This window comes from Ambystoma mexicanum, chromosome 4p (genome assembly GCF_040938575.1).
Source record: "Ambystoma mexicanum isolate Mex_15411 chromosome 4p, UKY_AmexF1_1, whole genome shotgun sequence".
NCBI lineage: Eukaryota > Metazoa > Chordata > Amphibia > Caudata > Ambystomatidae > Ambystoma > Ambystoma mexicanum.
The window spans coordinates 733,923,564-733,995,652 of record NC_090927.1 but is presented as its reverse complement, the minus strand read 5'-3'; positions in this window follow the sequence as shown (position 1 = coordinate 733,995,652).

Sequence of the window (72,089 nt, the reverse complement as noted above, 5' to 3'; positions counted from 1 at the left end):
CCACAAGGCCATCTCTCCCTTCCCCTGCAGAGCCGCATACTCAGCCCCCACCTTCCTCCCGCCAAGGCTGGGCTAGTGATTGAAGGCCCTTGATTTATTGATGTTAGAATAACACAGATTCACCTCCTCGCCCCCCACTCATGCCCCCTGACACACAACACCACCATAAAACCACTCTGTACCTCCATTCTCTGATTAAAAGAATTATGGGCAGCAAGGCCCCACATCCCGCCACCTTTTGATGTACCAGCTATGTGCCCCCCTGACCCAATGGTATTCTAGTTCACCCCAACCTTAACTGGCCATGGTGGCAGTTTATTCACCCTTGTACTTACATACTATAATGAAGTCTCCTACTAAATCTAACACAGCAGAAGGATACATTTATCCTGACACATGCCCCCTGATAAGGCACCTGGACTCATTAAGCTGCCCTTTTAGAATAACGTCTTTATGATGGTGACTTCAGTGCACTTAGAGTTATGTGCTATTTCTTGTGTGATGTTAGATTAACAACTATTTACAATTTTACAGGGCAGCATAAACTATAATGTCTACTGAATGGGTGTGTGTGGCCATAAGGGCAAATGTTATTGCAGCCAAGATGTATCAAATCAGACAGCTCCTGACCTGGTACTCCACCCCGATGAGCCCAGCTGACCCACAAGCGTCATCACGACACCATGCGGAGTCTCATCAATCAAGAGCGCCGACCCTACAGATTCCATAATGGTCATTCTGCTTTGCCCAATCTCATTGATTCATGTAATCCATATTTCCCACGTTATAGATGATGTGGATGTGTAACAAAATGTAGATATTTTCTGATGTTTGGCAGAGCGTTCTCGGAGTTTGCAGAGTTCTCTGCTTGCCCTATATGGGTTTGGATAAAACTTTTAACTTCACCCGCACTTGGTCCTGGTCTCATTCCCTGCTGGGGTGTGTCCATTATTGACTCTCATTGTGGAGTTTTAAATGCCTTTTTGGGGATACTCACTTTCTAGTGGTGTCCCCGACGCAATTGCGTTCTTTTTGTTCCTTTTGTCACTAGACGTCCCCGGCCACAGCAGAGACGCACAGCGCGCCCCCTCAAGAGAGCTGCTGCCTACGGCAACCGGTGCGCTTAGATGTGCGCACGCAGTAGGACTTCACAAAACCCATAGTACCGCTCGCCGGAGCCGGGGGTAGCCATTGAGCTTGGGGCAGCGCTGCCTGGACAGACAGAGTCCGGAGGGTCTCAAATCAAGACGGACACGTGAGTATCAAGTGCGAGCGATATTAAAAGGAGTCGGATATAGATGATAGTATATGAGGTTGAGTTAAGTTAAAGGGGTTCTTCAGGATAAAAGTGGTTGTACTTTTATTCATTCTTTCCTTTTCTTTCTTTTGCATATGGCCATTAGGATGAGTTAAGGAGATTACAAGGTGAAAAGGGAATACGGGAACCTAGCTCCGAAAGGGGGTGGAAGGCGGCGATGCATAGTGCTATCTTGACTAGTACTGGTAATAACTGAAAAAGAGAAGATATTGGTAGGAGTCTCATATGATGAGAAGACTAAGAATACAATTTAGAAACGCTTTCATTATTTTTCATCTTTTCTAAAACTCTATGGGAAGATATTCCAACAATTTAAGTGTTAAAGGGTGCAACGGGTTGAAGTAAACGGGATTCATTGGATGAAGAATAGCGTAGAAGAGAAAGGGAGGTATATGTTACATGTTGTATGCAAAGCGTTCATCAAATCAATGTCATGTATTGAACATGTTATGTTTATTTTGTGATCACAATGTTTTGGTGAATTGATAAAATGACTGCGTAATGTTTCAAAGAAAATTGATAATTGTAAGTGTGAACCTTTAAGATTTGGTACGCAAGGTATACAAAAGTGATATATTAGTAGTAGAATATCGCCATTGCCAGCAGTGTGTACATAACGCCCACCCATTAAAGCAGGGTATCAAAAGGGGGGTTAGGGACGGAAGAGTAACATGGGGGCGGAAACACCTTTGGCCCATATTTGCCAAAATTTGCCATGTTATGCCGAACGTATAACCAAGTACCATGACCAATGGACCAAGGAACTAAAAGGGGAAGGGCTACCCCAGGTATGGCCCAAGGAGGATCTTTTGATAAAAGCGTGTTAGACATGGTGGCCACATGCTTATTTGTGAAATACATAGGAAAACAATTGCAGAATAGAAGAGAGATATTAGACTTATGGAGGTTGTTCGAAGAAGTGCCTCCAATAAAAGAAAGGAACAAACAATGGAACAGATTGCATCTCCCCTTGCAACAGAAGATAGTAAAAAAAAAGGGCGAAGGGAAGGAAGGGCCAATAGAAGTAACACAACTATATCCCCTTTTGAATAAACCAGTGCCTGCTGAAGGATACAGTGACACAGTGTATGTGTCAAAACCCACCCCCCAATTGCACCACGACCCACTGCACCCCCACCATATGAATGCCCAAGAACAAGTGAACAAGTGGACAGGTGAGTACCCCGGCAATAGATATTGAAAAATTCACAGACGATTTAGATTCCAGGCTATTAATGACCTGAAACTAACTGTCTAGGTTAAGAGATATTTGTGAACAAAGTGGATCGAGTACTCCTAGGATCGAGCAAACACAGAGGGCATAGACACCCGACAGGTCCATAGAAGAAGGGTGGAAAAAGGGTGAAATACTATTCTGAATCCAGGATGAGCCAACCAGAATAATAGAGCTAGAACAACAACACCTGGCAGAAACACAGTGGAGGAAGGACTGACCTCAGGTGGGGCAGAGGAGTTATGGTGTGATATAGAGGAAGATGAGCAGGTAGGAAGAATAATAGGGTTCGCAGCAGGAGGGGCGGCAGTGAGGTTAGATGAAACACCTCTGGGAAGGGAAATGGAGGAAGAATGGAATGGAGGACTAAGAAGCAGAGTGGGGAGATTGGCAGTACTGGGAAAGAAAGGGTCAAAGGTAAGTACTGTAAAGAGAGGAAAAGGGAGGTTACAGCGGCCCTTGATACACCGAGGAGGAGGGAAGCCAAATTATATACCTTGGGCACAGATGGACTAGGCCAGCTTGTTGAAATGATTGCCCCCTCTGTCAGGAGGGGCAAGTAAATGGATATACGCATTTGAGAAGAACACTGCAGGGGTTCCCTTGGTGGTAGGCGATGTTAAAAGTTTGCTAGTATCTGCAGTGGGTGATCAAGCTGATCGAGTTTGGGCGAAAGCCGGCTTCCCAGGAATAACATTAGATTGTGACAGACATGACGGTGCTTCTTTCAACACAGTAAGAGCAAGAATTTGGGATGCATTAAGAGACACCTTTCCAGAGACCCCTGATTTATAGTCAGTGATGCAGTGTACGATGAATGATGGGGAGCATGCGATGACTTTCATTTTACGGGTGCAGGAGATGTGGAGAGCGGAAACGGACACGGCCTGGGATCAGTCAACCTCCTTGTTTTACTTTATAATAAAGAGAGGGCTCCCAAAAGAAGTTCAGAAAGCGCTCGATGAAATAGCTGGGATTGAAGCGAAAGGCTGGCCCGAGATACAAAGCATTATAGTACACCACTGCAAAAGGATCAAAGAAAGAGAGAAGGAGATAGCACAGAGACGGTTGGCAGATGAGGCAAAATTAATACAGATGAAACTGGTGAAGGTCACAGCAGCTGTAGCTGCACTCCCAAAGATAGAGAAGGAGAGGAGGAGGAGGGGTCAGTTGCAATACAAGCTACAATGACAGCTAATTGGGTGGCAAACGGACAGGAGCAGTGGAATGGTGAGGAGCAGTACAGAGGGCCAAAGTGGCAAGCGCGGAGCGCCCGTGAAGGAAGAGGTGGGTATAGAGGGCAAAAAGGGGGTGGTCCAGGGTATGAAGGGTATGGCGGGTACGGAGGTCCAGGTCCACGGGGAGGACAAGGGAATTGTTGGAATTGCGGGAGGTGGGGACATTTCTCAAGAGAATGTAGAAGTAGCCCATGAATACTTATCAAAATGGACAGCAGTATGGCCACCCCCACCCAGGAAGCCCGTATGGGCTGCCAATGGGCGGTGGAGGGGGAGGAGGACAGCAAGATCAGAGATGCACAGACGAACGCAGGATACAGCTGCGAAATGTTCAACAGCAACCGCAATGCCGTGAGCACATGGCACATGTACAGGGCAACTCATTTGTCACGACGGCAAATGGTGCACCTGCACCCTTTGGTGGAGTGGCAGTGGTATCAGGAAATGCTTTTGACAATGGGGGAACAACAAGGCATTCAGAATAGGACAGCCCACAGAGAGCGCTTGCGTGTCCAGTACTATTAACGGCCCTCGATGCAGCAGAGGAACCATTGGTGGGGACGGAGATAGGGAACAAACAATTCATTTTTATGGTAGATTCGGGAGCTGATAAATCATGCCTACGAGAAGGCAGGTTTCCGCTATCTAATTGTAAATTGGAAACGCAGGGGTGCAGGACGGATTCTATTACACTTTTGACATTGTTGGCCTACAAAATGTACAAAGTAGACAAGGAGAAGTTACAATATTGTCAAAATGAAGTATTGTATTTGGGACAATTGATAGCAAAAGATGGTAAAAGAATCATACCAGACAGGGCGGCTGCAATCAAGGCACTAAATGAACCAAAAATAGTGAAAGAAATACAGACATTTCTCGGCATCTGCAACTACTGCCGTGACTGGATATCAGGATATGCAAGGTATACAAAGCCATTACTGCAGGGACTCAAAGAAGCACAAAGAGAAAGCACAGAAATACAATAGACAGCAGAAATGCATGACGCCTTTAGGACACTTAAAGGGTTGATTTCAACGGTACCAGTACTCGCAAACCCAGATTACGAACGTGAGTTTTACTTATTTTCACATTGCAATGGGACGCTCATGACAGCAGTATTAACACAAAAAACATCACTAGGACACAAGCCCCTGGCCTACTATAGTGGCACACTAGATGCAGTGATGCAAGGGCACTTCGCTTGCGAGCAGTCTCTCGCAGCCGCAGCGTTCGCGATATAGAAGAGTGCAACAATTGTGATGGGGTGTTCTGTGTCACTGTTTGTGGAACATTCACTTTACGCAATATTAGAAAGATCAAAGAGCACATTGACAACGCAAAGAGCCACAGTTTATGAAGTTATTTTATCCAGCGCTAACATACAAATAGTGAGGTGTAAAAAAATGAACCCTGCAACATTCATCACAGAAGCATGCACAGTGGAGGACATGCAAACACATGATTGTGCCACATACAGAGGAGAAGATGGAGACACACCCACAGTGAGTGAAAATGTCTTGTCGGAAGGAGAAATTTATTTTATAGACGGGTCAGCATCAATAAATTCAGAAACAGGAGAAAAACACATGGGGGTGGCAGCTGTGAGACCGGAGGAAGGTGAATATGAATTACTCATCCAACAGAGACTACCAGCCCATTACTCAGCACAAGTAGCAGAGTTAGTAGCACTCATTGAAGCATTACATGCATCTAAGGGTTGCAAAGTAACAATCTATATAGACTCAGCATACATGACCACAACAATACATGGGGGATTGGCAAGGTGGGGGAGAAGAGGATTCCATAGAGCAGATGGATCCCCAGTGCAGCACGCTGAGCTACTGAAAGAGTTGATAGAGGCACTAAAAGAACCTACAGTTGTGGCCATAGTGAAATGCCAGGCCCACACAAACAACAATGACGTCATCTCTTTAGGAAATGCGGCAGCGGACGCTACCGCGAAAGAAGCATTGTATCTAACAAAAGGGAAAACAGGTGAGTACTTAGGGCAGAAACATGTGGAAGAGGATCGCCCTGATGGGTATAATTCAATGCCCACATCCCAAATATTAGAGTTGCAAGATGGGGTGTCAGGTGAGGAAAAGGAGTTATGGGAAAAAAGAAGGTGCAGCTAGTCATCCGCTGATCTCCTTTGGCGCCAGAACAACACAGGTAAAGCAGTCATGCCCCGCAAATTACTGGATATAGAGTTCCAACAACTTCACTTCCCAGCTCACAATGTCAAATAACACATTGCCGGAGAGATACAAGAAAATTGGTTCATACCAGGGCTGCAGGAACAACTTTCAAAATTAACAATGGAGTGTACAACATGTCAGATATATAATTCAGGAATGACATTAAGAAAATTGCGGGGGACACTGCCCAAACCAACAGGCCCCTTCAGAGAGCTGCATATTGATTATGCCGATATGGGAGAAAGATGCAATGGGTCATGCTACATGATAGTGGTGGTCTGTCCCTTTTCAAGATGGGTGGAGGGAGGACCGTGCGCCCACCCGGATGCGAAGTGCGCTGCAAAGTTCTTAGTGCGGGAAGTGTTTCCGCGCTGGGGTATTTGCGATGTAATTCACTCCGAGAACGGCACACATTTTGTTAATGATCTATTTAAAGAATTAACAGCACTGCTAGGGATAACACATAAACTGTGCACTATTTACCACCCACAATCAAACGGCATGGTTGAGAAGATAAACGGCCTCCTGAACGGAAGGTTGTCAAAATGATGCTTTACACTATAGAAGAACTGGGTGTACTGTTTACCCCTGGCCTTGTTTGAACTGAGAAATCAACCCAGCAAGGACCACCATTTGTCCCCATATGAAATTGTAACAGGGAGGCGCAGGCATACTGCACATTCTCCACTCAACAGACATACAGATGCTCACAGAAGCGCTACAGTACTATGGGAAGAATTCAATGAATACTTGACCAAGCTCACAAGAGAGGCTCGTATGATAGCAAGGCAGCTAGCACCCCCATTTACACGTGAAGAATCAAGTGACACTATAACACCGGCAGCAGATAGTCCAACAGGTCAGCTAATGCCAGGGGAGATGGTGTACGTGAGGAGTTTCGATCATCAATGGAACTCTCCAAGATTTCATGGCCAGTACAAAGTAGTGTATTGCACACCTACTGTTGTTAAAGTGAAGGGCCTGAGATATTGGATACATTTGACAGACGTACGAAAATCTTATGAAAGCGTAACACAGGAAACAGGGGAGAGAATGAATGAAGAAGAAACACATACTTGATAAGGAAAAGGCGTACATTAAATGGTACCTATGTGACAACTGAAAGGAAAGTTAATAAATAAATACTCCAACGAGCCTGTGGAACTGGTTCAAATCATTCCTCTCCACCAAAGGGGACAAATAGCAACGACCAGTGTCCCCAGCACCTGCACCTTTAAGGTAGCAAAAAACTGCAGATGTGAACTCCAGAGAAGTATTTACCTTGGCCTCATGGAACACGCGAGGTCACTCACACTTAACAAAGACCGGCGATGGCGACTTGGGTGCATATGACATACTATGCCTACAAGAAACATGGCTGAGCAAAAAACCTTCCCTAGACAGCTACACAATCGAAATATCCCCGGCCGTGAAAGGATTAATGGGGCGCCCATCATCGGGTCTGTTGACAGCCATCCGTATAGGATCAGGAATAACCCCAATTGGAAAACTAGAAGAATCCTATGGAATGCTGGCAATTATAACAACATGGACCCACAAATCACCAGAACCCTCTTCAAGGTTAGTGATTATCAACACCTACTGGAACCCCCAATGGACAACAAACAAAGCCTTCTGCACAAAGGCAGCGAACCTGATCAACAAAATATACGCCGACTATGAAAATACCAACATCATTATTTGTGGTGACTTGAACGCAAAATGCGATGAACAAGGGAATAGCAGTGGGAATCAAAACCTCCAGACAGCAATAAAAGAACGAGGCAAGGCATGGCTGTCTCTAATTGCCCCCATAAATCTCCACAACGTAGCAAAACTCTTCCCACACCAAAAAATGGAACCTACATAGGGACGAGAAAGTGCAAAGGCAACACTGGACTATATTTTCGTAAGCAATTGACTTGTGCCTAACATCCAAACCTTTCAGGTTCAAAGAACCATCCACAGTGATCACAATCTCTTACACTTCTCATGGCTGGGAAATCGACCTGCAAAACATCTCTATTGCCATAATGTTGCGGTAAATAAACAGCAAACTCGACTGCGTCTGTCTGCTACAGACGTAATGGAGATTAACGCTAAGTACAATCCTCTAACAGCGACGAACTCGACACTGTCAAAAGAATCGAGACCAAACTATCTACCACTGCTACTAGCGTACAAAACTAAGCCGAGTGGATTGAAAAATCATAGCAAACAGTTTAATCATACGTACGACAAGGCAACGGTGGAAAAAAAAAGATGGATTAGGAAACTGAAAAGAAAAGCAAAAAAGGAAATTACAGCCGAATCATGGGCATTATTTGAAACAGAATCAAAGGCCTACACCAGATGGACTAAACATCATAAACTCGCATTATATCAACAAGACTCGGAGGAAATGCTGCGAACTCTTAGCACAAAAAAATCTCGAGATTTCTGGGCTCTAATTAAGAATAGCCAGACTGCCGAAGACATCTCAAACTCAGTTTCCGAGGAGAAATGGATGACACACTTTGCAGCTCTCTTTGATCTTCCCCCATCTTGCAATCAAACACCCCAACGAGCCTCAGTTTCACCGTGGGCCGATCTGACAGATCTGGAAGACATCGAAAGCGTGATTGTCAAACTCAAAAACTCAAGAGCTCCAGGCCCGGATGGAACATTGACCTGAAGCAATCACCTGGTGAATGGGTAAATGTTATAAGTAAAATCTTTGGTCACTGTGGAAGAATGAAAATGATCCCGGAGTCCTGGCAGCATGTGACGGTCGTCCCGATATTCAAAAAAGGATCCCGATAAAACCCAGAGAGCTTTAGGCCTATAGCGCTCCTCAACATTATCGGGAAGATTTACGCATCCCTTCTGCTGACCAGGCTACGGACATGGGAAAAAAACGCTCCCTGCTCAGACATATTCCAAATGGGTTTTAAGAAAAACGGAGGAACATCCGTGAACATCTTCCTGTTGAGTATCTTAAAATCAAAAGTAAAGGCAGGGTCGCCTAAAATCTACCTGGCGTTCGTCGATTTATCTAAGGCCTTTGACAAAGTCGACAGACAAAAACTGTGGTACAAACTGGCAGCCTGGGATTGTCCGAAGTCAATTCTGGGCCCAGTGATTGTCCTACACTCAAACACAAAGATCTGTGTATGACTGAATCGCCACAGGACCCTATCTGAGGAAATCCCTACACATAGAGGAGTGAAACAAGGCTGCCCTTTAGCCCTGGCTCTTTTCACTGCTTTCTTGGCGGACTATCAATATTCCGAAGCCAAAATCAGAGCATTTCCTCCAAAAATTGGAAAAACAGACATTTCGAGAATATTATACGCTGATGATCTGATCCTCATAGACCACACCAAAATCGGCCTGCAACGCAAATTGACCAACCTGGCACGCTATATTGACGACAACAACCTGGAAATTAACAAAAACAAAACAAAAATCTTGATTCTGGACAAAAAAAAGACTAACAGTGCAAATTCCAAGAAAAAGAATTGGTTCTTGGACGAAGCGAAACTTGAAATATTCTCCCACTACAACTATCTGGGAGTAACCATTGATGGTTTGGGTCAAGAGTCAACGATGCAGGAAACGCTATGGATGAAAGCAAAGCAGCTAGCTGCCCAAATAAGATCTATTGATACCAAATTCGGAAGATTTTCATTGCTACCGGCAATCCAATTCTATAAAGCAAAAGCAGACCCCACACTCATTTATGGAATGGATGCAACCCTTACGATGCCCACTTCTATTTGGTCTAAGCTAGAAGGAATAATCTGGAAATCAGTGTTGGGTCTGCCCAAATCGACATCTATAACTGCTATTAGGCACGAATAGGGCCTCATATCACTAGAGGGGTCCGTAGCCCAGAGTGCAATGCAACTCTACAGGAAAATACTGCTACTAGACACATTAACGATCTACAAACTGATAGCCGACGAAATTAAGGGCGAGAAATCTAAAACGCTCAATAAATGGGTAGAACATCAAAAAACAAAATTGAATGACGTTGACTGTTCTGAAGATGACCTGAAGTCCAACCCGCAAAGGGTTAAAACAAAAATGTACTGTAAAGATTGGATTGACACCATCGACAAAACAATGGAGAACAAACTCCTAAAACATCTTCCTTCTAAATTCAACAAAGTTAACACCCCTTTAAACTGTTGCATTAAATTCCCGTGCAAGCAGCTACGAAAAACATTCATGAAAGCAAAACTCAATCTGCTAATGACCCACGAAATCTTAACCATAAAATCAACGACAGCCTCAAATGAATGCCGCCTCTGCAATAATCTGGAGCAGCCGGAAACACTAAGACATTTGGTAATTCATGCCCAAAAGTGAGCCAATACAGAGCAGTCTACCTCGGGCCACTACTCACAGGAGCGGTAATCACTGATGAAGACTTGATCTGGAACCCATTAATCTCAGGAGAATCCACCAGATGGGCTCTGGCAATTGTAAAAATGGTGGATTTAGCATTGAAAAACATCAATACACAAAAGACCGCCCAGGTCAAAAACGAACCCTGAGCTGGCTATTCTTCGTGGACAGGACTTATCATACGCTGCGAGGCCCCAATAGGGCCATTGGGGTTTTAACTTAACTTGTTTAAAACTTGTTTACAAACTTGAATTTCTACAAAAGCAAACTTGTAAAAATCATTTGATTAAACACAAGTAATAAAAAATAAATAAATAAATATCCTGATGTACATAATAATGGTAATGAAATGAAGAGATGTTATTTCTTTTTTATCTCTCTCTCTCTCTTGCTAACAATGAAATAATTATGAATAGTATAACAGAAGGAAAGAAGTATATAAAAATGAATGTTATGGGTTGCTTAATACACTTTTATGTCTCATTATGTAGGAGAAACCATGGCAACTGAGGAGGCCCCCACGGCGAACAACGTTGGAATAGATAGAAATGGAAACACAAATTTTGACTTGCGTACATATTCTTATGAGTGTGGTTTGTTTGTGTGTGCTGTGATATTTTTTACAATGATGTTTGGCCTAGTGATATACCGGGCGGTAGCATTTATATCTATTGATATAAATGAGGGGGGAGGAAATGGAACGAGTATGATAAAACAAGGGACCCACCTCATATGGGATGGCTTTAAGCTCATATGGGGACATGGTTCCCATCATGATGGCACACGGCACCCAAATGACACAAACGATGAACAGGTCCTATTGCCACATACAATGCCTCTGAATATTATGTTTATGAACTTAACGATCCGAATCCTTCTGCGTTACCTTGGTTATATGATGACACCACCACCGCTGTAACACCAACATTTGAAACATCCAAAGGTTATGAACTACCCACAAGTGTAAAGGGAGAAAATGCGAACAAGCTGAGAGGTTTATTGCCTTGTATAACGAATGGGAAAAGGGGGGAGCAGGGGGAATACCTTTAATGCAGCATGATGTAGAAAAAGGGAAAGTTAACCGCAGAAGCAATAGGAGAAGAAGGGAAGTTGGGAGGAGGAAGTACGATGAATACTCTGGGTTAGAGTTAGACACAATAGAAGATCCCAGGCACCCGCACCAGTCCAACAAGTGGTATGCAGACATGAGTTCCACTGCCAAATAAACCACCAACGAGAGCTGTTACATATGCTCTCTAATACCCCACGCCTCTGGTACGACCAAGGTGCTCCTGCCACAAGAACTACCTCTTACAGATGCCCAGTGTCTCCTTCATCTCACCTTATGTAGAATAAAGAACACCTTCCAGGTACACACTGTTTCCTTTGAAATGCTGCAGAATTAAAAAACTTGCTACTCGAGTCTTAAAGAAATGGTATGCCTGAAGGAACCGTTTCTAGTGATTAAAGGGACATTGTACTCGGATAACAAATGGAAAGAGGAACAAGTTACATGCAAAGCAGAAGCACTACGAGGGTTGGCAGCAGAGAAATTGCAATGGGCAGAGAAAGCGTGCGCTCCAGCATGGGCTGGACACATCACAAAGCTTACTTGAGTCGTAGCCCTGGAAAAACCCTTCAAACTGCAAAAAGAAATTACATATGAACTGTGCTTCCTCAGTGAAGGGAAAACTAACATGGGTGCAAATAAGAACTGTAACAAGACGCTCATCATCCCAGATATGAAGAAAAGGACAGCTGCCCTTATGGACACTTACTGGGCTTGCGGTAAACAGGCATACTTGCACCTCCCACAGTCCTGGAGGGGCACGTGTTCTCTGGCAACGCTGCACTCTGCCCTGATGGTGGTTCCGGAGAGTCATATCGAAGGAGGCAAGGGGCTGCAAGCCATCCGAGGTCCAGAGGACACACAACCAACGGATGAGACGCCAGTGTTTACCCTATCCGCGGACAACATGCAAAGCCCGGTATCCAAAAAAAGGAAGTCGTCCAATTACATATCCAAAGCATCCACAGAACTTTTGGCGCAAATTCCAGATAGGTTCCGGCTGTATAATTCTGCTGAAACATTCTTCGCCTCCCTTATTCCAAGTATCGAAGCATGAGCCAACGCAAAATGGCTTCAAATCATACGCTGGGAGCTGATCCATCTGGCCAACGACACAGAAGAGGGATTCAATGTGATCAAGGTGGAGCTGAGGCCCCTGCAGCTAATGACAAGACAATGCAGAAGAGGTATGTCCTAGACCTGTTGACGGCCATGGATGGAGATGTTTGCCGAAAAATCCGGGAGCACATGCTGCACTTTCGTACCTTCTGCAGACGCGGACAATGGAACACTGTCCCAAGTTATCACAGCGGTACACAACCTGGGCGAGCAGATGAAGAAAGAAGGAGGAGTGGAACCGAGCTCATGGTTCGACAACATTTTTTCATGTGTACCTTCCTGGCTCAGAATGACTGTTAAATTATTGGTACCCGTCATCATCTGTTTACCCCTGATTTTTTGTGTGTGCCAGCTGGGTTTTCGGTACTGCGCAAACGCAGTTCCTAATGGTGCAATGATGATGGTGACAATGGGCAATGCTAGAGGAGTGGCACAGATGACACACAAAGCACAAGTACAAACAGGTGAGGACCCTGGACCCAAATATAGAATGGTAGCATTATACTATGATGGAGACATAGTGGACAGATTATACCACACCACGATAAAAGAGCCCCGTACACTAGAATGGTAGAAGGAGGTATGGGTGGACCTGGAAGGAGATGGGGGAGATGGGGGTGTATATGACCTGCACCCCTCACGAATATGCTGGGGCAGGACAGAGTCTCCGGGGAGTATGCAGGGCCTGGATGCCAATAAAGGGAACGCCGGCCTTGGATGAAGCAGTAGCTGATGAAAAGGAATGAAGGAGGTTGGGTGAGTTACAATATTCGTTACCTAAGTAATGAAAGGGGGAATGTATGGGAGGAAAGGTCTATAGGACCCCCTACCCCTACATTTCTCACCTACGTGGGGCTTATGACTCGCCGGCAGCCATCTATGCACCTGAGCCCGGGATGTGGGATGGCTGCGGGCCAACTCATGGGACTGCACGGCTCACCCTGCAGCGTGATCCGGACTCCATTTTATGATACACCTAGACTCCATTTTGAACATAACAATTTAGGCCTCAGTAGCACAAGCGGCCTGCAGGACTGCAGCTCTCCCCACCCTACCGCGCACAGCAGGCCAGAACTTCCCCCACCCTGCTCCACATGGCGGATCAGCTGAAGGCCTGTTCTCACGGGAGACTAGGTGCAACAAGCTACATTACAAACACTGTATCTTTCACATTCCGCAGTACATCATTGACCTGATGTTGACCGGACCAAAAGCTGGGGTCTGAGAGAAACGGAACTGCCTCTATAAAACATGTCCTGTCTTCTCGCAGACCCCTGCATCTATAATATATGTTGTGAATAACCCCCAACCCTGTTCCCAGTTCGAAGTTGCAGACATGTATGTTAAGCCTGTGTGCCACCCAGTCTTACCCATGCTGCTAAGCCATCTGTAAGAGCGATGAAATAGCCACAAGTCCAAAAGGTTGATTGTTCATATTAAAATGGGATGACCCTCGCCCACCTCAGAACACCCACATGTGAAGTTATCAAATATATGTATATTCGAACTTGCCATTCCTACTCAAGGGTTATTTTTGCTGCACAATATTTAAAGGCAATGTGTGATATCCCTATGTACAATATGACTTCCCATAAATACATAAGTCCATAAGTAGACAATTAAGTGTTTCAATATGTACGGGTCTTTTAAGGTAATCAGTACCGCCCTTATCAATGAAATCTTGTTTGAAGTAATTGTTTAACCTTTAAGCATGTACACAAGTCTGATTATAAGTAGAATGTTGCATACTCTTGCCCATGCTAATGTATACGCCAACCTGGTTCTACCTCATGTTTTAATGCTAGCCTTTTCCCATGTGTCCCCGCACCCAGATGTAAAACCTTAGCCCAGTGAATGATGTGATGCTAACAAAACCTTTGTTGATTCTGTAAATATGGTACCAATGAAATACGAAAAGGTGTAATACACATAGTGTTCATAAACTCGCATGATAATCAATATATATATATATATATATACACATGCAATTATACTGGCATAATTCCGTTTTTTCATTCATGGTGATGTGCATGCAACCCTGTAATGCAAACGCGCGAGAAGCCACAAGGCCATCTCTCCCTTCCCCTTCAGAGCCGCGTACTCAGCCCCCACCTTCCTCCCTCCAAGGCTGGGCTAGTGATTGAAGGCCCTTGGTTTATTGATGTTAGAATAACACAGATACACCTCCTCGTCTCCCTGCTGAACCTGCACAAGGTATTTGCCCCCCACTCATGCCCCCTGAGACACGATGCCACCATAAAACCACTGTGTACCTCCATGCTCTGGTTAAAAGAATTATGGGCAGCAAGGCCCCACATCCTGCCGCCTTTTGATGTACCAGCTATGTGCCCCCCTGACCCAATGGTATTCTAGTTCACCCCAACCTTAACTGGCCATGGTGGCAGTTTATTCACCATTGTACTAACATACTATAATGAAGTCTCCTACTAAATCTAACACAGCAGAAGGATAAACGTACGCATCCTGACACATGCCCCCTGATAAGGCACCTGGACTCATAAAGCTGCCCTTTTAGAATAACGTCTTTATAATGGTGGCTTGAGTGCACTTAGAGTTATGTGCTAATTCTTGTGTGATGTTAGATTAACAACCCATATTTTTTACAGGGCAGCATAAACTATAATGTCTACTGAATGGGTGTGTGTGGCCACAAGAGCAAATGTTAGTGCAGCCAAGATGTATCAAATCAGGCAGCTCCTGACCTGGTACTTCACCCCGATGAGCCCAGCTGACCCACAAGCGTCATCACAACACCATGCAGAGTCTCACCAATCAGGAGCGCCGACCCTACAGATTCCATAATGGTCATTCTCCTTTGCCCAATCTCATTGATTTCCCATGTTATAGATGACGTGGATTTGTAACAAAATGTAGATGTTTTCTGATGTTTGGCAGAGCACTCTCAGAGTTTGCAGAGTTCTCTGCTTGCCCTATATTGGTTTGGATAAAACTTTTAACTTCACCCGCACTTGGTGCTGGTCTCATTCCCTGCTGGGGTGTGTCCATTATTGACTATCATTGTGGAGTTTTGAGTGCCTTTTTGGGGGACGCTCACTTTCAGCGTGAAGGCAGGAGATGGAAAGGCTGCCAAGGAGTTGTGGGCTATGTCCTCCAGTTTATCTGCTGCAATAGGCACATGGTGGCTGCTGTAGTGAAGTGCTCTATTACATTAGGCTGGAAAGCATAATCCTTGGCGTGCGAGGTGAGCCTGGTAGCCCATATCAGCAGGATTAAATAAAAGTGCCTTACAGGAGATTGCTATATCCGGCTTGGTTGCTGATTACCATTATTGGTTCACCATGGGCAAACATGAGAAAAGCAGTGGAAGATCCCATACGGTACACCTATACAGTCACGTGATACAGCAGGAGGCCCAACCTGATACCCTTAAGGATATAAAATGTATCCTGGCTCAATTACAGTATGGCATCAGCTCATTAGACATACAATGGGCACGCTAACGTGCAAAGAAGACCAGATGCACGCTAGCCTGAACATTGACGGGGATCAGCTAAGCGAAGTGGAATAGCGCCTCTCTACAATGGAGGATGAGTCTTTGCAACTATGAAAGAAGTGGCCCAGCTCCGGAAAGCGGTCAAAGAACTATAAGTCAAGCAGGACGATTTGGAATCCAGGTCTCGTTGGAATAATATTAGAATGCTTGGAGGCAGCAGACAAGAGGCCAATGGAGCAGATGGTGGATGCATTGTTGCGGGAGTAAATTGGCAATCAGGGTTTCTCCACTGCTTTTTTGATAGAAAGGGCACATCGAATGCCGGGAGGGTGCCTGCCAGTGCTGGGTGCCCCTCCCAGACCCATCATCGCAAAGCTCCTCAATTACAGAGACAGGGACCATGTTCTGCGCAAATCTAGGGAACTGGGCTCCCTCAACTTTCAAGGTGCTCAGATCCTGGTCTTCCCAGATATTTCAAACAAAGTCCAGGCGTCAAGAAAAACCTTTATTGAAGTGAAGAAACGGCTCAAAGGGGGAAGTTTTAAATATGCAATGCTGTTCCTGGGTCATCTTTGCATAGAACACAGTTGCAAGACCCATTTCTTTCAATCCCCCAGAGGAGGCAACTGACTATCTTGATGCGGTTGACAATGGACCTGGTTCGGCAAGTCAAAGGAATGGTCAGGGGAGGCCCTCGGCGATAGAACCTGTCTCAAGTGCTGGAAGTGAAAGGACAATCCAGTGCTGGTGCATTTCTCTTTCTTCTAAAGAGATGGCACAATTGGTGGGGCCCTATATTGGGCCAATGGCAAGTGGGGGTGGCTGAGCCTTGAGTAGTCCTAATGCGATAGCCCTTGACTGTTTTTTGGGGGTGGTGTAAAGACTGGAGGGGGAGATCTGCACTCCTGCCCTCTAGATGGCAGAGTAGAAGCACAGAGCACCCCAGCCAAGATTATCTATATGATAGTATGGACGAGTAATCAAGGCTTAAGCTCTCAGGAGGTGATGCAGGCTGGTTCTTAAGTACAGTGTAGTCCCCATGCCCCCGACAAAGGAATGATCATAGGAAGAAAGACAACTATGGCATAATACTGACCTCTTCTACCTAGATGCTGTTGTGTTTGAGGATCCCCTCCACCTGGGCATGGGGATCTCCTAGCAGGGTCCTCTCTCGGATGACTAACTGCAGAGGAATGTGTATGACATAGAATGTGAGAGGCCTAAATTGCCACTCCAAAGCGCGTAAAGTCCTGTTGAATATTATGTGATGCTGGAAATGCGTTGGAGCGACAGGGCCTCCATGTCCTTGTCCTGTACTCTCTTATCATGTGTGTTCTGTGATGTATTCTGCCCAGGAGTCCACTTGGGACTCCTGGCAGTGCAGCTCTTCCTCTTTTTGGCCATGGTGAACCAAGACCCTTGTGATACGCTTATGGCACCCAGAGTTGGGGGTACAACTCTGTACCCCTAGTGTATGTTTCTGGGCACCTGTGTGTGACCCACAGAGCAGGGTATGCGCTGGTGGCAGCTCTATGCTGAATTTGACAGGTGCTCTGAGTATCCTCCATTTTGGGATACCCAGGCCTTGCCATAGGAATCAATGGATTCCTGATAGAAGGCAGGATGACCCCTGGGGCCTCTTGGTTTCTGTTACATGTTCCCTTGTTTTTCATAAAATCCTGGGAAGCCCTGACTCTGTCCCTTCCCCTGACTCTCTGTTGGGTGGAAGAACCATATATGGTATTGTGGGGAAGACCAGGCCAGACTGGCTGGAGCTTTCCTAGTGACTGCATGTTCTGAGCACACCCTTGGGGTGGGACCTGTCTGAATAGTGTGTGATCAATCTAGGTTATGGGTGTCTGGTTTCTGTGTGGATGACACAATGAATGAGACAGCCCTGCCTGAAACTGACATGAATGCTGTGTGGTGTGCCCCAATACACATTCCTTGTTATGGGTGTCTGGGTGGAAGTGAATAGCCTGAATGCCTGTGAGCCAGATTGGCTGCCTACCTGCATGAATGCCCTTCTGTCTGATTGACTGACTGAGCTTGGTTCAGCAGAGTGAATGAGGGACAGATGTGTATATCTGGAGACCTCTCACTTCCCAATTTGTTCAGAAGCTGAAGTTGAAACTTGAAAACTTGAAGCTGCTTATCCTTGAAGCCCAGCTGCAAGATGAAGAATTGCTGCTGCTTTCCTTCCAAAAATGTACTGTAAAGATTGGATTGACACCATCGACAAAACAATGGAGAACAAACTCCTAAAACATCTTCCTCCTAAATTCAACAAAGTTAACACCCCTTTAAACTGTTGCATTAAATTCCCGTGCAAGCAGCTACGAAAAACATTCATGAAAGCAAAACTCAATCTGCTAATGACCCACGAAATCTTAACCATAAAATCAACGACAGCCTCAAATGAATGCCGCCTCTGCAATAATCTGGAGCAGCCGGAAACACTAAGACATTTGGTAATTCATGCCCAAAAGTGAGCCAATACAGAGCAGTCTACCTCGGGCCGCTACTCACAGGAGCGGTAATCACTGATGAAGGCTCGATCTGGAACCCATTAATCTCAGGAGAATCCACCAGATGGGCTCTGGCAATTGTAAAAATGGTGGATTTAGCATTGAAAAACATCAATACACAAAAGACTGCCCAGGTCAAAAACGAACCCTGAGCTGGCTATTCTTCGTGGACAGGATTTATCATACGCTGCGAGGCCCCAATAGGGCCATTGGGGTTTTAACTTAACTTGTTTAAAACTTGTTTACAAACTTGAATTTCTACAAAAGCAAACTTGTAAAAATCATTTGATTAAACACAAGTAATAAAAAATAAATAAATAAATATCCTGATGTACATAATAATGGTAATGAAATGAAGAGATGTTATTTCTTTTTTATCTCTCTCTCTCTCTCTTGCTAACAATGAAATAATTATGAATAGTATAACAGAAGGAAAGAAGTATATAAAAATGAATGTTATGGGTTGCTTAATGCACTTTTATGTCTCATTATGTAGGAGAAACCATGGCAACTGAGGAGGCCCCCACGGCGAACAACGTTGGAATAGATAGAAATGGAAACACAAATGTTGACTTGCGTACATATTCTTATGAGTGTGGTTTGTTTGTGTGTGCTGTGATATTTTTTACAATGATGTTTGGCCTAGTGATATACTGGGCGGTAGCATTTATATCTATTGATATAAATGAGGGGGGAGGAAATGAAACGAGTATGATAAAACAAGGGATCCACCTCATATGGGATGGCTTTAAGCTCATATGGGGACATGGTTCCCATCATGATGGCACACGGCACCCAAATGACACAAACGATGAACAGGTCCTATTGCCACATACAATGCCTCTGAATATAATGTTTATGAACTTAACGATCCGAATCCTTCTGCGTTACCTTGGTTATATGATGACACCACCACCGCTGTAACACCAACATTTGAAACATCCAAAGGTTATGAACTACCCACAAGTGTAAAGGGAGAAAATGCGAACAAGCTGAGAGGTTTATTGCCTTGTATAACGAATGGGAAAAGGGGGGAGCAGGGGGAATACCTTTAATGCAGCATGATGTAGAAAAAGGGAAAGTTAACCGCAGAAGCAATAGGAGAAGAAGGGAAGTTGGGAGGAGGAAGTACGATGAATACTCTGGGTTAGGGTTAGACACAATCGAAGATCCCAGACACCCGCACCAGTCCAACAAGTGGTATGCAGACATGAGTTCCACTGCCAAATAAACCACCAGCGAGAGCTGTTACATATGCTCTCTAATACCCCACGCCTCTGGTACGACCAAGGTGCTCCTGCCACAAGAACTACCTCTTACAGATGCCCAGTGTCTCCTTCATCTCACCTTATGTAGAATAAAGAACACCTTCCAGGTACACACTGTTTCCTTTGAAATGCTGCAGAATTAAAAAACTTGCTACTCGAGTCCTAAAGAAATGGTATGCTTGAAGGAACCGTTTCTAGTGATTAAAGGGACATTGTACTCGGATAACAAATGGAAAGAGGAACAAGTTACATGCAAAGCAGAAGCACTACGAGGGTTGGCAGCAGAGAAATTGCAATGGGCAGAGAAAGCGTGCGCTCCAGCATGGGCTGAACACATCACAAAGCTTACTTGAGTCGTAGCCCTGGAAAAACTCTTCAAACTGCAAAAAGAAATTACATATGAACTGTGCTTCCTCGGTGAAGGGAAAACTAACATGGGTGCAAATAGGAACTGTAACAAGACGCTCATCATCCCAGATATGAAGAAAAGGACAGCTGCCCTTATGGACACTTACTGGGCTTGCGGTAAACAGGCATACTTGCACCTCCCACAGTCCTGGAGGGGCACGTGTTCTCTGGCAACGCTGCACTCCGCCCTGATGGTGGTTCCGGAGAGTCATATCGAAGGAGGGAAGGGGCTGCAAGCCATCCGAGGTCCAGAGGACACACAACCAACGGATGAGACGTCAGTGTTTACCCTATCCGCGGACAACATGCAAAGCCCTCTATCCAAAAAAAGGAAGTCGTCCAATTACATATCCAAAGCATCCACAAAACTTTTGGCGCAAATTCCAGATAGGTTCCGGCTGTATAATTCTGCTGAAACATTCTTCGCCTCCCTTATTCCAAGTATCCAAGCATGAGCCAACGCAAAATGGCTTCAAATCATACGCTGGGAGCTGATCCATCTGGCCAACGACACAGAAGAGGGATTCAATGTGATCAAGGTGGAGCTGAGGCACCTGCAGCTAATGACAATGCAGAAGAGGTATGTCCTAGACCTGTTGACGGCCATGGATGGAGATGTTTGCCGAAAAATATGGGAGCACATGCACTGTCGTACCTTCTGCAGACGCGGACAATGGAACACTGTCCCAAGTTATCACAGCGGTACACAACCTGGGCGAGCAGATGAAGAAAGAAGGAGGAGTGGAACCAAGCTCATGGTTTGACGACATTTTTTCATGTGTACCTTCCTGGCTCAGAATGACTGTTAAATTATTGGTACCCGTCATCATCTGTTTACCCCTGATTTTTTGTGTGTGCCAGCTGGGTTTTCGGTACTGCGCAAACGCAGTTCCTAATGGTGCAATGATGATGGTGAAATGGGCAATGCTAGAGGAGTGGCACAGATGACACACAAAGCACAAGTACAAACAGGTGAGGACCCTGGACCCAAATATAGAATGGTAGCATTATACTATGATGGAGACATAGTGGACAGATTATACCACACCACGATAAAAGAGCCCCGTACACTAGAATGGTAGAAGGAGGTATGGGTGGACCTGGAAGGAGATGGGGGAGATGGGGGTGTATATGACCTGCACCCCTCATGAATATGCTGGGGCAGGACAGAGTCTCCGGGGAGTATGCAGGGCCTGGATGCCAATAAATGGAACGCCGGCCTGGGATGAAGCAGTAGGTGATGAAAAGGAACGAAGGAGGTTGGGTGAGTTACAATATTCGTTACCTAAGTAATGAAAGGGGGGAATGTATGGTAGGAAAGGTCTATAGGACCCCCTCCCCCTACATTTCTCACCTATGTGGGGCTTATGACTCGCCGTCAGCCATCTATGCACCTGAGCCCGGGATGTGGGATGGCTGCGGTCCGACTCATGGGACTGCACGGCTCACCCTGCAGCGTGATCCGGACTCCATTTTATGATATACCTAGACTCCATTTTGAACATAACAATTTAGGCCTCAGTAGCACAAGCGGCCTGCAGGACTGCAGCTCTCCCCACCCTACCGCGCATAGCAGGCCAGAACTTCCCCCACCCTCCTCCACATGGCGGATCAGCTGAAGGCCTGTTCTCACGGGAGACTAGGCGCAACAAGCTACATTACAAACACTGTATCTTTCACATTTCGCAGTACATCATTGACCTGATGTTGACCGGACTAAAAGCTGGGGTCTGAGAGAAACGGAACTGCCTCTATAAAACATGTCCTGTCTTCTCGCAGACCCCTGCATCTATAATATATGTTGTGAATAACCCCCAACCCTGTTCCCAGTTCGAAGTTCCAGACATGTATGTTAAGCCTGTGTGCCACCCAGTCTTACCCATGCTGCTAAGCCATCTGTAAGAGCGATGAAATAGCCACAAGTCCAAAAGGTTGATTGTTCATATTAAAATGGGATGACCCTCGCCCACCTCAGAACACCCACATGTGAAGTTATCAAATATATGTATATTCGAACTTGCCATTTCTACTCAAGGGTTATTGTTGCTGCACAATATTTAAAAGCAATGTGTGATATCCCTATGTACAATATGACTTCCCATAAATACATAAGTCCATAAGTAGACAATTAAGTGTTTCAATATGTACGGGTCCTTTAAGGTAATCAGTACCGCCCTTATCAATGAAATCTTGTTTGAAGTAATTGATTAACCTTTAAGCATATACACAAGTCTGATTATAAGTAGAATGCTGCAGACTCTTGCCCATGCTAATGTATACGCCAACCTGGTTCTACCTCATGTTTTAATGCTAGCCTTTTCCCATGTGTCCCCGCACCCAGATGTAAAACCTTAGCCCAGTGAATGATGTGATGCTAACAAAACCTTTGTTGATTCTGTAAATATGGTACCAATGAAATACGAAAAGGTGTAATACACATAGTGTTCATAAACTCGCATGATCATCAATATATATATATATACACATGCAATTATACTGGCATAATTCTGTTTTTTCATTCATGATGATGTGCATGCAACCCTGTAATGCAAACGCGCGAGAAGCCACAAGGCCATCTCTCCCTTCCCCTGCAGAGCCGCGTACTCTGCCCCCACCTTCCTCCCTCCAAGGCTGGGCTAGTGATTGAAGGCCCTTGGTTTATTGATGTTAGAATAACACAGATACACCTCCTCGTCTCCCTGCTGAACCCGCACAAGGTATTTGCCCCCCACTCATGCCCCCTGAGACACGATGCCACCATAAAACCACTGTGTACCTCCATGCTCTGGTTAAAAGAATTATGGGCAGCAAGGCCCCACATCCTGCCGCCTTTTGATGTACCAGCTATGTGCCCCCCTGACCGAATGGTATTCTAGTTCACCCCAACCTTAACTGGCCATGGTGGCAGTTTATTCACCATTGTACTAACATACTATAATGAAGTCTCCTACTAAATCTAACACAGCAGAAGGATAAATGTACGCATCCTGGCACATGCCCCCTGATAAGGCACCTGGACTCATAAAGCTGCCCTTTTAGAATAACCTCTTTATGATGGTGGCTTGAGTGCACTTAGAGTTATGTGCTAATTCTTGTGTGATGTTAGATTAACAACCCATATTTTTTACAGGGCAGCATAAACTATAATGTCTACTGAATGGGTGTGTGTGGCCACAAGGGCAAATGTTAGTGCAGCCAAGATGTATCAAATCAGGCAGCTCCTGACCTGGTACTTCACCCCGATGAGCCCAGCTGACCCACAAGCGTCATCACAACACCATGCAGAGTCTCACCAATCAGGAGCGCCGACCCTACAGATTCCATAATGGTCATTCTCCTTTGCCCAATCTCATTGATTTCCCATGTTATAGATGACGGGGATTTGTAACAAAATGTAGATGTTTTCTGATGTTTGGCAGAGCACTCTCAGAGTTTGCAGAGTTCTCTGCTTGCCCTATATTGGTTTGGATAAAACTTTTAACTTCACCCGCACTTGGTGCTGGTCTCATTCCCTGCTGGGGTGTGTCCATTATTGACTATCATTGTGGAGTTTTGAGTGCCTTTTTGGGGGACGCTCACTTTCAGCGTGAAGGCAGGAGATGGAAAGGCTGCCAAGGAGTTGTGGGCTATGTCCTCCGGTTTATCTGCTGCAATAGGCACATGGTGGCTGCTGTAGTGAAGTGCTCTATTACATTAGGCTGGAAAGCATAATCCTTGGCGTGCAAGGTGAGCCTGGTAGCCCATATAAGCAGGATTAAATAAAAGTGCCTTACAGGAGATTGCTATATCCGGCTTGGTTGCTGATTACCATTATTGGTTCACCATGGGCAAACATGAGAAAAGCAGTGGAAGATCCCATACGGTACACCTATACAGTCACGTGATACAGCAGGAGGCCCAACCTGATACCCTTAAGGATATAAAATGTATCCTGGCTCAATTACAGTATGGCATCAGCTCATTAGACATACAATGGGCACGCTAACGTGCAAAGAAGACCAGATGCACGCTAGCCTGAACATTGACGGGGATCAGCTAAGCGAAGTGGAATAGCGCCTCTCTACAATGGAGGATGAGTCTTTGCAACTATGAAAGAAGTGGCCCAGCTCCGGAAAGCGGTCAAAGAACTATAAGTCAAGCAGGACGATTTGGAATCCAGGTCTCGTTGGAATAATATTAGAATGCTTGGAGGCAGCAGACAAGAGGCCAATGGAGCAGATGGTGGATGCATTGTTGCGGGAGTCAATTGGCAATCAGGGTTTCTCCACTGCTTTTTTGATAGAAAGGGCACATCGAATGCCGGGAGGGTGCCTGCCAGTGCTGGGTGCCCCTCCCAGACCCATCATCGCAAAGCTCCTCAATTACAGAGACAGGGACCATGTTCTGCGCAAATCTAGGGAACTGGGCTCCCTCAACTTTCAAGGTGCTCAGATCCTGGTCTTCCCAGATATTTCAAACAAAGTCCAGGCGTCAAGAAAAACCTTTATTGAAGTGAAGAAACGGCTCAAAGGGGGAAGTTTTAAATATGCAATGCTGTTCCTGGGTCATCTTTGCATAGAACACAGTTGCAAGACCCATTTCTTTCAATCCCCCAGAGGAGGCAAGTGACTATCTTGATGCGGTTGACAATGGACCTGGTTCGGCAAGTCAAAGGAATGGTCAGGGGAGGCCCTCGGCGATAGAACCCGTCTCAAGTGCTGGAAGTGAAAGGACAATCCAGTGCTGGTGCATTTCTCTTTCATCTAAAGAGATGGCACAATTGGTGGGGCCCTATATTGGGCCAATGGCAAGTGGGGGTGGCTGAGCCTTGAGTAGTCCTAATGCGATAGCCCTTGACTGTTTTTTGGGGGGGTGTAAAGACTGGAGGGGGAGAGCTGCACTCCTGCCCTCTAGATGGCAGAGTAGAAGCACAGAGCACCCCAGCCAAGATTATCTATATGATAGTATGGACGAGTAATCAAGGCTTAAGCTCTCAGGAGGCGATGCAGGCTGGTTCTTAAGTACAGTGTAGTCCCCATGCCCCCGACAAAGGAATGATCATAGGAAGAAAGACAAGTTGGGTTAAACTATGGCATAATACTGACCCCTTCTACCTAGATGCTGTTCTGTTTGAGGATCCCCCCCACCTGGGCATGGGGATCTCCTAGCAGGGTCCTCTCTCGGATCAGTCCTTGACTCAACAGCTTTCAGATTTCGTCGAAGGAAAGCAGCAGCAATTCTTCATCTTGCAGCTGGGCTTCAAGGATAAGCAGCTTCAAGTTTTCAAGTTTCAACTTCAGCTTCTGAACAAATTGGGAAGTGAAAGGTCTCCAGATATACACATCTGTCCCTCATTCACTCTGCTGAACCAAGCTCAGTCAGTCAATCAGACAGAAGGGCATTCATGCAGGTAGGCAGCCAATCCGGCTCACAGGCATTCAGGCTATTCACTTCGACCCAGACACCCATAACAAGGAATGTGTATTGGGGCACACCACACAGCATTCATATCAGTTTCAGGCAGGGCTGTCTCATTCATTGTGTCATCCACACAGAAACCAGACACCCATAACCTAGATTGCATATTGATCACACACTATTCAGACAGGTCCCACCCCATGGGTGTGCTCAGAACATGCAGTCACTAGGAAAGCTCCAGCCAGTCTGGCCTGGTCTTCCCCACAATACCATATATGGTTCTTCCACCCAACAGAGAGTCAGGGGAAGGGACAGAGTCAGGGCTTCCCAGGATTTTATGAAAAACAAGGGAACATGTAACAGAAACCAAGAGGCCCCAGGGGTCATCCTGCCTTCTATCAGGAATCCATTGATTCCTATGGCAGGGCCTGGGTATCCCAAAATGGAGGATACTCAGAGCACCTGTCAAATTCAGCATGGAGCTGCCACCAGCGCATACCCTGCTCTGTGGGTCACACACAGATGCCCAGAAACATACACTAGGGGTACAGAGTTGTACCCCCAACTCTGGGTGCCATAAGCGTATCACAAGGGTCTTGGTTCACCATGGCCAAAAAGAGGAAGAGCTGCACTGCCAGGAGTCCCAAGTGGACTCCTGGGCAGAATACATCACAGAACACACATGATAAGAGAGTACAGGACAAGGACATGGAGGCCCTGTCGCTCCAACGCATTTCCAGCATCACAGGGGGATATTACCAGCGCATTGGGGTTGTTGGTGGGGACGGGTGTGGGGCTTGCTGGGGAGGTTTGGTTCTGTTGCTTGGTTTGGTTCATCTCAAACGGTAAATAGTGCACCAGGCTTTAACTGCTGGTGTGAGGTCGAACAGGCGGTAGAGGTTGGGAGAGCGAGCAACAAGGTAATGCTCAGCTCTACTTTGGCAAGGTTAATGACAGCAAAAGGTGGGGCTGGGATGGGACTGAGAAATACCGGGTGGTGAGGAGTAAAGATATGATCCCTGACTGCACCGCTCCCTGAAATAAGGGGAGATGACTAACTGCAGAGGAACGTGTATGACATGGAATGTGAGAGGCCTAAATTGCCACTCCAAAGCGCGTAAAGTCCTGTTGAATATGCAGAGACACCATGTTGATATCGCATTTCTGCAGGACACTCTCCTTTCGCCAGTGTGCGAGTCAGGTTTCGCCAAGACCTGTGGCTGCCACAGGTGTTTCTTGTCATATTCTAAATATTCTGCAGGGGTCTGTATAATTATCAGGGGGACGGTTGGGTTTCGCTGCACAGAGATTCTTAAGGATATAGAAGAGAGGGTTTTAGTCCTCACAGGGTTGATACAAGGGAGGGGATTCACATTTGTGAATTATTATGGTCCTAACACTGACACCAGTGAATCGCTTGAGTTCATAGAGACGCATTTATGTAGGCACTCGGAAAGTGTGGTCTGCTGGACTGGTGACTTTAACAGTGTTGAACTGCACGCTTGACAGTGTGGTAGACCCCCTTAGAGGCATACCTAGAGCATTTGAGAAACTGGGGCAGATCTGTGCAAACAAAGGGTTGGTGGATATTTGGAGATCCCACCATGGCATGGGGAAGGGATACATGTTTAGGTCCTCAGTACATGGTTCGTCCTCTAGGCTAGATTTTATTTTGGTTTCTGCTGAGGTGTCCGGATGGTTTTCTGTATGCGAGATATTGGTGCACACACTGTCTGATCATGCCCCTGTGAAAGCGGCGCTCACCATTCCCGAAAGGGGCAACATGGTAGACACTGGTTTTTCATAAATGGGAGTCTGTGAGAAACTGTGTTCTGAGAAGAAATCAGGGAAGGGGTAACCCAATTTTTTCAGGAAAATTAGGGGACTGTGGAAACATATTCTACCCCATGGGAAGCCTTCAAATTTGTGATCAGGGGGCTCTGTATTGCGAAAGAACCAGGGGTCCTTAGAGCCATAAGGGCAGAGATGGCTGCTCGCGAAGCTTGTCTGAAGGAGTTGGAAGCTGACAAAGGGTTCCCCAGTAATGACAAGGTGCAGGCTAGGTTTCTGGTACAATTACAGCTCTTCTGGGACACAGCTGAGTGTGAGGTCAGGTTTCTTAACAGGAGTGCAGCCATGAGACGATATGGCGACCGTCAGAGGACCAGGTCCCAATTAGCCCATCTGGTTAGGTCTGAAACCGCTAAGTCTCACATTTCTGCGATCGCTGACCGAACAGGGCAGTTGATGCAGATGGACGAGGAGATAACGGGGGCACTTTTGGAATTCTACAGTGTTCTGTGCTCCTCGCGGGCTATGACGGATCAGAATGAGCTTGGTACCCACCTCGATCAGATAGGGTTGTATTGGCTAGCTCAGGAAGAGAGAGAGTTGTTGCGCAAGCCATTAGCGAAATCCATGAAGCTATAAAATCATTTCCTGCAGGGAAGGCAGCGGCCCCGGATGGGCTTGCGGACGATTCTTTTATAAAGCATATGCCAACATACTGGTGCACCCTATGCTTTGCATGTATCAGGAGGCGCTGAGTGACGGAGGTCTACCAGGGTCCATGTGAGCAGCCGCGGTTGCCCTTCTCCTGAAGCTAGGGAAAAACCAGGAAGATTGTGCGTCCTATCACCCAATCTTGTTGATAAATGTGGATAATAAAGTTCTTGATAAGCCGCTTGCCAGTAGACAGGCGCCATTAATGCCCAAATGTGTGGTAGCTGACCAAGTGGGTATATCCCCGGAAGGTCAACATCATATGGTCATCGCAGAATATTTGGCCTCCTGTAAATTCTGGATCAGCAGTCTTCTGTGGTGGCAGCTCTTCTAGATGCGGAGAAGGCTTTTGATTCAATTGAGTGGCCCTTTCTATTTGCTGTCCTGCAGCGTATGCGAATGGGGGAGGAATTCATACGGATGGTTTCATTGCTATACAAGGACCCAGTAGCGCTACTCCAAATGAATGGCAAGCTTGAGACACCTATTGAAATAGGGAGGGGCACTCAGCAGGGGGATCTACTTTCTCTGCTGTTGTTTGCTCTTGCTGTGGCGCTGTTTGCGGAAGCGGAACTGGTTTGTTTGAGGCACATAGATAGAGGGGTGCAACTGCATACGCATAAATTGGTGATATCTATATATGCAGATGACTTAATTCTGTTCATTAGAGACCCGGGTGCCAACTTGGCACCTGTAATGAGGGATATCCTAGTTTTGGGGCATTTCTCGGGGTTCAATGTTAATCCCTCTAAGTCTGTGCTGTTCCCCCTTACTAGTGGTATAGGGAGGTTTCAAGATTAGTTCCAGTTTTAGTAGTATGCCGATAGCACTTGGTACCTACGGTGACAGTGGCCAGATCCCAAGAGGTACTCTATCAGGAGAACTATGGGGTCAAGTTGGCAGGCGCTGAACAGCTTCTGAAGAGATGGTTACATTTGCCCCTGTCCCTCTTCGGGTGTATATCACTCATAAAAATGAAAATATTACCTAGATTTCTTTACATATTTCTTAATGTGCCCATAGTAGTTCCTGCTAAATGTTTTAAATCACTGAAATCAATCACAACTAACTTTATTTGGCAGGGCAGGCAGCTTAGGCTGCGCTGGGATAAACTGGTGGTGCCCCTGGAAAGGGGGGCCTCGGGCTGCCAGATCCTGAGGCATACTGGGTGGCTGCACAGGGGTCCTATCTGCTCCACTGGTACGACCTAGAACTTGCTAGAGCACATGTGCAGCTTGAGAGAGCGATTTTTGCCCTGTTCTTTTGTTGAGAACGGTTATTTTTTCTTCACTGCAGCTAATTACTAAGGGACGTAGCATGGTCGCTCTAGCCGGCAGTGCGTGGAAACGGGTAGAGGGCACGACACGCGATGCCTTTCTTTACTGCCCGCCTCTTCCGATCAGACAAGACATGCGCCGAGGATCCCGCTTACAAGTGGAAAGCGTTTTGTGCAATGTATGGACAGGGGGGAGGTGTCAGCCCTGGATGTCTTCCTGTACTTTAGGCTTCGGGTTAGTTTAAGGGATCGGTGTGTTCGTTTTTCTCGAGAACCCCCGACTATGCATGTTTTACATGGGTTGATTAGCTCGGGAGACAGTACCATGCTGGCATCCCGGCTACATTAACAGACAGAATGCCAGTATGGGTGGAAGAGGCTAGAGATAAATGGGAAGAGACCCTGGGTGCTTTATCGCAGAGTAGGTGTGGAGGTATTGTTGCAGGCAAACGCTTAAGGTTGAGATTAATAACAATTATATATTAATTCATTTTAACTACATGCATCTGTTTTACTTAACTCCAATGCCAGAGATGCAGGGCTTCACAGGCTGCCTTTTTACATTTGGACTGAACTTGCTAGCGAATTTACTTCTTTTGGGTAAATGTGTTTGAAATGATTGGGGGCATTGCAGTAACGGAGGTGTCCATTACTGGGTTACACAAGGGATCTGCCCAAACCGGTCAGAAGACTGCCGGGTTTCCTGCTGCTGTTGGCTAAGAGGAGAGTGGCCATAGTCTGGGTTAGGGACCACCCCCTGGAGTTTGGCCAGTGGAAATCAGATATTATATATTGTCATGAGCTACAGAGAGATTATGGGACTATGGCGCACCCCACATCTAAACCAAGAGACATCTGGGGTCCTTATGTGGCATATTTGCTTTGAACTGCCGTTGTGGACTCTGAAGGGCCTGATTGCCAAACAACTAATGAAGCCGCTATGTGAGAGGTTTCCAATTTTTGGTGTACAGTGTTTTTTTTTTCTTGTGCTGTGGACTCGATTGTAGCGAAGTCCTGGGGAGGTGTTTGGGAATGGAGTGGAAATTGCTCTTTGTTAAGTTGGAAGTTTTATTGTGTTATGCTCATGTTTCCTTGAAAAAACCCAATAAAAATAAATTTAAAACATGTTTTTTTTAAAGCTTCTGGACTTGGGAGGGCACTTTCAGGGGAGGCCCTTTGGTCCATGTTTATGAGTGGAAATCATGAATCGTGTATTATTTTCTTAACCATCTTTTGGAGAAGAATGTTGATTTTTTTGGATATTTTGACATGAAATGTGGGATGTGATTCAACTTGAATAATGTAGCCGGTGGACTCTTGGAGCAGAATATGGATGGTTTCTTACTTACTGATTTTATTCAAGATTGTTCTGTGCTTTTGCTGTGATGTTATTTTTGGATTCTTAACCTTTTTTATTCTTTTAGGTTTTATGAAAGATTGCTGTATTAAAACTTTAAAAAACTAAATTATAAAAAGATGTATTATTATGAAATGTATTGCTAATTTTACACTATGTAAGGCTAGCTTAATTAGGAATTTCATAAATAAATAAAACAGATTAAAAAAGATGGTGGAAAGACATCTTTTGAGGATGTGGATTTGTGAGCGGGACGAGAATTGGCAGTTTATTTGTATGCCATCTTCGTTTTGGTTGAAATTGCTGTGTTTGCTAAAGGGATTCAAAGTAGAGGTTGAAAAGGAGTGGTGACAGGCAGGAGACCTTCAAGATGTCGTACTTTATGGGGGTGGTGTCAGATTGAAAAGGGGGCATTGAGACAAAGTTTGTCCTGTCACCAAGGAATGAGGTGAACCAGTCGAGGAACGGTGCCTGAGAGTTTCATCCTGCGGGACAGGATGTTAACTACAATGGTATGGTCGATGGTGTTGAAGGCTGCAAGGAGGTTGAGGAGTATGAGTAGTGCTGTGTGTCCTTTGTCAGTGATGTTGTGGTGGTCATCGAGGATGTGAAGTGTAGCAGTCTCATTGCTGTGTCCAGGACGAAAACTAGATTGGAAGGAACAGAATAGGTTGTTTGTGGTGATGTGTAGTTGCAGTTGAGTAGTGACACAACATTCCATGATTCTGGCGAGGTAAGTCAGGATAGTGATGGGGCAATCAATTTCAGGGAGTGTGGGGTTGAGAAACGTTTTTTTGAGGATGGGTGAGATTTGTCAAGTTTTGAGAGCAGAGGGCATAGTACCATGTGACAGGCAGAAGTTGATGATTTTGAGTGAATGGGAAGCAAAGGAGGTGATGCATTTGAATGCAGCTTAAGGTGGGCATCTATCATCCAGGAAGTGTGCAGGTTTTGTTTTGATAGTAAGGGTGAGGAGGGTGTCTGTGACAAAGGGGTAGAAGGTATCCCATGTGTTGGATTGTTTGGTAGTCGGTGTGGGAGAGCAGAGGGTAGGGAATGCCTGAAGTTGTGTATTTTGAAGTTGATGTAGTCCATGACGGAGTTGCATAATCACAGTGAATAGGGGTGTGGAAGTTGGGGATGGTGGTTTGGAGAGTTATTTGACAATATTGTATACTTTCTTTATATGACTGGTGGCGGATTGGAGTTCTTGGGGGTAAGGGTTGGATTTGGGATTGTGTATAGCTGTTTTGTATTGTTGTGGCAGACTTTGAGTGGTGTTCTGGTGGTGAGGCATAGGTTCATTTGCCAGGCTCTTTTTAGGCATCTGGCATCCTGCTTGATACAGAGGAGGACGCTGGATAACCATGGTTTAAGTTGGTTGCAGCAGAGGTTTTGTGATTTGAGGAGGGGCAGTGTTGTCTGTCGAGTACCTATGAGATTACTATTCTCTGGGCCATGTCAACACTTCCTTACCACTGGTCTGGAAGCTGTGCTCCCAATAGACATAGGCAACACCCATCGAGAGGGGTGAGGGGAGAGAATACATGCTCACAGTACCTCATCCCTACTGTTGCGAACCAGTTCTTTGTCACCATCAGGCCTCCTGTTGACAGTTTTCATCACCACATCAAGATTAGCAACAATGCTGCAACCAGTGGTCGAGGGCCTTTACGTTGCTGAGCGATTGGCAATTGTTATATGCATGTCAAAGACTCAGGGTCTTTTCAACATTGATTCTTTTTGTAGATTCAATACATAGCCCATTGTGTGCACAGAGGTCTCAGGCTTCTTCACCAACTGTCATCTCATGCAATCCACTGGAATGCCCCACTCAACATTTTATAACTTAAGAATGTAGTAGAATATAACAGACTGTTACATATAAACTGGGCTGCATAGACGAAGAGGGCACACATTGCTTTGGTAAACAACCCTTGCCTGTTAGCAAACAGTTAACATCAATAACAAATCAATGCATTCATTAATGCATTGAAGCACCAATACTGGTATCTAAAATGTATCACAATGTTTAAATTCATCACAAAATGGTCGTCATAAAACAGCACCTGTTACAGATGTTAGACTATATTTAAGGCAATCACAGTATGATTGACATAGATCAGGAATGCACTAACAGCACTGCAGCCTATGCTGCCAGGCCAAGGACAAAAATGGAGAATATGTGAATATCTCCATTTTCCTGTCTCATCAAGGCCATAACTTGGATAAGTGTGGACACTCCTTTATTATTAAAAAGAGACAGAGCCACACATCTTAATCTAATGCCCCAGTTACAAAATAAACACTCCAGGACTGTCTTTGTTGCATTCATACCACAGAGGTAGAATCAATCTTTCTCATCCTCTGTAACCAAAACTGGATCATACAAGAAGGAGCAGGTTCTTTGATCATAAATTACTCATAGATCCCATTCCATACCTTCTGCGATTTATGTTTCAAGTGTAACAGATGCCACTTCCCACAAGTCAAGAGGAAGGAAATTACCCAGAAAGGTGGGTCCTTGTCCAAAAGGGAGCAACCACCTAGATTCCCTGGGATCAGATAAGTCAGGACGTTTTCTCCGTTATACATTTTTTTGTAACACACGTGGGGACTCGGCACGCAAGATCTCGTTGATGGCGATATCTTATGAGAGTTCACAAGCCGAGCGCTAAATAGACACAGATTCGCGCCAGAAGCAGGCGAGAGCCAGAGCAAGAGAGTCATGCCTCATCGCTCCTCTGAATGAGGGAATACAGCCCTCCTGTGAAGATTGACACAGCTGCAGACCTCTATTAACTGGAGCGTAACTCCATGGCTGAGGACAGCCTACTGGGAGCTCCAGTTAGCAGGGTACATTAAAAGCCCAGCACACCTGTCATGCAGTGAAGCCCACTGCTCTGGGCATCAGAACTTAACTGCGAGTACTGCCCCATCCTCACCCATTGCACTCCAATACCTCCCTGTACTCTATATGTACCAGGTGCCAAAAAAGACCACTTACTAATCAAGCAAGCTTCTTGTTATCTGTGAAAGCCACTACATAATTGGCGACGAGGACCAGCATTCATCCACGCAAGTAACCATGTAGGGCGCCACGCCACCCCTGCCTTCCTCTAGTTCCCTGGCATGCTGGCAATTCCGTGGCAGCAATGGGAACCACTGTTCTCCACATATCTGGAAGCGTTGGGAGGTACAGGCTATTCCCTGGCCAGAAAGAAGGCCATGCTGCTCAATGCCATAGGGGCGAAGGGGAGTGCATTTTTGCTGGGTTTAAGGCCGTGCCCACCCCAAACGAAGACGATTATGACTACAAAGAGGCGGTTCGACAAATAATCAAACGGTTCTCCAACAAAGAAAACGTGTTCCTCCACAGGCTGACATTTTACACAGGCAACAGGAGGGTAACGAACCAGTCGATTACTATATCACCACGATGAGAGAATTGGCGGCTTTGTGTGGATTCGGGGACAACGTGGAACAAGTCATCTGTGACATGTTGGTGGTCCACGCTAATTCCTGTAAAGTCCAGGATAAATTCATACAATAGAAAGAACTAGACCTAGACAAAGCCATTCAAATTGCAAGATCTGAAGAAGAGACCTCGAGTAGGCGCAAAGAAGTAAGTGGGCCGTTGCCCACATTCGAAATGGCTGCGGTGTAATGGAAGGGGCGCAGAGAAAGACAACCGTGAGATGTCACCAGAGAGAAAGAACCAAAGTGGAAAGAAGCTCCCAAGTGATACAGATGCGCCAGCACTAAGCACCTGGCGAACGATCGAGAGTGTCCTGCAAGGAACAAAGAGTGCTCTAAGTGCAGACGATTTGGCCACGTTGCCGTAGCCTGCACGTGGCGGGAAAACAATGTCACCCACATTGACGGAGACAGAGAAACGAGCGATGAAGACGATTCATACGACAGACCGATGGTAATCATGGTTAACGCACTTCGAGCATGGAGGTAGAAACCACATTGCACCGTGAGAGTGGATGTAAAGGAAACATGAGTCATGGCCGATTTGGGGTCTGACCTGACCATCCTCCCCCTTCAGACATACAAAGACATGATGGGATGCGACTGGGTAGAGATCAGAAGCACCAGGCAAAGGCCCACAGTCTGCGGGGGAGCCACTGCTGACCTATTGGGCTACGCCAAAGCCAAGCTCGAATTCAAGGATATGTGCACCACAACAAAAGTTTACTTTTCGTCCGAGGGTCCAGCTGTACTGGGATGGGACAAACAGCATAGATTGAGCATTCGGTTAGACCCCAGCACTGCTGAGCAAGTGCTGCTGGTCTCCTCAGGAGGAGCGCTGAATCTCAGAAGTGCATTCCCCATGCTGTTCTCCGAAGCACCCTGGAAAATAAAAAGTTATGTACACAAAATGTGCCTGAAGCTCAATGCAGTAACGGTCAAGCACAAGGCCAGGCCTGTAGCCCCAATCTGTAAGTGGTTACGGACAGTTTCCCCTTGCCCAGCATCAATGAAATCATATTGATGATGAAGGAAGTGACAGTATTTTCAAATTTGGATATGCGTGATGCCTACCATCAGATTGATATGCACAGGGCCTCATGTCCACTCACAGCATTCATCACGCCATTCGGCACATTCCAATATACACGAATGCCTTTCGGTTTGTCATCCTCTGCCTCAGCTTTTCAAAGAATGATGAGCTCACTGTTGCACGGCATCAACCACGTGTCATATTTCCAAGACGACATCCTGGTATACGCCAAGAACACTGAAACCCATGACAGAGTACTAGGAGAAGTACTGGTCAAACTACAAAGCACGGGAGCCCACCTGCGGCACAAGAAGTGCATATTTGTTGCGGGCAAAGGCGAATACCTGTGTTACCGCATCTGCAAGGAAGGAGTAAGCCCCAGAAAAAACCTTCTACAAGCCAGTCCTGGGTCTCGACGAGTATTACGTGAAATTTGTTCCCAGGTTTTCCGAAACCACACCACCTCTGAGAGAGCTCCTGAACAAAGGTGCAGTGTACACATGGGAATCACAACATGTCGAGGCTGTCTCTGAAATCAAGAAAAGGATCCTGCACACATTGTGTCTGAAGCCGTTCAATCCCGAATGAGAAACCTACATAATGACAGATGCTAGCGCTTACAGATTGGGCACCACCCTTACCCAAAAGAAGGGAGACACCAAAAATATTGTCACCGTTGTGTCGAAAGCACTGTCCACCTCAGAAGAAAACTACTCGACTGTTGAGAAAGAGATGCTGTCGTGCGCCTGGACCGTGGAGTATTTCAGGTCATACATTTGGGGAACCAAATTCCGCCTAGTCACCGATCACAAACTGCTGGTACACATGTTGAGCCCTGGCGGCACCAAAACGGCAACACCACGTCTAGCAAGAATCGCAGCCAAGCTGCAGGAGCATATATACGAGATCACCCACATTGCAGGCTGGAAGAACGCCCAAGCGGACTGCATGTCCAGATTAATGGACCAAAGTGCCCCGGCACTACATTCCTCAAAGACGCATACGTTGTGGCATCTATAGGAGATCTAAGGAACAAAGACTTTATGGAAATGAGCGAGTTACATTGGCAGGAAGAAATGTTACGGGATGATGCCCTGGGCTGAGTAGTGGAATGGACCTGCAAAGGTTGGCCCAACGAGAGAGCAGTCCCAGAAGGTCTGCGACCGTACTGGAAAGTTAGCGACAAAATCACAGTAATGGATGGTCTAATAATGAGAGGCGACCAAGTGACTCCCCCAAGTGACATCCGAAAAGTGATTTTGTGCAGAGCACATGCAGGTCATTTAGGTGGAAAAATGACATGACGCAGAGTGCGCAACGCATATTGGTGGCCTGGAATGGACTAAGACGTCAGGGCCATTATCGAAAGATGCCACAAGCGCACAAACAGCGACAAAAGATTAAAAGTGAGGCAAGCAGCCACGGAACCCACAGAAATCCCACAGAGCGTCTGGCGCAAAATAGGGATGGTTTTCATTGGCCCATTGGACGGCATGTGGAGCGACAACAGGTACAGGGTAGTCATGGTGGATTATCTCTCCAAGTGAGTCAAAGTCGAATTTTGTGCCGGTCATCACCACGAGCACAGTCATAGAAGTACTCAGCTTCTCCGTCTTATGAAGAGAAGGACTTCCCAAAGAGATTGTAACGGACAATGGAGTCCAACTAGTTTCCAGGGAAATGGAAAGTTTTCTGGAGAAGCACAATATTTGCCAGTTGAGAGCGAGCCTGTACCACCCACAAGCCAACGTGCTAGTAAAAAGAGCAAACCGTTTAATCAAAGGGGCATTACAACTGGCATGCGTGTCAGTCATGAATCCATGCAAAATCGTCAAAGAGACAGTAGCGGCATATCGCTTGATGCCAAATGCCATCACAGGAGTATCTCCATTTCAACTGTTGAGAGGGAGAAGGGCTGCATCCACGCTGGTAACACCGTGGCTACACAAAGTCAGAGAGCATGAGAGATATTGTCTTCAGATTGCAAAAGAACAAAGAGATCATGAACTCTCAGGGCGACAAACGCAGAGGAGCATATCGCACAGAAGTCAATGAGGGAGACTTAGTGAAAATATGCCTCCCACACAAAGACACTGCGACAGGCTCAAAATATAGCAAGGCCATAGAAGTCACACGAAAAGGAACCAACCATGTCCACACCAGTGATGGTAGAAGGTGGAACCTGGAATGGGTGGCTATGTACAAGAAAAGGGCGTCCACCACCTGCCCCTCCATGGGAGTAGGAGATGACCATGAACAATGGGAGTCACCCAGCAACCCGCAACAACCAGAGATGGACGTCAGGGAAGAAGGAACTTATAATGAACATGTACACATGAGCTCCACACCCCGGTCGAGGGAATCCTATCGGGAAGCAACTCTAGTGGACCAAGCCCCCTGTGATGCGTCTCGTATAACCACCCAATCCCTAAAAGAAGCCACTGACCAGAATCAGCTCCAACGGGAAAGAAGGAAGCCAACCAGATTCACAGACTTTGTCATGAACTAGAAACCAGCTTCTTTTCCCACGAAAGGAGGTGTGTGGGGACACGGCACGTGAGATCTCGTTGACAGCGAGATCTCTAGAGAGTTTGCAAGCCGAGCGCGAAAAAGACACGGATTCGCACCAGAAGCAGGCAAGAGGCAGAGCAAGAGAGTCATGCCTCGGCGCTCCTCTGAATGAGGGAATCCAGCCCTGCTGCGAAGTTTGACGCAGCTGCAGACCTCTGTTAACTGGAGCGTAACTCCATGGCTGAGGACAGCCTCCTGGGAGCTCCAGTTAGCAGGGTACATTAAAGGCCCAGCACCTGTTATGCAGTGAAGCCCACTGCTATGGGTATCAGAACTTAACTGTGAGTACTGCCCCATCCTCACCCTTGGACTCAGATACCTCCCTGTACTCTATATATACCAGGTGCCAAATAAAAACCACTTACTAATCAAGCAAGCGTCCTGTTATCTGTGAAAGCCACTACAACACTCAATACCGGAGACCAGTATATAAGCGTGGAACGAGGATTTGAACCTGCACTGCTCTGCGTTGTCTTGCTTCCAAGACAAATGCATTGCCCTTGAGTTATCCTCCCAGCCCATTCACATTGTTTTCTTGGTTCCCAAACAATAGGTGCAATTCAGGTTGATATTGAAGTGGTAGAATGCAGTAATCCACAATCGGCCCTACAAGATGGAGTGTATTCAAAAGATCATCCCACTCATTAGAGAGGGGAGGTTTCTATCAACTCTGGACCTTCAGGATGCAAATGTCCACCTCCCAATCCTTTGGAATTACCAGAGGCTTATATGATTCCCCATTGTATGGATTAATTTCCATCTCAGAGCTCGTCCATTTGGCGTCCATGCTTTCCATGAAAATCCTGAGTCTATAGTGACTCACCTTCATCTGTAGGGAATCCCCATTTCCTGTACCTGGATGACTGGTTAATCAAGGCCGGGTCCTGAGTACAGCTTTATGAGCATGTTTCGGTAACATGTTAGACCCTGGGTCATTGGGGAACCTGCTGAAGTTGGGGAAGTCTCACCCTGGGCTATCCCAGGATCTGCAGTTCATAGGGACCAGGTTTTGAGCATCCAGGTGGGTGGGCCTTCTCGGAAGACAATTGGGGAGACAGACTCTGAACCCTGTTGAGGAAACGCCTTGCTGTTCGGGTTTCATTGACGCAGAAAGTACTTTATGCTCAGAACCTTGTAGCGGCCTATGTATTTGTGGTTCCTTGGGCTCTCTTACAGGTGCGCCCTCTGATTTTCCATCTCCAGGGGGACTTGGCACCAGATCCTCAGGAGTTCCCCCGGGCAATGTGAGAAGAACGCCGGAAGGAAGGTGAGCCCCCGTTGCCCTCCGGGCCATAGCTGCTGAACCTCTCCTGACTGTTTGGGAGCCCCGCTCGGGGAGTGTAACAGCGGCAGAAGAGTCCTCAACGAGGAGGGGTAGCTGGACCGATCATCAGGAGAAGAACGCCTCAGACTCTGGCTGCGGCGCAGTGCCGGCCCTGCCTGCCCTTGGGAGCTCCGCTCGGGGCGGCGTGGGTAGTGGCCGGCCGCGCCTGGAGGGGTCCCTCCCTGACGAGGTGAAGAGTGGGCTGCCCGCGGGTAGTCCCGGAGAGGCATCGGGATATGCCAGACGGAGAGAGGGAGCGCCAGAGGAAGGGAGAGTCTCCACTGCCTCACCCACCCAGTCACTCCAGCACCGGCTCTTGGGGGCAGCAAACTGTGGCTGGGAGTGCCGGGGGATCTTCCCCTGTTACCCGGGGTCTGTAAAGAGACCCATAAAGGCCCCGAACGCAAAGAAGAGGACCACAAACAAGCAAAACCCGGGTGAGTGTGGGAACCCCGGGGTGTGGAGCGGGGATTCTGGCTGGTGACTGTGGGGACCCTCGCCACCAGGAAGAAAGCCCTAGAGGGGGAGTTCAACAGTGGGGAACGGGTCCTTCGCAACACCACAATTGAAGCCTCTCACATTCCATAGGGCTCATTTGAACAATAAAATACATATTGTGAGCCCCTGCATGCCTCTCCCCTCGAATACTTCTGGCTGCCCAGCGAGATCAAGCAGACGACATCGGCAGCCCCACGGGGGGATGTCCAAAACAGTGGCTAAAAAGAAAACACTCAGCATTCAGACCTACCTAACACCACGGCCTGGAGACCCACTCCTTACAAGCACCGCCACAGCTGAAATTCTCCCGGCCCCGTCTCTGAAGCTGACCGCTAACATGGCTGTGTCCAGGGAAGATTTGGAGGGAATGTTAAAGTCCTTTAAACAAGATATCACCCAGGAAATCAAAAAGGAGATTAAGACCTCCAAGGACTCCCTGGCCCAGTCACTTGCAGACATTACATCCCATTTTGGGGATTGGAATCTAGGGTTAATGACCCGGAGAATGTAACCTGCGTGCAATCCCATGACAGCGAAGCCCTGGCGGGAAGAGTAAAGGCTATCGAGGAGCACCTGGAGGACATTTGGGCGAAACAGGCTGATCTGGAAAATAGGTCGAGACGAAACAACGTTCACCTCCGTGGGGTCCCCCGGAAGGTTCTCGACCGAGACTTGGCAGAATACGTAGAGCCGCTGTTTAGGGCCCTCTTAGAACTGCCGCCAAATGAATACTTAAAGCTAGATAGAACCCATTGTGTGTACTCTTCAGCCCAGATGAAGAAAAACGTACCCCCGGACGTGCTCACCCGGGTCCATTTTTACCACCACAAGGAGGATATCAAGCCAGGGATTCAGATTCAATTTGATTTCAGGGCACAGAGATCCAACTCTTTCTGGACCTGGCCCCATACACTTTGGTGCGCAGACGGCATCTGCAGAGAGTCACAGCCTGGTTGAGGACCGCAAGATCCATTATCGCTGGGGGTTCCCATGTAAGTTGATGTTCGAACTTCACAATCAACACCACATAATCTCCTCGGAGGAAGAAGCGAAAAGCCTGATGGGTGAAACACCAGTTGACGCGGACCATAACCCACGATCCCAAGAGGATATGGGCTCTGTCTTGCGCCCACCGTCGAAGGCTGGGCGAGGGAGATCCCGGTGCGGGCTGAAACCTACAGCAGTCCCGAGCGTAGAACACAATCCAGGGAAAACAACCAAAGCCTCAGAAGAAGCTTCACCTCCAGCATCATCGGAGAAAGAAAGTTGGGCTGCGACCTGAAAAGGTTGGGGGCAGGAGTTTGAATTTTCATTCAGTTGGAAAGTCTGCCACTGGGACCGCCGTTTGGTCCCCGCTGTCGCCCGGGGAGGGAGATGTCTTGGTGGGATGGGGGATCTTGGACAGCACCGGACGACTCCCTCTCTGCGCCTGAATGGCATCTAGGAACGCTCCACCCAAAGTTTATAATGACAAGCAATAAGGGACCAATCCATCTCTACTTGCTTTCTCAGGCGCCACTGTCCTCGAGGAGGCTGTGATACTCACAAGATGGCCGCCTGCTTTTCGTCGTCCACTACGATGTGCTGCCTCAGCCCCACACTACCACTGCAGGCCTGACCTGATTGGCCCTGCTCATTGCCATAAGCCTATCACCTTTCGCCAGCAGGCGAACGCCGGCACGCCCCTAAGGCCGACCTCAAGGCTTCCTGTCTGGAGCCTGTCTTCATACCTAGCACCGAGCCTGGAGGCTCAGGACCCCCTCCACACTGCTGGAGCAGTACTGGCTACAACCCAGGTGAGGCAAGGACGAAGCCCACAATTCCGCAGGCCCCCGCAGCCCGCCGCGCACCTCGCCGCTAAGATCGAATTTTCAAGGGATCTGAAATATATTTCCCACGGAGCCACCCTGTGCGTCCAGAATTGCAGCCCATTCAACTGTGACCGCTCCTCACAGTTTTGCTTTCTCAGGCGCCACTGTCCTCGAGGAGGCTGTGATACTCACAAGTTGGCCACCTGCTTTTCGTCGTCCACTACGATGTGCTGCCTCAGCCCCACACTACCACTGCAGGCCTGACCTGATTGGCCCTGCTCATTGCCATAAGCCTATCACCTTTCGCCGGCAGGCGAACGCCGGCACGCCCCTAAGGCCGACCTCAAGGCTTCCTGTCTGGAGCCTGTCTTCATACCTAGCACCGAGCCTGGAGGCTCAGGACCCCCTCCACACTGCTGGAGCAGTGCTGGCTACAACCCAGGTGAGGCAAGGACGAAGCCCACAATTCCGCAGGCCCCCGCAGCCCGCCGCGCACCTCGCCGCTAAGATCGAATTTTCAAGGGATCTGAAATATATTTCCCACGGAGCCACCCTGTGCGTCCAGAATTGCAGCTCATTCAACTGTGACCGCTCCTCACAGTTTTGCTTTCTCAGGCGCCACTGTCCTCGAGGAGGCTGTGATACTCACAAGATGGCCGCCTGCTTTTCGTCCTCCACTACGATGTGCTGCCTGAGCCCCACACTACCACTGCAGGCCTGACCTGATTGGCCCTGCTCATTGCCATAAGCCTATCACCTTTCGCCGGCAGGCGAACGCCGGCACGCCCCTAAGGCCGACCTCAAGGCTTCCTGTCTGGAGCCTGTCGTCATACCTAGCACCGAGCCTGGAGGCTCAGGACCCCCCCACACTGCTGGAGCAGTGCTGGCTACAACCCAGGTGAGGCAAGGACGAAGCCCACAATTCCGCAGGCCCCCGCAGCCCGCCGGGCACCTCACCGCTAAGATCGAATTTTCAAGGGATCTGAAATATATTTCCCACGGAGCCACCCTGTGCGTCCAGAATTGCAGCCCATTCAACTGTGACCGCTCCTCACAGTTTTGCTTTCTCAGGCGCCACTGTCCTCGAGGAGGCTGTGATACTCACAAGATGGCCGCCTGCTTTTCGTCCTCCACTACGATGTGCTGCCTCAGCCCCACACTACCACTGCAGGCCTGACCTGATTGGCCCTGCTCATTGCCATAAGCCTATCACCTTTCGCCGGCAGGCGAACGCCGGCACGCCCCTAAGGCCGACCTCAAGGCTTCCTGTCTGGAGCCTGTCGTGAGCCAAAGGAGCCAGGGGCCAGAAACGCTGCCCGACTCCTGCCACATTGCCGCAACATATTTGGGTAAGTGTCTCCTACACCCAGCCATCCACGTAGTATACTACCTCTGAGCCACTCGCATCGCATCTGCATCGTCAACCTAATTAATGCATTTGTAGTGCACTCGCCACTCAACGTCTCCTAACCCATGTGTGTGTAGTCTACTCCTGTGCCATTTATTCTATTCAAACTTAGTCACTGCTGCTGCCTTACGTCTCCACTGGCCTAAGTGGCCCACCAGAACCTTGGCGCTACCTAACTTAGACTTTTGTCTCACCTTGGTCTCAAACTCCACCACATTTACAATGTACTGCACCTAGGGTCGCCATTAGACCCTGCCCGATCTGTGTCTTAATCTGTGCTGTGCCCTATGGTCGCCATCAGACCTCACCTGATTTGTGCCTCAATTTGTGTTGTGCCTTATGGTCGCCAATAGACCATAATTGACCTGTGCCTTAATCTGTGCTGTGCCCTATGGTCGCCATCAGACCTCATCTGATTTGTGCCTCAATTTGTGTTGTGCCTTATGGTCGCCAATAGACCACAATTGACCTGTGCCTTAATCTGTGCTGTGCCCTATGGTCGCCATCAGACCTCATCTGATTTGTGCCTCAATTTGTGTTGTGCCTTATGGTCGCCAATAGACCACAATTGACCTGTGCCTTAATCTGTGCTGTGCCCTATGGTCGCCATCAGACCTCATCTGATTTGTACCTCAATTTGTGTTGTGCCTTATGGTCGCCAATAGACCACAATTGACCTGTGCCTTAATCTGTGCTGTGCCCTATGGTCGCCATCAGGCCTCATCTGATTTGTGCCTTAATTTGTGTTGTGCCTTATGGTCGCCAATAGACCACAATTGACCTGTGCCTTAATCTGTGCTGTGCCCTATGGTCGCCATCAGACCTCACCTGATTTGTGCCTCAATTTGTGTTGTGCCTTATGGTCGCCAATAGACCACAATTGACCTTTGCCTTAATCTGTGCTGCTGCAGATAGCACCTCACCTGATTTGTGCCCTGACCTGTGCCCCTGCCCCATGGTTGTCATTAGGTATAACACTGCCCTAGCCACTTTATATACTTCAATGTGCTTCTAGTTGCCCTGACACACTCAGGTGACACACTACCTAGCTAGCCTTCTACACTTGCCTAGTTTGCCACCGCTTTGCCCACATAGAACCTAGCCTACTGGTACTTGCCTAGTTCACCTAACTGCCAATATACAGGTCTCTCTACAGACTGCTTAGACCTCTCTGGCACCGAACCACTAGCTACATGCCTTTGCATGCAACCTAGTCCACGCCCATAGTTTGAACTTGGACTTGCCCACCCACTCATCCCTGCCCACAACCAGAATGAAAATCACCCATTACCAATCCTTACGCATTGCTCTGAGCCTCCTTACCACCATGGCATTTGCATCCGCGGACTCACACCCTGCTAAGGACAGAAACATGAGACTGAGGGCAAGACTGTCCTGTCTTCATGAACCATCTTCCTACCACAATCACAGAGGCTATATCGATCTAGCAAACAAACGTTCGCAATACCCCAAACCTACCACCCCCCCGCCCTGCTCCTATAACTACTAACCAGCCACCGTCACAAAGAGATGCCCCCACTAAAAATAAACAACCTCCCTCGACTCAACCAACTAGTACCTTATCAATAATTGGATCTCTAATTAATGCAAGATCCATGGTCGCCCATGCTACTGAGATTCCGGACACCCTAACTACTTAGACCTACTAGTCATAACCGAAACATGGCTCCATGATGCGGCTGGCCCTGCCATCATGCTAGCTATACCTGACGGCTACCAACTACTAAGAGTCGATACACCTAACACTAAAGGTGGCGGCCTAGCCATCATTCATAAAGCCACTTTACCTATCAAACTAGCTACTACTCTGATATTCCCATCTTGTGAACTCCTTACTGCCAAATTGCACCTCTCTTGTAACCGGACTCTCACCTTGCATGTTATCTACAGACCACCTGGACCATTAGGAACCTTTGAAGATGACCTAACCAGCATCATAACTAACAATACTAAAGACCACGCTCAAATACTATTACTGGGAGACTTTAACCTGGGCTTTAATGACAGCAACGACAAACATGCCCTATCTGTCGCCTCACTCCTGAATGACTACGCCCTAACTCAAAAAGTCTCCTCTCCTACTCATGCCAAAGGTAGAACCCTAGACTGGGTTGCTGATCGGAACTGTAACATCAGCATTACCAACATAATACCACAATCCTGGACCGACCACCACTTAATTGTATTCAATGCCTCACTAGACCTTATCCGACCTAAACCTATACTCATGGCCCCGCCACTCCCCACCAGAAGTAAAAAAGACATCACATCAGAACAACTCCTACCCCACCTTCTCCCTACTCTTAATAACTTAGACAACATCACAGACCCCACGTTGCTTGTAGAAGCTTACAACAGTTCAATGATCAAGGCACTTGACTCGATTGCCCCTACCAAGCTGCGCAAAAGCAAACAACTCTGTCACCTTAACAACTGGTTCACGCCACACCTGAAAGACCTTAGAATCCAAAAAAGAAAGTTGCAGTCAATCTGGCAACACTCACCCACTGAGGAGAACAAAACTAAATTAGCCACCTTCGCCAAACAGTATAAAAAGGAAATCATAAGTACTAAAAGAAATACCTTCAATGATAGAATCTCTAAAGCCAAATCAGACACTAGGGAGCTATTTTCCAGCCTCTGTGAAATGGAAACACCCATAACCCCACCTGACAACATTCCTAAAAATAAGCCCTGGTGCACTAATATACAAAATGCCCTGGCGGGTAAAATTAGCTTGCTCCAATCCAAAATTGCTAACAAAAAAGCTTCCTTGCTCCTGCCAACAGAACCCATACTGCAACCTCAGCTCCTCCCAAACCAATCTAACACCCCTCACCCACTTAGCTTCAGAAAAATATCCATATTGGAGACAGAAAAAATCATACTATATCTAAAACCCTCCAACTGTAAAGGAGACAACTGTCCGGCCCAAATTATAAAAGATGCAGCTCGAGACCTAGCACCCTTCATTTCGAAACTCATTAATGCATCCTTTAAGTCTAATCTAGTACCTAACAACCTCAAACAATCCTGGGTGCTTCCCTTGCTAAAAAAACAAACACTTGACCCTGCTATACCAACTAACTACAGACCCATCACTACCGTCCCTTTCCTACTTAAAATCATAGACAGAATAGCATACCTGCAAATCCAGGACTACTTAGAAACTAACAATTTACTAGGATCACAGCAATCTGGCTTCCGTCCCCTTCATGGTACTGAAACAGCCTTGATTGACCTCAAGACCCAAATTGACGAGTTGAAGGACAATGGTAAATCAGCTATGCTACTCCTCCTTGACCTATCTGCGGCCTTCGACTTGGTAGATCATGCAGTCTTATGCAATCACCTAAGCTCGGCCGCTCATTTCTCAAGTGATGCCGTAACCTGGGTACAATCCTTCCTTGCAAACCGGACAATGAGAGTCTTCTCCCCCTCAGCAGCCTCTGATCCCATACAAGTTTCATGCGGTGTTCCCCAAGGATCATGTGTTTCTCCGACGATGTATAACATCTTTACTAAGCCCCTGTTTGATAAGTTGGACAGACTGGGTGTTGTCTACACTAATTACGCAGATGACACTCAGATTCTAATCCCCCTTTCGGGTAACTTCTTGGAAGACACGGCCTTAGTAAATAAGATATATCTCCTCATTCAGGCTTGGATGGCATCCCATGGCCTCTGCCTGAACGACGACAAGACTGAGCTACTGATCCTTGGCTCAGCGTTGGCCATCAAAAAACGTGACCCTAACTATGCCTCATTTAACATCGACAATAACGTCATCAAAGTGATGCCTGCAGTCAAAACCGTCGGGGTTTATCTTGACTCAGCGCTCATCTTCAAAAAACAAACGAACTCTCTAGCATCCTCCACTGCATATACTTGCAAATTGATCCGAGCATGCAGACCATTTCTAACTGAGACTAGCTGCATCACATTAGCCAATGCTCTCATCATATCCAAGCTGGATTACTGCAATGCCCTCTATGCAGGTTCTAACAAGTATATCCTTGACAAACTACAAACTCTCCAAAATAACGCTATCAGAGTAGCTTTAAATATTCCTAACAGAGCCCACATCTCCACCTCTAGGAAAAATATCCAGTGGCTAAAAATCAAAGATAGGATCACCCTCAAAATACTTTCCCTCACATCCAAATGTCTTAACAACATTGCCCCCCCTTATCTGGCCAACAGAATCCACAAGAGAACCTCAAACCGTCCCACTAGACTGACTAACGCCTTCACCTTAGTGATGCCTAGATACAAAAAGAGTACAGCCGGCGGCTCTAGTTTCCCAATCATAGCTGCGCAAACTTGGAACAAACTCCCTTTGGATCTCAGAATGGACCAACCTTACTCTAGTTTCAGGCGAAAAGTCCTCACTTGGATTCGTGCCAATGACACTTAGCTTGACCTCCCCCTCCCATATAGACACTAGACGTCTGCAACCAGCTGAATGACATCCGATCAACTAGACTGAACCGTAGTTCTGCATTTTTCTTTCCTTTCTGCTTTCTTTGTACACTTACCTTTGATCTAATGTGAACTGTATAAACTGCACTTTTCCTGATCTAATTGTGAACTGCTTAAATTGTATTTCTCCTGTAACTAAGTTCTTAAGTAATCTTGTACTGTTTGCGCCCAGCTACCCCTTCGGGTTTGGTTCTGCGCTATACCAAATAAACAAACAAACAAACAAAAATACTGAAGCCCAAAAAGTTATGGCACTCCTTTGTCGCCTTTGAACCCATGTTTAGCTCGATTTCGGGCATTGAAAATTCTGTTTAATAAGTTGACTTGGGCGCCGGAATGGATGGCGCCCGACATATTTCGTACCTGGTTTAAATTACCTTGGGGACTAAGAATACTGCAATTTGTGATGGAAATAGCTTGCTTAATTGGTATTATCTGCTTCTATTATAATTTTCTCTTTGAGTTTTTTTGTGTATATCCCCACCCTGACGCTGGGAGGGAGGAGTTATGTTTGCTTCACCACAGTCACCACTCCGGTTGCATCGCAATGTCCAATCTAAGAAGTTATCTCACTCTTGTCCTGATTGGGAGAGTTAATTTAGGACAGAAACATGAGCGACCATACCATGGCAACCCCTAGTTATAAATTCATCTTGCTCAAAGTGCAAGGTCTGAACTCCCCTTTGAAATGTAAAGCACTCCTCCATATACTGAAGTCCTTAGATGCATCATTTCTGTTCCTCCAAGAGACTCACTTAAAACCGGATGACAAATTCCGCCTAAACGACAGGCTCTATCCCACCAGATTATTTGCCTCAAGCGGGCTGAAGAAATGAGGGGTTGCCATCTTGGTGCACAAGGGGATCTCCTTTAAGTCCCACGAAGTGGTTCAAGATGAGGAAGGAAGGTTTTTATTGGTTAGTGCCACACTAGATGGCCGCAGGGTCACTCTGGTCTCCATCTATGCCCCAAACACTAACCAAACCAGTTCTTCATGAAGGTGTCAAAAGCTTTATTCGATCATGCTGAGGGGGAAGTGATTCTAGGGGGGATTTTAATGCAGTAATCAACCCCTTGGTTGATAAAACATTACCGCCAACAGTAAATGATAGGAACAACTTCACCTCCCTGTTAAAAGACCATTCCCTGATTGAGGTGTGGAGATACTGCCATCAGGAAGAAAGGAATTACACATATTTTTCGGCAGTCCATGGGGGATTTTCAAGGCTAGATATGTTTTTTATAGCTGACTCGCTGATACAAAATGTATTGGAAGTGGACATACTCCCAGAAGCACTAGCGGATCACTCCCTGGTCTTATTGTCCATAACCCCACTCCGAACAATCACCCCCCACAAAACCCCCCTGGAGGCTAAATGACTTCCTGCTAGACGATCCAATGATGCGTGCCCACATTAGAGAAACCATGGAGCTATACTACAGCGAGAATGACACGGGGGAGGTGGGCTGGGTACGATTTGGGAAGCAAGCAAAGCGGTACTCAAGGGCCATTTAATAGAACAGGCAGCAAAACGTGGGAGAGCCAGGAGATTATTGCAGGAGCAGTTAGAGGGGGAAGTTCTCAGACTTGAAGAAGCACACAATAGGAAACCCTCCCGGCGTTCATTAAGAGACCTGAGGATGGCCAAAAAGGCGCTGGAGGCACATCACATGGGGAGGGCAGCCTATGGTATGATGCGCACCAAACAATTTTTTTATACATAAGGAAATAAAGCTAACAAATTACTGGCAGCCAAATTAGGCAAGCAGACTAAACAAAACAGAATAGACTTCCTGCAAGATAAATCAGGCAAAGGCACATACTCTGAGGAGGGCAAATGTCGCATTATAGAAGAATTTTTTAAGGATCATGCAACCCCACATGAGGGAGACCCACAGTATGCTAAAGAATTTATAGCCAAGGCGGACCTCCCACAGCTGCCACAATCCTCATTCGAATCCTTAGAAGTCCCAATATCGGCAGAGGAAGTGGGACTCGCCATCAAATCCCTCCCTGTTGGCAAGGCTCCGGGCCCAGACGGATTCGCAAACAAATTTTACAAAACTTTTGCAAAAGAACTCGCACCGCATCTCACAAAACTATTCAACATCCTACAGGAAACGGGTTCTGTTACACAATCTATGGCTGAATCAAACACTACCCTGCTCCTAAAACCCGGAAAAGATCCAGCAGTTTGTGCTTCCTACAGGCCCATAGCCTTGCTCAATACGGACGCCAAGTTGTTTAGTAAAATCATAGCGCGACACCTGGGGGAGGTGTTACCTACACTAATAGACAGGGATCAGACTGGCTTTATTCAGGGCCGAGCGACCCATGATAATATTCGAAGAGCAATAGATCTAATAGCCCTGGCCTCCTCCATACCGGCCCCCTCTCCTTGCTATCTTTAGACGCCCATCGGGACTTTGATAGCATGTCATGGGACTACCTGCGTTTGGTCCTGAAGGGCTTTGGTTTCGGCCCACAATTCTCTAAACTGGTCCTGGCCAACTTCCGGATCCCCTCTACCCAAATACGAGTCAACGCCCACTGGACACCACAGATACCCCTCGGCAGAGGGACCAGGCAGGGGTGCCCCTGCGCCTTTGGTCTTTGCCCTAGCAATGGAACCACTAGCCCAACACATCTGCCTTTACCCCGAAATCCAAGGGTCCGAGGTAAAAGACCAGAACCACAAAGTAGCGTTATACGCGGATGATGTGCTCTGTTTCCTGAGAGAGGCTCAGACCTCGGTCCCCCCACTCATGAACCTGCTTGATACCTTTGAGCAGATATCGGGCTTCTCAATAAATATGGCCAAATCAAAGGGTCTGAATCTATCCGAAACACCAGAGGTGCTAAACGCCTTACAGAATACCTACTCCCTTAACTGGGTAAGCTCCAAAATAATAATAATAATAATAATAATAATAATAATAATTAGGCTTTTATATAGCGCTACAAACCCTCAGGTATCTGAGCGCTGCTTATTATTACCCACGGTGTGTGGTGCTCATTTATCGACCTCGGAAGGATGAAAGGCTGAGTTTGGCCCCGCCGGGATTCGAACCTGCGTTAACAGGCTCTGCACGGGTGTCAAAGCGGGCGCTCTACTCGCTGTGCCACTTGACCGGCTAGGTGCACTTAACCCCAAATTACTCTGGACTGGTGAGAGCCAATATCCCTCCGCTAATAAAAGACGCGAAGGAATCTCTACTAAAATGGGCTCCCCGGGAGACATCATGGCTGGGGCGCATAACAGCCGTCAAAATGACCTTGCTACCCCGGCTTCTTTATGCTTTCCAGGCACTCCCAGTCCATATTCCAGAGCGTGACCTACAAGACTTGCAGAAAGAGATATGCCGATTCATCTGGCAGCGTAAAACACCCAGAATCCAGCGCAAGATCCTCATTAGAAGCAGGCAGCTTGGAGGCTTGGGGCTCCCCTCAATCCTAAAATACTATCGAGCATCTCAAGTCACCCCCATTCTGGGCTGGGCTATTCAAGAGGACCCCCCCCAAATGGCAGGACATCGAGCAACTGTTCGCCGGTGCTCCCCTCTCTCACCTCCCCTTTCTGCCGCAGGAGGCGTGGGCCTTCTGGAAGCCCCTTCTTCCAACTACGAGCTCCACGCTCAGATGCTGGGACAGGCAGACCACCCTAAGGGGGATCGCCCCGGGACTAGGTCCTCTAATCCCAATCACACAGAACCCAGCCTTCACTCCAGGGCTTCAGCCTAGATCAAACCAAAATTGGTCAAGAACGGACACCTTGAGGCTGCAGGAGATATACGCTGACAACAACTCCTTGACCTTCATTCAGTGTAAGGAGAAATTCAAACTCATCAACTGCATCAGAAGGACAACGCTCACACAAAGTGGCAACGTGCTACTGACTTCTAGAAAACGCCCCAGAGGGGGAAAAACTCGCTTATATGCTAGCATGGGAGAAGGAGCTGGGGAGGGAGATAGCTCCCGAATCATGGCAGAGAATCTGGGACAGAACACATAGGTCTTCTAGATGCACAACAGTTAGGGAATGCACAGTTAAAATATGCTATCGATGGTACTTCACACCACAGAGCCTGCACGCAAGAATGTGGATTACCCTGATCTATGTTGGCATGGGTGTGGGGCAAAGGGAGACTTGGGGCACATTTGGTGGCATTGCCCGATCATTCAATCCTTCTGTTTGGAGATCAGGTCCAAAATTAAGGACATTTGTGGAACCCTCCTCCCCATGGACCCATTAGTGATGGTGTTGGGCGACGCCCCAGATGATGGATCCTATCCACAATCTGGCCCCAGAGCGCGGCTAATCACTCAACTACTGATGGTGGCTCACCTCACGCGTGCGCGATTCTGGAAAGAACCAGAGGGTCCCCACATTGCACACTGGTGGGTTAAGGTTTGGGAGCTTTTGGGAATGGAAAAGCTAACGGCCGCAATACAAAACCGGACAGACAAATTCCGGAATATCTGGGGCCCATTTCTAGATCATGTGGAGGAAAAGGAACACATGTTCTTCCAACCAAGACTGGTTAAAAACCTTCTCCAGCCCTGAATTGCTTGGGAATGAATGAAGGACCTACTGAATTGAAAGCGGAATGGGGAGACGCTGCAAGGCTGCAGGGCACTGGGGGAAATACCTGGAACTTAGAGTGATTCTGGTGAAGGTGTTTTCTTTTTTTTTTTTTCTCTTTTCTTTCTTTTTTCTCCTTCTCTCTCGTTCTCCCTCTTCTCTCTCCTCTTATTCCTTTTCTCTCCTCAATGAAGAATGCTACAGAACACAAAGCGACAATACTACACCCCCAATGGTACTCATGAAATACATTTACCAATAGAATTACAAAGATGTTAAAATGAAACATTTACGCATGGTTTTAAATTAACTGAAGTTGGAAGTACAGTGACAAATGCCGATGTTTATGCAATGTATGAATTTCGACAGACGACTCAATGGACGAGCGTCATTGGGTTGGTCACCGCTGAATTGTAATCAAGTAAGATTGCCACTGACTTGTTTCGCTAATGAATTCAATGTATATTGATGTTTCAATAAAAAGATTGTGACAAAAAAGAAATGACAGGTGAAAATGGCTTTGTGACACAATGCAAAAGGGTTAAAAATGCTTAAATGGAGAACATTCTTTGGAAAGCAACACTAAACAGGTCCTAACACACATGAGCTACAATTTTATTTTTTTTTATTTTTTTTTATTGGTTTGTTACAAACCTTTAAAAAAATAAACAAAAAGAAAATGTATATACAAAAGTTCTGAAAAACTCAATTAGAAAGTTTGTTCTTGAGAAAGAAAAGAAAAATCCACAGAGAGAGCTCCAATGGAAAGATAGACCGAAATATAGAGGTATAAAGGCAAAACGAAATAAAATCGAGAAGGAGGCACATAGGGCACAATTCAAGACCATGGAGGCCCAAACACTCTTAAATTCCCAAAGTTGAGGCTGAACATTGAGCAACATTGTTATCAGTCTCATGTTTTTCCAATGTTTTGATCATCTTTTCTAATAGAAAAGTCAGTTCGAGAGTTAGGCTGCGTTCCAGGTCTTGATGCATGATGCCCCACCACTCCTCAGCAGACAAAGTTGGTCTTGCCACAATATGTCTACCCAAATGAAAAGAGCGTTGTGTCGTAATTGTGTACAAAACAGAATAAGATGTTTCAGTGTTTCGATATCCTCCCCACATAGACGACAGGTCAGCATTGGAGCTCCATCTTTATGTCGGATTGCCAGTGTTTTTCTTGTTGGAAATTGATTCAAACAAAATTTCATGAAAAGGAGTCTGCGGGCGGTATCGGGGAACTTAAGCAAGTAGGATTGAGGGTCATTTACTTTTCTTGCTTCAGCTGGACATGTTTTCATAATTCTATGAGCCCCTCGCATGTCCACTGTATCGATCCGATCTTGCTGCCAAAGTAACAATTTTACTTTAACCAGATTCATATGGAGTAGCTCTCTGTTAGTGCTTAGGTCGCTTAGGGTCTCGTCACAACGTCTTAATCATTGAGACAAAATGCAACCAATCGGGCTTGTGTTTGCATTGCTTAAAATGTGATATTGGGGTACAGTTGGATCACTAGTTATCTTTCTGAACTCATTCAGAGTAGTCCACATCACCATTGCGTTGATTGACAACAGACTTAGCTCGTATCTTATGCAAGCAGTTGGTACGCCCATTGGAAGACGCAAGACTTTGGACCAAAAATGATGTTCAAGCGAAGACCATATGGAGTCTGGACATCCCAGAGCACTATTGGCTCCATGTATGATGGCCTGGATGAATTTCATTTTGTAGAAATCTATGACAGGTTTCAATGAATGTTTCCCAAACTTCCTATTAAGTATACAGGCCTGTGCTGTTAGTTGTTTACATTTCTCTTTTGTTTTTGCAACCCAAGGAAACTCATTAATACTTGAGCTGATGCACATGCCAAGGTACATGGTTTGGTCAACGCTTTTTAAAGACTCCTTCCCAATTCTCCATACAAACTTTTTTGAACCAAATCACTCTCGGTTTTTTTGAAGATCTTGCAGAGTTAGGATTACAGATTTTTTGGGATTTACAGTTAATCCGTTTTGAATGACATATTGGTCAAGGATGTGCAGTTTCCGTTGCAATCCTATAGGTGTTGAATCTAGTAAAACTAGATCGTCCGCATACAGGAGCCAATTCACTTCATTGCCATTTATTTTTGGAGCGAAGGCATTGATGTTTTCAAAGGCTTCACCCAGGTCTGAGATGAACAAGTTGAATATTATGGCAGCAAGAGGGCAACCCTGCTTAACTCCTCTATGGGTTTTTATTGGCTCAGAGAGGAAACCCTGTTGATTCAGTCTCACCCTTATCACTGTATCAGTGTGAATTGCTTTGTTGGCCAAGAGTAGACTGAGAGGGCAGTTCCAGGTCGCCATTTTCTTCCATGGTAGTTCCCTGTCAATGCTGTCAAATGCCTGGGATAAATCCACAAAGGCTAAATAGATCTTCTTATTTACCCTTATGGCGTCCATTTTCAAGATATTCAATAGTAACAGATTTAGGCCACAACCGACACCTCGGACAAAACCAGTTTGTCGGAGGTCCAGATGTTTTGTAGTTTCGATCCATTTCATCAGTTGGTTTTGTAACTGGATAGCAAAGATTTTCCCCAGAACATCTAATAATGCTATCGGCCTATAGTTTTTAGGATCTGTTCTATTTCCATTCTTGAAAATGGGAATTACAATTGCTGATTTCCAGCTAGATGGAATGCTGGCTTCTTCCGCGACCTTTTTGAACAATAGCATGAGGAACTCAGACCAATCCTCTGGGTTTTGTTTTATTAGATGGTTGGTAAGTCCATCTGGACCTGGTGCTCTTGAAGAAGAAGCTCGTAGGATGCTCTGTACTATGCTCTCCTTGTCAAACTTTAGATCCCACTCATTGAGTATTGGTAATTTAGGAGCAGTTGTTGAGCTACTTTTTCTGTAAACCGTCTCAAAATGATGGAGCCAATCTGTTTGTTTGAATTGCACTTTGTTGACAGTTCGTATTATTAATCAGATTCCAAAAGTCGGCTGAGTTCTTATTGCTTAGCACCGCTAACATGGCTTTGCTGTCCTGTTGGTATTGAATGGATTTGTGCGAAATTAGCCAATTTTTATAATGCTGCTTAGAGGCTTTATTTGCATGCTGTCTCTGATCGAACTCAAGTTGAGCATGCTTTCTTAGTTCTTTCCTTAATTGCCTCTTTCTTTCTGCAATTTCAAGATCGTAACAGTGTTTGGGTGCAAAGTCCGGTCTTTTTGAATCATTTTGGATGGTTATGAACTGTGTTAATACATCAGTGTATTGAAGGCAGGGGTCCGTTGAGTTGGTTATAAGTTTGTAGTACGAGTCTGTAATCCGCTTTACCTCATATGGCCTTATTTTCAGGCGAATTCTGTTGGACTCGACTTCAACTTGGTTTTTCCAGATGTTAGGTTTCATAACGGTCGGAGAGAGTAAAGTAAGTGTTAGCTTACTATGATTGCTATTTGGATCTTCTAATACCGTTAGCGCCATCGAACGTTGGCACAGATTTTTAGAGATAAAGAAATAGTCTATGATGGAAGTCGACTTTCCACTTTTCCAAGTTTTTTGTGCAGGAATATCTCCACTGATGTTCCCATTTGCCATTGCTATGTTTCTTTCTTGCATTGCGGAACACCATTTAACTGCCAGTTTTTGCGTTGTGGTCAATGCTACAGACTCTTTCACATCCCTTATGCACGATAAATTCAGATCACCACAGCAAATTATGTTGGGTCCTTGTTGCTCGCTGTTAATGTCATCGATTAAATCCAGGACTGTGTTCACGAATTTATATGTGCCAGCTTCTTTATGATGCCAGTATAAATTAATTATATTAAGCTGAGTTTTTTCCCGGGATTAATTGAAGTAGCTTCTGCAATTGTGTGTTGAATATATGGAGCATGATTGGAGGAACCTTTCACCTTCCATCCCGAATTATTTTCAACCATCGTTATTAGACCAGCAGATGGACGGCCTTTTTTTCTAGCAATGGCCGGATTCATGACTATTTCATAGCCATCCGACAATGGGCATAAAGTCAGCCATGTTTCCTGGAGGCAGACCACTGTTTGATTCGAAAGACTATTTTTAGATTTGTTAAACAAATGTGTGAAACCTCGGGTGTTCCATGAGCTACAATATAAACAACAGTACACACTTTAGATCAGGATGGGATTTGAGAAACACTTTGGATGGGAAAAAGACACGTGTAAACTTTTGAAAACTGCCAATTCGCAGCAAAATTTCATGGGTCAAATACACTGTTCCGCAATGCAGTGTTTGGTTGTGGATGTAGCTAAGGGTCTTAAGTATCAGTGAGAGTTGAAATGTCATTTCTATCTATAAATTTGAAGAAGTTATGGAGGTTTTTAGTAAGAGACGTTTTTGAAAAATGGGTGTGAAAATGAAAACAAAAATTCGGTTTTAAAAATGACAGATTAGTTTTATTACACTATATTAATGACTATGAAACAGAGAATGCCACCCAGGAATCTCTACAGTTACGTTGCCAGCGTAACCCTTCTCGTGGTGGACACTCTATTTCTTTCTGGGATTTTCTTTAGTTACTCAAAATCACTAATGATGTATGGTTTTGTAAAACAAATGAGAGAAAAATCAGTGCAAGAATGTTTCTGACAATACTGAGGTTCTGAAGTTAACGATGGGATGGGTTGAGATAGGGATAAGAGAATGCAAATATACTATGGGTCAATGTTGTTCCTATTGATACTTACAGTCCCTTGTGATTAAAATTGGACCGTCAGGGTTCTGGTCATTGGATCAGGTCAGGTCTACCAGCAGCAGGGCACCTCTGGTGGGATTGGATCAGCAGTGCGGTTCTGGTCAATTTTGGACTGCACCTCAGACTGGATTTGAATGGGCCCTTCTGGTCACTGGACACGGTAGATAGCTGGATGCAAGTTTCAGCAGGCAAGCCTTAATGGTAGCATTTTTCTTGGCTCAGTCACAGACGAAAGTCTGATGAGTCCATTGTGCTCCTTGTTGTCAATGGCCCTCATTACAACACCGGCGCTAAACCATAGCGCTATTAGCACCATGGTTGGTGCCGGTGTTGTAACGGGTCCGCCATGGTTCAACTGGGAATTACAACCCCATTCCAAGGTTGGCGGGGCGGTAATTCCCCATGGAACCATGGCCCTTCCACATTCCCATTTTCGCCCCATAGGGCTCTATGGGAATGGGGAAGGCGCTAAGTACGGTACCGCAAATTGCGGTAGTAGACCAGCTGTTAAGGTCGGGTCCCGGAAAGGGACCTCGTAATCAGGCGCTAATGGGTTAACTGCGCCGCAGCCTTTTACGGCGCCGTTAAGCCATTAACGCCAGGGTCGTAATGAGGCCCAATTTGCGGGAACCATTAAGGCTTCCTGTAGCAAGGGAGTGTCAAATTTGAAGTGTCAATATTTCCCAGGCTGGCACTGTGAGGTCAAAATTAAGTATTTACTTAACTCCAATACTGGGTTGCTTTAAATTCACTTTACAGTCTTTTCATTTCACACATATAAAAATAAGCACAGTTTACAAGGGATTTTACCATTTAAGATAATTAAGCCATTCACAAACATGCTTTAAATAGGCACATTTTGCAATTTCTTCTGGAAAAAGAAACACTTTTAAACTGGGTTTGACATCTAATTTTCTTATGTAGCTGTCAGTCAGTGAGCTCTGGCTTTCTCTGAGCCACCTGGAGAATCTGTGATTTCAGCCCACTTTTCATTTCAATAGTTCACTGGGAAACTGACTGAAATTAGTGCCAAAACAGCACTTTGAAGGTTGCAATGGATGGGGAAAACTGGATTTTAAAGGCATTTTTGGATTTTAGCCTACTTCTGTTGCCTTGCTTCATGTGACAGGTGACAGCACCCACTGGCATTCAGTGAGTCCTGTTTTTACACCACCTTTGAGTTTGTGTGGCAGGGTGTGCCACCTTTTGTGATTTGTGAACCATGTGCAGCTTTGCAGATTTGGTGCGCACAGGGATTAGCACGTCCATTTTTGGCAGTTTCCTTCCCCCATTGGCAAAGAGGTGCAGTGGGGCGCGCTGGCATGGCTAAAAATATTCCCCACATCCCCCCCGTCTTCAGCGTGAGGTCCAGTCGTGGGGGAGTAGGGCATGTGGGATTTTCTTTTCTTCGGTCCATGTGAATAAATTCCATTGCTTCTCCCGTCAGCGATGGATGCGACACAATCTTCTCGCTGGTTCTGGTTGGAAGTGTGGAGCCACACTCCGGAACTTTGGTTTTTTTTCCTCCTGGTCCCCAAGTAGGTCCTCCTTGGTGATTAGGTGGATTTATTTCCAGTACTAAAAAACAGAACATAGCACGGTTATGGAAATTTTCCCCACTACTGTTCCCTGGGGGACTTCAGCAGTGGGACAGATGCATGCATTTAATAACAATTGACAATATTCCCCGCCTATATTCAATGATAATTTAATAATTTTTCAGATGTACGGATTTTCCCCCTCTGGGTTTCGGTAGGCTCTTCTATTTGCCGCAAAGTATGCCTGGGATGGCAACTCTTTAGCTGGTTTATGTGGACCCACTTGTCTTCCCCTTCTGTCAAATTTCCCTTGGGGATGCGGATTCTGTAGGCGACTGGTGAAATTCTGTCCACAATTTCAAAAGGACCCCGCCAACTTGGGAGAAATTTGTGCTCCTTGGCTTGGTTCCTTTGGAAATTGTACAAGTAAACCCTGTCTCCTATTTGATATTCCTTTTTAGTTGTCTTAAGCTCATAGTGGGTCTTCATACTGTCTGCAGATCTTTCTAGATTCTGCTGAGCATACGCAAAAGCTTGTTGAGGGTGTTTTCTCAGATTCTCAACATACACATGAGTTGTGGAGGCATTTATCAAGGTCTGCTCTTGAGATCTGTAGAGCAGATGCTGGAGTAGCACCATCCTTTGTCCAGTCATCAGCTCAAATGGAGACATTTTTGTTGCAGAAGAAGGGGTAGATCTGATGGCCATCAGGACCAGGGGTAATCGAATGTCCCAACTTGACCCAGCGTCTTCCACAAAAGTTTTTTAATATGCTCACAATGGTTTTATTGTATCTCTCAACTCCACCACTAAAGGACAGCGGTAAGCAATGTGTAATTTCCTTTTTACCCCAAGTATCTCCCACATCTTTGTCATCACTTCGCTAGTGAAGTGACTACCTCGGTCTGACTCAATCCTTTGGGGTAGTCCAAAGCGTGAGAAAATGTGATTGATCATCAGGGCAGCTTCTGTTTCTGCCTTGCAATTTGGGGCCGGGAGACATTCCACCCATTTAGTAAACAAACATGTTACGGTCAACATATACTTGTTCCCCCTAGAGTAGCGAATCATGAGTCCGATGAAATCGACTTGCAGATCTGACCAAGGCAGTGTCATCCCCCTCTTTTGGAGGGGAGTACGGTGTGTGAGTGATGTTGGCTGAAATTGTGCACACACAAGACACCCCTTCAAGTATTGGTCGAGGTCCTGCCCCTTGTGTGTCCAGTATGCAACCTCTCGCAAGATTTCTAATGTTGTATGAAACCCCTGATGCCCGGCTGTGGCCGCATCATGGGTGTGACTCAGCATCAGGCTTCGGAGTGAGGTAGGGAAGAGGCCATCGGGAAGTGTGGACCCGTTTGTTTAGCTCCCTCAGGTTAGCACAGAATCTCCACTGGCCGTTTGGTCTCAAAATCCCCAGCACCGGATTATTGAATGTGCTGTGGACTGGACGAATTATCCCACGGGACTCAAGGTTTTTAATTATTTCTGTGAGGGACTCCATGGATGCGAAAGGCAGGCGGTATTGCTTCACAAACACTGGAGTCATACCAGGGTCCATGGGAATAGATGTTGTGTGAATTTCGGTGCGACCACAGTCATATGAGTCCACCGCGAAGACACCTTGAAAATCTAAGAAAGCTTGTTTGCATTTTTGTTTCTGCTCCAGAGTCTCACAGGCATCAGCTAGGTTCACTCTCTCTTCAACCATCTGCCTGAAGCCCGGAAAGACTTCTGGTTTGGCTATCTCAGCGGCCTCCTCCAGCTGGGTGGAGAAGTCCCTGGTTAAAGTACTCACTTGGACTGATAGCTTCAGGTGGGAAAGGCAGTCCTGGTGGACTTGGAAGATCACCACATCCCTCCTGAAGTCACAGGTCACCTCTTCCTTACCATAAGGGCAGGAAGAGTATACCAGGAAATTCACCCCATGCCGGGTGAAGATCCTGTCTGTTGTTGTGTCATTGTCGCTATCACTGTCAAAACAGTCATTGGGGATTGGTCCTATCAGTTCATTACCTAAATCTATGGAAAAATCTCGGTCATTTACCGCCATTCCAATAATGGTGCCTGCGCCCAGAGTGATACTCCTAAGGTCGCTGTTATCCACCACTATTGGAATGGTGTTTTCTGTATTGACTAGTGGTTTTGGGTTTAACCCCAATCCTTGCTTTTGGAGATGGGCATTGAGGTGAACATATGCATCAGGATTTTGCAGTTTCTGTCCTCTTTTAATTTTTACTTCAAGTGGGAATTGTTGGGTCCGTTCTGGGATGGTGACTTTCTCTCCAATCTGAACTTCAACTGCATATGGCAGCAGTTGAGCTGACTGAAATGCTTTCTCTGGATCATCAAAGTCCATGGGATTACCCGCTAATCTGGACCAGGCTTTGAAGTTTATTAGGTCCAAACTAATGACAAAGCAATTGAGAATGTCCCCGCCTAAATAAAATGCAGCAGGGACATCTCGCATGACCCAACAATTATGCACTATGTTTTTGTTGCCTATAGACATTTTGAGCATACAGCTGCTAGGCAGGAGATGTTTGGAATTGGGTGTTTCCAGGTCCATTTCCCATTTGTCTATCAATTTAAATGTGAGAATGGCTGTATTTTTTGGGAGATTTCGGAACATGGCTTCACTGAGGAAGCTCTTACTGTTGTTCACGCACACTTGGGCGAGAACAGAGTCCCTCCCCTCATTTAACTGAATAGGGATGAACAACTGTTCTCCAATCTTCTGAGTGTCAGCCAAGCTTTGAGCTGGTTTCTCATCATTTTGGACTATGGAAGTGGGATTTTCTGATTGTGAATTGGTATAGAATTTCAGAGTAATTCATTCCAGTGTGGAATGCCACTTGAGACTGGAAGGAAGGTTGATTTTAAGAAATAGAGAGGACTTCCCATCGCCAGTTTGTTGTCCTACTGCAATTACTGTCACGTCAGGGATTTTGTTGTTCTGAAAATGGAATTCAATGTGATCCTGTTTTTGTTCAACCATGTGGCATGTGCCATTTAAACTAACATGGTTGACACTATGTTTTAATTTTATTGGTCAGTTAATCTGGGTCCAGAAGACCTTGTTTACACAATCTATTAGGGGAGACAATCTACGCAGGATGTCATTCCCCAGTAAACATGGTGTGCCCTCTGGAGTTACAACTATGACCAGGTGTTTCACCCTGTGTCGCCCAATTTTAATTTCTAATTCTGCAGCCCCCTCGACAGGAATTTTATTCCCATCGAAGTTCTGAAGTTGTCCAGGAAGAGGGGTGAGAGGGATCTGGTGTCTCTACCCCCTTCCGGAATTCAGCTGATCAAGGGCCCTCTTTGACAGAAGAGTGGCTTGGGATCCAGTGTTCACCAGTGCCAAAAATGTACATTGCCCTTGTATTTGGACCCGGGCATAAAATCTTCCCCACTTTTCCTCAAGGGGGCAAAGATAATGTACATTTTGGGCCAGATTCTGGGTTAATTTCTTGACTCTTGATTCTGACACTGGGGTTGTTTGGGCAGGATTCGATGTGGGAGCTTGGAAATCTGCAAGAAAAATGTGGCAGTTGGCTATTGGGAGAGTTTTGGGCTCCCCTAGTTCTAATTCTGCCCCCCATCCCCTTTTTGGAGGCCGTCGCCAGAATATGTTTGGGCAAGGTGGCTTTCTGGCTGATCATTCTGGGGTTCAATGATGGGCGGTTTTAACTCAGTCCCCAATCTACCCAGTCTTGATTAGGATCTCTCGGGACCCATTTTTCTTTGGGAGGAGTTCCCCCATCCCTGAAGGAGAAGATCCCTTTCCCAGAGTCCTCTGAGGACCCCTCTCCTTCAAATTGGAAGACACTAACCTCCTCACCAAAATGGGTCTTTTTAGGCCCTTTATTTCCTACCCGCCCTCTCCTCCTTAGGTTGCAGACTTTTGGGGGCAGGAGATTTTGGTTCCGGTTCCTGTATTGCCAGGGGCTTTTCACAAGTGGGGAAAGAAGCTTCCTCTAAGGCTTTACGTCCCCCTTGCCCCCTGCCTCCTCCTTTGTAACCAGTGGATTGTCAGGGTTTTCTCCCCGTCATTGCTCTGGAGTACCAGACCCTTGATTTGTGGAGTTCTGAGCTGGTATGATCATCTGAGGGTTCTGCGGAGCCCTCAACATGCGACCCAGATCCTGTGACAAGTTCTGGACCTGGCGCTCCAGGATAGTTCTGGTAACCATCCAACCTTGGCCCCCCCTCTCCCAGATTGGGCTGTCTGGGCTCAGGAAAGTGGGGAAAGAAAGGAGGGTTGTTTTGGGTGTTGAAGTATGGCGGGTACTGGGGAAAGAAGGTCAACCCGGCATTTGGGGGATTACTGCCCTCCTGTGGAAAGTAGGGAGGGAAGTTTCCTGGGTTGGTAGCTACCTGGTTGGATCCCCTCCTTGGGCTGGGGAAGTCCGCACATACCCCAAGATGGGTCTGTTGCTCTTGCAATGGGGACTAATATAATCAGGGGAGTTAGCGGTCCCATTTGTGGGATTACCTCACTGACTACCTCTTTGGGATTGGCCCGAGGGCCTCCTGGTTCTTTGGTTAGAGGATGGATTCTGTACAGGAATATTTTTAGGCCTCCCCATCTCCATATCTAAAATGGGGGCAACCTTCACCTCTGCCACCTTAGCAGCAGCAGGGGTGTTGGCTGGTTTTGGGGTTTTATTTGTATTTTTATTCTCTACCGGTTTCTGCACTTCATAAATACGGGTCGCCTGTTCAATGACCCAGTCTGGTGATCTCTTCTCGTGAAAGTCCCTCACCAACTGGGTCATGATGTATTTAGGGAGTACATGAAAAGAGGTATTGATGAACTCCCTACTGTCTGTGCGCACCCTCCTGGTGGTCTGCGCAAAGGCACGTTTTAGTTCTTGCACAAATTCTTGTGGGGCCTGGTCTTCCCCACACTGCAGATTGTAGGCCGCCTTGCAGGCCTCTTGGGGTTCCTATGTGCAGAAAAATGTTTTAAGATAACCACCCTGTAGGTGGACCATCCTGAGTGGTGGTTCTGATCCTCCAGTCCCACAAAGAAGCTGGAGTATTCAGGGGAAAATGTCCACTTGACATATTGGATGCAACTCTGGCTACCTTTCAGGTGGAAAGTATCCATCATTTGCTCATTTAACTCAAGATGCTCCCAGACTGAATACTTGGCATTTTTGTGATAGGGAGTTATGACGCTCCTAATGGCCTTGATCTGTTTCAGGGGATCTTTTAGTAGAGCCCTCTTAATTTTGTTGGCCTGTTTAGCCTTAGTCACCTGAGTAGACTCATCCTCTGACTCAGAGGCACTGCTACAGGAGGTGGCTATCTGATCCTCTAGGCTCTCCCTCATTCTGCGAGCTTGTGAATGGCTTGCAGAATGTGGGGGCCTAGTTTCATGGTGCCTGTGGCGCTCAGGAGAGTCTTCTGACTCTCCCTTGCTCCCAGGATTGGCTGAGTACCCACCACCCCACTGCCCTAGCTGGGAAGAGGTCTTTAAGATACTCTTTGTGGGCCTACTTTCCTGGAGTTCCCCACCAAATTTGACTGACTGATCCTTTGGTAGGCAGAATTTTTAGGGATCCAGTTCCCTGATTCTCCCCTCACTGGAGCCTTCCTGATCAGAGAGGCTAGCCCTAACATTTGGGAATCTGTACCGAGACGCCCGCCCATCCTTTTCTGGGAGGCGCTGATCTGTCAGTCCAATATTGCCAATTCGATTGAAGTCTACCATCCCTGTGGCCCTGGGTTCATATGAGCCAGTGGACATGAAGGCGGCAGAGTCCATGGTACTGAAGGGGTTAAAGTCCCTGATTGCAGGGGTCCTGATGTTATGCTCAGGGGTTTCTCTGTCCCTTCCTACCTCTTCTCTTCCAGCCCCTATTCCCTGGTGACATGCAAAAATCTGACTCTTTTGCTCCTCTATTAAGGCCTTACTGGTCTCAATGATTTGCTCTTGCATGGCTATCTGTTTATGGAGCCTATCATTCTTTTCACAGAGAGCCTTGTTGTCTCTCTGTGCTTCCTGTCTGGTTTGGAAATACTGCGCCAATTATTGCTGCAGGAGACTCAACTCCTGAGTTTTGTCATTATTGGTCTGAGTGTTCTTTTCCAGAGCATCCTCCACTCTCCTGGTGTGCTCTAGTAGCTTCTCATATTCGGTTTTTACCTCAAAGAGCTCCTGGAGGGAGCTTTCTTTCCTCATACTTAGACTTAGAGTGCCCCTCTGTTCAGACAGGTCATCTGTCTGTTTTTTAAATGCATTAGATTTCTGGCACTCCTCATCAAATTCTGCTTGAGATTCTAGGTCTTTAATAATTAATTTATTATTTTCCTCTTTCAAGGATTCTATGTGATTCTGTAAGGTGACTATCTGTTCTGCGCATGTCCTGTTGTAATTTAACTGTTATGCCAGCTTCTGCTGACCCTGTTGTAAGGAGTCAACCCTTTCCTGACACTCATCTGGCAGAGTCTGTAATTTGGTATCTTGCTCTGCCTTCTCTTGCTGTAAGAGAGCCAGATCTTCCTTTAGTTTTGTCAAGAACTGCCTAGCTTCTGTCTCTGATTCTTGGCTCTTCTGGAGCCTTTGCTCTGCAGAGTCCAGATTAGTTTGGATTTTTTGTAGTGTTTCCCCTTGCTTCTTTGCCAGAACTATATTTTCTGCATGCTTTTCCTGTATTACTCCTATGTGGAGGCACAGGTAGGCAGCTATTTTGGCAATTTTACACTTGTCCTCTTTTATTTTTGGGGCCATGTACAGTTCGCTAAGCGCTTGGTGTAATGGGCCCTTGTCCTGCCATTTATCTAGGTATATGGCAGTGACCTGTTCTTTTATTTCCTACAGCCATACCTGCTCATTCTGTTCGGGCCACTCACCCCTGACAAACAGTTTGTGCAAGGGGTGTTCCCTAGCAATATTAATCTCTAGTGGGATTGCCATTTTGGAAATATCAATTTCCTTATGACTTATTTTAGAGTTAATTCACTTTTACCAACAGGCCTGATTTTTTGAATATTTATTTTGAGATGTGCTTGTACACTGTAGCACAGTACGCCAACCCAGCAAGGTGTCTGTACCCTGCAGGCTAGTATGCTGTGTTAGACTGGGTGGTCTCTCGAATTCAGAATCCCAGACAAGCCCCCAAATCTGTCAAGGATTTCAATCAGGCACACACCCATGTCTCTCCTAGCATGTAGTGCGCAATGAAATACTTATTTTTTTGTGTCTATAAGTTCAATATTCTGAATGATATACCACTCATATCACACCTGTCTCAAAATACCCCCAGGTCACACTGAACCAGGTATCAGGCTAGTTTGTAAAGGTAAATATGTATTTATTTAGTGAATATTCAAATCGACATACATTTTAATATATATATATATATATATATGTTACATGGCCACGGTAGTGGCCATGTAGTTATGGTTAAGTTGCTGTTTCCATAGGAAGAGCACTTTTTGGGCAGCTTATAACTTCGCTCCCCCTGGAAAAATCCTCACCAAACCTTGCAAAAAAAGTATATGGCCCACTTTGAATTCTTTTGCAAAGTTTGGTGAGGTTTGGTCCAGGGGGGGCAAAGTTATAGGGGGGTCCCAAAACTTTTTTTTCCCCATAGACATAATGGGAAAAAACTTTGCTCACGCCTACAGCCCAAACCGCTGGACGGATTTACACCAAATTTGCAGCAAGAGCGGCGGCTTGGTCCCGAAAGCGTGCTTTTTTATTTGGTGTAAATCCATCCAGTAGTTTTTTAAAAAAAAGACAAAAACGTAAGTGAAAACAATTAGTAATATCTGTGTCCACTTCGCAGACACACTTCCCTGTTCGCACCACGGACAGGACGGGGATTGGGCAAGCGACTTGCGTGATGTCAACGGACATCTGACATGCTCTCCCATTGGCTGCAGTAAAGTGTGCAGTGCGTCTTATTTTCAGAGACGTCCGCCATCTTAGTTTATTGTTCGTATATTGGCATCTGTGGCAAGCTCTGCAGTGACTTCAGACTTCACAAGTGATTATCACAACGTAACAAGCGAAAATTCCGATGTGATAAGATAAGAGGACAGCGGGGCCTCCAATGGGGCTGTGTGAGGTTCATGTGGATTACACTTCCTGAACATCCCAGGCTGCTGCAGACTTGCACGGGACACGCCATCGGTACACGGTGGCCTGCAGAGGATCGCGGAGCGGATATCCCATTCCCCCCACCCCCGCTCATGACCCGTGCCTCCCTCCTGTCCTCCTGTACCCCCCCACCCCCGCTCATGCCCGTGTCTCTCTCTTGTTTCCCCCTACCCCCGCTCATGACCCGTGTCTCCCCTGTTCCCCTCACCCCCACTCATGCCCAGTGTCTCCCTCGTGTTCCCCCACCCCCGTTCATGCCCCGTGTCTCCGTCCTGTTCCCCCACCCCCCGCTCATGCCACGTGTCTCCCTCGTGTTGCCCCCCACCCTCCGCTCATGCCCCCTGTCTCTCTACTGTTACCCCCCAGCCCCCGCTCATGCCCTGTGTCTCCCTCTTGTTTCCCCCCCCTGCTCATGCCCCGTGTCTCCCTTGTGTTCCCCCACCCCCCGCTCATGCCCCGTGTCTCCCTCTTGTTGCCCCCACCCCCTGCTCATGCCCAGTGTCTCCCTCATGTTCCCCCCACCCCCCGCACCTGCCCCATGTCTCCATGCTGTTGCCCCCCACCCCGGCTCATGCCCCGTGTTTCTCTTCTGTTGCCCCCCACACCCCGGTCATGCCCCGTGTCTCCCTGCTGTTGCTCTCCACCCCCCGCTCATGCCCCGTGTCTCCCTGCTGTTGCCCCCCACCCCCTGCTCATGCCCCGTGTCTCTTTCCTGTTACCCCCTACCCCCCTCTCATGCCCAGTGCCTCACTCGTGTTCCCCCCACCCCCCGCTCATGTCCCGTGTCTCCCTCCTGTTGCCCCCCACCACCCGCTCATGCCCCATGTCTCTCTCCTGTTACTCCCCACCCCCACTCATGCCCCGTGTCTCCCTCGTGCTCCCCCCAACCCCCGCTCATGCCCCCTGTCTCCCTGCTGTTGCCCCCCACACCCTGCTCATGCCCCATGTCTCCCTCGTGTTCCCCCTACCCCTCGCTCATGCCCCCTGTCTCCCTCCTGTTGCCCCCACCCCCTGCTCATGCCCTGTGTCTCTCTCCTGTTACCCCCACCCCCCACTCATGCCCCGTGCCTCCCTCTTGTTGCCCCCCACCCCCCGCTCATGCCCCGTGTCTCCCTCGTGTTCCCCCACCCCCTGCTCATGCCCCGTGTCTCCCTCTTGTTCCCCCAAAGCCCCGCTCATGCCCCGTGTCTCCCTGCTGTTGCCCCCACGCCCCGCTCATGCCCTGTGTCTCTCTCCTGTTACCCTCCACCCCCGCTCATGCCCCGTGCCTCTCTCCTGTTGCCCCCACGCCCCGCTCATGCCCTGTGTCTCCCTCGTGTTCCCTCCACCCCCCGCTTATGCCCCGTGTCTCCCCTGTTCCCACCCATCCCACGCTCATGCCCCGTGTCTCCCTCCAGTTCCCCCCCACCTCCTGCCTCGTGTCTCCCCTGTTCCCCCAACCCCGTTTATGCCCCGTGTCTCCCTCCTGTTCCCCCACCCCCTGCTCATGCCCCGTGTCTCCCTCCTGTTGCCCCCCACCACCCGCTTATGCCCCGTGTCTCTCTTCTGTTACCCCCACCCGCGCTCATGCCCCATGTCTCCTTCTTGTTGCCTCCCACCCCCCGCTCATGCCCCGTGTCTCCCTTGTGTTCCCCCCACCCCCCGCTCATGCCCCGTGTCTCCCTCTTGTTGACCCGCACCCCCCGCTCATGCCCAGTGTCTCCCTCGTGTTCCACCCACCCCCCGCTCATGCCCCGTGTCTCCCTGCTGTTGCCCCCCACCCCCACTCATGCCCCGTGTCCCTCTCCTGTTGCCCCCCACCCCCGGACATGCCCCGTGTCTCCCTGCTGTTGCCCTCCACCCCCTGTTCATGCACCGTGTCTCCCTGCTGTTGCCCCCCACCCCCACTCATGCCCCGTGTCCCTCTCCTGTTGCCCCCCACCCCCGGACATGCCCCATGTCTCCCTGCTGTTGCCCTCCACCCCCTGCTCATGCCCCGTGTCTCCCTGCTGTTGCCCCCACCCTCTGCTCATGCCCTGTGTCTCTCTGCTGTTGCCCCCCACTCATGCCCCGTGTCTCCCTCGTGTTCCCCCCACCCCCCGCTCATGCCCTGTGTCTCCCTGCTGTTGCCCCCACCCTCTGCTCATGCCCTGTGTATCTCTGCTGTTGCCCCCCACCCACCGCTCATGTCCCATGTCTCTCTCCTGTTACCCCCCACTCCCCTCTCATGCCCCGTGTCTCTCTCCTCTTACCCCCCACCCCCCTCTCATGCCCTGTGTCTCTCTCCTGTTGCCCCCAACCCACGGTCATGCCCCGTGTCTCTCCCCTGTTACCCCCCACTCATGCCCATGTCTCCCTTGTGTTCCCGCTACCCCTGCTCATGCCCCGTGTCTCCCTGCTGTTGCCCCCACCCCCCCGCTCATGCCCCGTGTCTCTCTCCTGTTACCCCCCACTCATGCCCCGTGTCTCCCTCGAGTTCCCCCCACCCCCGATCATGCCCCGTGTCTCCCTGCTGTTGCCCCCACCCTCTGTTCATGCCCTGTGTCTCTCTGCTGTTGCCCCCCACCCACCGCTCATGTCCCATGTCTCTCTCCTGTTACCCCCCACTCCCCTCTCATGCCCCGTGTCTCTCTCCTCTTACCCCCCACCCCCCTCTCATGCCCTGTGTCTCTCTCCTGTTGCCCCCCAACCCCCGGTCATGCCCCGTGTCTCCCTGCTGTTACCCTCACACCCCGCTCATGCCCCATGTGTCTCTCCTGTTACCCCCCACGCCCCTCTCATGCCCCGTGTCTCCCTCGTGTTCCCCCACCCCTGCTCATGCCCCGTGTGTCCCTGCTGTTGCCCCCCACCCCCTCTCATGCCCTGTATCTCTCTCCTGTTGCCCCCACCCACCGGTCATGCCTGTGTCTCCCTGCTGTTGCCCCCCACCCCCTGCCCCGTGTCTCTCTACTGTTGCCCCCCACCCCCGGTCATGCCCCGTGTCTACCTGGTGTTGCCCCCCACCCCCCGCTCATGCCTCGTGTCTCTCTCCTGTTGCCCCATTGCCCCCCACCCCTGGCCATGCCCCGTGTCTCCCTGCTGTTGCCCCCCTACCCCCGCTCATGCCCCGTGTCTTTCTCCTGTTATCCCCCACCCCTCGGTCATGCCCCGTGTCTCCCTGCTGTTGCCCCCCACCCCCCGCTCATGCCCCGTGTCTCTTTCCTGTTACCCCCACCCCCTCTCATGCCCCGTGTCTCTCTCCTGTTGCCCCCACCCACCGGTCATGCCTGTGTCTCCCTGCTGTTGCCCCCCACCCCCTGCTCATGCCCCGTGTCTCTCTCATGTTGCCCCCCACCCCCGGTCATGCCCCGTGTCTCCCTGGTGTTGCCCCTCACCCCCCGCTCATGCCTCGTGTCTCCCTCCTGTTCCCCCACCCCCGGTCATGCCCCGTGTCTTCCTGCTGTTGCCCCTCACCCCCGCTCATGCCCCATGTCTCCCTGCTGTTGCCTCCCACCCCCGCTCATGCCCCGTGTCTCCCTGCTGTTGCCGCCCCACCCCCGCTCATGCCCCGTGTCTCTCTCCTGTTACCGCCCACCCCCCGCTCATGCCCCGTGTCTCTCTCCTGTTACTGCCCACCCCCCGCTCATGCCCCCTGTCGCTCTCCTGTTGCCCCCCACTCCCCTCTCATGCCCTGTGTCTCTCTCCTGTTAACCCCCACCCCCTCTCATGCTCCGTGTCGCTCTCCTGTTACCCCCCACCCCCCTCTCATGCCCCGTGTCACTCTCCTGTTGCCCCCCACCCCTCGGTCATGCCCGTGTCTCCCTGCTGTTGTCCCCCACCCCACCACTCATGCCCCGTGTCTCCCTGCTGTTTCCCCCCAGCCCCGGTCATGCCCCGTGTCTCCCTGCTGTTGCCCCCCACCCCCTGCTCATGCCCTGTGTCTCTCTCCTGTTACCCCCCACCCCCTCTCATGCCCCGTGTCTCCCTCGTGTTCCCTCCACCCCCCGCTCATGCCCCGTGTCTCCCTGCTGTTGCCCCCCACCCCCTCTCATGCCCCGTGTCTCTCTCCTGTTACCCCCCACACCCTCTCATGCCCTGTGTCTCCCTCGTGTTCCCCCCACCCCCCGCTGATGCCCCGTGTCTCCCTGCTGTTGCCCCCCACCCCTTCTCATGCCCTGTGTCTCTCTCCTGTTGCCCCCCACCCGCGGTCATGCCCTTTGTCTCCCTGCTGTTGCCCCCACCCCCTGCTCATGCCCTGTGTCTCTCTCCTGTTATCCCCCACCCCCCGGTCATGCCCCATGTCTCCCTGCTGTTACCCCCCACCCCCGCTCATGCCCCGTGTCTCTCTCCTGTTCCCCCCACCCCCGCTCATGCCTCGTGTCTCTCCTGTTCCCCCCACTCCCCGCTCATGCCCCGTGTCTCCCTCCTGTTGCCCCCATCCCCCGTTCATGCCCGGTGTCTCTCTCCTGTTACCCCCAGCCCCTTCTCATGCCCCGTGTCTCCCTCCTGTTGCCCCCCACCCCCTGCTCATGCCCTGTGTCTCTCTCCTGTTAACCCCCACCCCCGGTCATGCCCCGTGTCTCCCTGCTGTTGCCCCCCACCCCCGCTCATGCCCTGTGTCTCCCTGCTGTTGCCCCCCACCCCCTGCTTATGCCCCGTGTCTCTCTCCTGTTCCCCCCACCCCCACTCATGCCTCGTGTCTCCCCTGTTCCCCCCGACTCCCCGCTCATGCCCCGTGTCTCCCTCCTGTTGCCCCATCCCCCGTTCATGCCCCGTGTCTCTCTCCTGTTACCCCAGCCCCCTCTCATGCCCCATGTCTCCCTCCTGTTGCCCCCCACCCCCCGTTCATGCCCTGTGTCTCTCTCCTGTTACCCCCAGCCTCTTCTCATGCCCCGTGTCTCCCTCCTGTTGCCCCCTACCCCCTGCTCATGCCCTGTGTCTCCCTCCTGTTGCCCCCATCCCCCGTTCATGCCCCGTGTCTCTCTCCTGTTACCCCCAGCCCCTTCTCATGCCCCGTGTCTCCCTGCTGTTGCCCCCCACCCCCTGCTTATGCCCCGTGTCTCTTTCCTGTTCCCCCCACCCCCACTCATGCCTCGTGTCTCCCCTGTTCCCCCCGACCCCCCGCTCATGCCCCGTGTCTCCCTCCTGTTGCCCCCACCCCCGCTCATGCCCCGTGTCTCCCTCCTGTTGCCCCCATCCCCCGTTCATGCCCCGTGTCTCTCTCCTGTTACCCCCAGCCCCTTCTCATGCCCCGTAGTCTCCCTCCTGTTGCCCCCCACCCCCTGCCCTGTGTCTCTCTCCTGTTACCCCCCACCCCCGGTCATGCCCCGTGTCTCCCTGCTGTTGCCCCCCACCCCGCCTCATGTCCTGTGTCTCCCTGCTGTTGCCCCCCCAACCCCCGCTTATGCCCCGTCTCTCTCCTGTTCCCCCCACCCCCGCTCATGCCTTGTGTCTCCCCTGTTCCCCCCAACCCCCCGCTCATGCCTCGTGTCTCCCTCCTGTTGCCCCCATCCCCGTTCATGCCCCGTGTCTCTCTCCTGTTACCCCCAGCCCCCTCTCATGCCCCGTGTCTCCCTCCTGTTGCTCCCCACCCCCTGTTCATGCCCCGTGTCTCTCTCCTGTTACCCCCAGCCCCTTCTCATGCCCCGTGTCTCCCTCCTGTTGCCCCATCCCCCGTTCATGCCCCGTGTCTCTCTCCTGTTACCCCCAGCCCCTTATCATGGCCCGTGTCTCCCTGCTGTTGCCCCCCACC